Below are 72,089 nucleotides of genomic sequence, written 5' to 3'. Positions count from 1 at the left end.
TCAGACACGACCAGATGTCATAAGGTTTTGCTTACTGATCTGCATCACCAGCAGCAGCGGGACTCTTAGGAAAATTTAGTTTTTTCCTGGCAGCAAGAGAAACTGCTGTGTCACGTGCCACTTGAGCTTACAATTTTTTCAGCAACAGCTCTTTGCATCTCTTAAGATTTGTGTTCATCTGAAAAAAAAGACACGTATGACTTAAACCTAAGATCAAGTATGGTCACCAAAATATAGTGATCTGATTTCAAGAGATTGATGACCCATGGATCCTGGCAAGGCCAATGAAGGGCTTGATCTACAAGTCCAACATATTTTGTGGAATCGCTCTGTTTCAGCTCCTCCTTCAGTTTCTCCAGCTGCTTTTGCAATAGTCTGATTAGGGGAATGACCGGACTCAAGCTGGCAGGGTCTGAACTAACTTCACATGTGGCAGGTTCATAGGGTGTAGAAACTTACACAACATGAAAATTATTCTCCACTTTGCTTGACTAAGGTGCATTCCCACTCCTTTCCCTATGTTATAGGCCATTGTGTAGCCTTGAATGGCATTTTGCTGCTCCTCCATTCACTGAAGCATATAGAGGGTAGAATTCCACCCAGTTGCTACCTCTTGCTTTAGCTGTTGACAGGGCAAAATATAACAGTACTTGCTGGTGCTGCAATCTTCAACATGCATGTCTCAAAATTTTTCAGGCCACTGATAACATCTTCTGCATGCCCCTGTCACTTTAAAAAAAAAAAAATGTTGTACCACCAAATTAATTGTGTGGGCAAAACATGGGACGTGTTCGAATTTGCCCAGATGTAATGCTCTCACAATATTGGTGGCATTGTCAGAAATCACAAATTCAGAGGAGAGTCCAAGCGGGGTAAGCCATTTTGCAATGATTTCCCTGAGGAGTTTTTCTAAGAGGTTCTACACAGAGCATCCTGCCTCTGAATGAGCTGGCATTTGTTAGATGCTGCTGTTGTTGTTTGCACTGTTGGAGGCAATACACCTACCCAATGGGCTGTCAGTCATGTAATCTTTAGTTTGCCCTTTCCCGCTTGTCCACATATCTGTGCACAGTGGGTACAATGGCATTTAGGAGGACACTAATAAGGTCTTTTTTAATGTCTTTGTACGAACTGGGAATTGCTGTTCTAGTGAAGTGGAATCTACAAGGGACATGGTAACATGGACACAGGACCTCAATTAACTGTCAAAAACTGACTGCATTAATGGTGGATACTGGACACACATCTAATACCAGCATAGCTATTATGATGTCAGTAATCCACTGTGCAACTGGGTGTCTGCTGTCATCCTTGTTCCCCCTTTGCAAAGGATTATTTTACAGTCAATTGATTTGTTAAACTACTAAAAGTAGTCTTCATTCTGGTCCCCTTCTGGGATAAAGATCCACTCACAGCAGCAGCAGCAGCACTCAAGGATCCTTCTGAGGAATGACAGATAGGAGAGGAGTCAGTCTTTCTTATGCAACAACTGTTGCTTGATTTACACAAACAACATCCTCAGCATCAACATCCTCTTCATCAACATCCTCATCATGCTTACTAGCACCAACTAAAGAAATATCCTCCTCATCCTCCTGGCCCAATTCCACAGAAGCATCCTTGATTTCTACGTCAGCACGTTGACTTGTGCTGCTCATCCCCACATTTGCAGAGGGCATACAAATGGTGGAAGGAGGATCCTCTTTAAGTATATATTGGAAAGGTCAGGCTCACACATGGCAACCATGGACACTTAGTTTCTCCTTAGGGATCTGTGACTTTTCTGAGCACACAGTTGGTTCCTGTGCCTTAACGATTTTTTTTTTTACACTTCTACAGGGTGAAGGGCTTACATCATAAGATGCAGAATCACCAGTCATAAATACAGGCCACTACTCAAACTGCCTTTCCTTGGCAGTTTGAGTAGTGAATGGCTTATTGCCAATCTTTTGTTTCCCTGCAGCTAACTTAGCTTTTGATTTTTTTTTGGAATACTGTAAAACATTGCTTGTTGATTTTACGATACAAGGCTGTCGATGACATTGACAGCCTTGTATCATCATCACGACTCCTGGCAGCACTAGTATGTGGTTCCTGCTTTCATCTCATTTGATCATCCTCCATATCAATAAACTTACACTGTGTTCTGACCATCAGTATCACTGAATAATAGCGTAGCTAGCACACACAAAAAATTAAAAAAAGATTGAAATAAAAACATTTTTTGTGGAATGCTAATTTTATTTAACTTGGACGAGGCAGCAACACAGACAGCACCCATTTATGGACAACAAAGCACCCCTGCAGATTGCGGACGGACAACCTGCAGAGTCACAAATATGTGGATGATAAACTGCGGTCTGGTCAGCAGTGTCATTGAACAATAATAGCGTAGCTACTGGCTACAGTGGCACACACACAAATAAATCAAACAGATCTTTATTTTTGTGGAATTATCATTTTATTTAACTTTAAATTTTTTTAACACAGGGGAAGAGCACCCCTGGATGAGACAGCACCCCTTGATGAACAGCACAGCACCCCTTTATAGACAATAAAGCACCCCTGCAGAGCAGCAGAGTGAGGAAGGACCACCATAGAGTTGGCTCTATGGAAATAAGACCAATTACAGACAATGCATAGGATTTTATTTTCCCTCATATGTACTAATGTTATTAGTTTAAAAATGTAAAATGTTAATAAGTGAAATAAATAGATATATTCTTCTGTACACTGACATGTAAGGGGGTGAAAGAAGCATCATTAAATAGTGTGTTAGGTGCGGACACTGTACAGATTAATCTCTGCGGGACTGGTACTCTGTCTTGGTTATAGTTGCCATGGTGATATGGCTGACAATTGGCAGAGACATATTTAAGAGCTAAATAAGAGGCCGCATAAGTAAAAGAGACTGAATAAATACTGATTAAATACTGACTATATACTGAATAAATATAGGGCTAAGGCCCTCATTCAGAGCCTCTCGTTAACAGCAGTACGCACGTTGCGTTCCGATGTTGAGAAAGCGCGCTTGCGTCGGTGTTACACTGCGCATGTGCGTACGGCATATTGCGAGTTTTTTTTGTCTCGTTCGTCAAATTGCGTACAGGAAGTGACATGTCAAAAGTGATTGACAGAACAGGACGTTTTTGGGCGTTGACGGGGGTGGAGATGGAAAAACGCAGGCGTGGCGAGGCGTTTTTTGGGCGTACATACATTATCTGATGCGAACGTCAAATGTGTTCGTACCAAGTCATACGTCACTGGATGATCCTCTTTCCGTTCAAACTGCTCGCACAGCTTGGGGTCTGGATTACTCGACCACATTGGCGATGGCCTTGTCCTCCGTCCCGGCCCTCCACGATGTTTCATCGATTAATCACGGCTTGTCTGAAAAACAATCAGTTTTGTATTGAAAACCAGCTTGTAATGTGTTTGGAAAACAGTTTTTTTGGGTAGCACAAAACCGTACGCAGGTGGAAATCATAGCAGCTAATTTTTTTTTTTGTGTTGATATTTGGTTTTTGTGCTATTCTAACAATAATGTCATCATGTTTGTGTGTATTATTCCAATTTGAATTTGTCGTCCGAATTTGCATCCTTATGTAAATTTTAAAGTATTCCTTAAAGTGCCCTTTTTTTTAAATTCAACTTTAAATTTTTTGGGTGCTCGTTTTTGCCTTGTGGGCCAGGATTAAATGTAAACCATTTCTAAAATAATGTCAGAATACAATGTCGAACAATTTTTGAAAATTTATTGGAAAATAATATCAATTTCTGGCACATTTTTGTCCCAAACATTTTTGGCAGTGTTATTCGTACAAAAAATATAATTTGTGCAAACATAAAAGGTATGGAAACTTAAATCAAAAAATTAAAAACAATTCACAAGAAAGGAGAGGGAAGTTTTGGCCAGAAAGGAATATGGGGCAAGCACAGAAGGAGTGTGGGAAAAGTAGCCAGTGCTGTCAACATTTTTTCCCCCGTTTGGCTGGGGGAGGGAGGGCGCCAGACCGGGTCCGGGATGTCATCGGGCTGGCCCGTCCAGAGGCAGATGTTGTGGCCTCTGGACTAGGCACAGGGCTAGGCACATTTGGAGGATTGGCTGATGTTGTGCCAGAGGTGGAGGATCCTGATGTTCCGGCAGGAAGGGAGGTCGGCTCCACCATGTGCTGGCAAACGAGCTGCTCCAGGGCATTGGCGATGCGGATGTTGGCCCTGGTATTTTCCACCAGGGCCTGACCAATGGTCACGTTAGCCGCAGCATTTTGCTCCAGGGCCTCAGCCACCCGTACCAGACTGGCATCCATCCTCTGCAGAATCTCCGTATGGAAATCCGATTTAAAATTGAGTTCTGTGAGGAGGGACACTGCCTGCGAGGGGGATTGCCCTGGACTGGCTTCTACAGGGTCCTCAGCCGGATGTACTGGTTCCTCCCCTGCAGAGCCAGCAGAAATTCTGCGGCCAAGGCTCCCCTCTGGAGCAGACTCATCCTCCTGTGTCTCTGTTTGAAAAATGAGAAAAGACTCACATTAGAATCTACATATTGGCACAATAACATTTCAGAGTTGGTTACATCACAATATTTACCTGGGACAACATGAGGAGCCGCAAAGTCTGGCATGTCCGTATCCATGTTGGACACGCCAAACACCTCCACAGCCTGCACACACCCCTGTGCCAGCTCTTCTAAATCATTCAACTCCAATGACACAGGGGTGGGACCCCCACCTGTCCCCCTTGCATGCCTAGCCCTGTCGGCCATTTTTTGTTTCAGCCGATATTTGAAGTCTTGCCATCTGTGGGTGAAAAAGGAACCATTATTCTGGTTTTTTGGGGGGTTTTGGTTTTAGGGGGGTCAAGTTTTTACTTACCGCCGTTTGACATCCCGGGCTAGACGGACATAATCACCCACCCTATTGATAGCACTGGCTACCTCCTCCCACATTCTCCACTTCTGGCTTGCACCCATATTCCTGTCTGCCTGTGGCAGGATGTCCACACACTTCTGTACCAAAACCTCCATCTCCTTTCTTGTGAATTGTGGCTGCCTTTTTTGTTCCCCTGCTTTGGCCGGAATACTGGGCCCAGCAGCCTCTTCCATGTCATCCTCCTCACCTATTTGTTTAAATGTTGAGAAATTTAAGCTTGCCAACTTTCACTATATTATGTTACAAAATAATCCTTGTTTTGAAATGCATTAAATACTTACCGGCAGACTCTTGGCCATTGTTTCCCTGGTCTGTAGCCATTTCTTATCTTCCAACAAGAAATACACCAGAATTTTTTTTTTGGTTCGTGACGTATTTATACATGGCCCTTATTTTTCGTCCGCATCATTCATTGTGCGTTCCTATGATCCCTCCTTAATTTGTGCGGGAAAATAAACACTATTTATGGCTTGGGGCGTCTCGAGTCGAGGTGGCGGTTGTTGGTTGTTGGAGGTTACGTTGGTCGGAGTGGATTGTTGGCGGGATTTGGATTTGGCGTTGTTTGGAGTGGTTTTTGGTTTGTCTTGTTGTTTTTTTTTTTTCCGTTCGCTTTTTTTGGTGTGGTTGTTTTTTTTGGCGTGGTTTTTTTTGGTAAGTTTTTGCCCGTCTTACTTTGGTTCACTTTGTGTCTCCTTCTTTTTGTGAAGTTTGACTCGTTAATTTATTTTCAAATCTCCTTTGTTAGGATTTTTTTGGCTCTGCCCCAACGACCTTTTTATCCGGTGACTTATATATCCTCTATTGGTAAGTTTATATTTTCCCTTGTTTATTAAATTGTCATGTTTTTTCTAACGCAACTTTGTTTGACCTTACAGTTGTAAACTTTTGTTTTGTGATTCCGAAATGTATGAACTAATTTGTTCATTTTTATCTTGGTATTTGTTGCCTTGTATTTGCGAATTAATTAGCGCATTTTTATCTGCTTATTTGTTGCCTTGTATTTGCGAATTAATTAGCGCATTTTTATCTACTTATTTGCTGCCTTGTATTTGCGAATTAATTAGCGCATTTTTATCTTGGTATTTGTTGCCTTGTATTTGCGAATTAATTAGCGCATTTTTATCTTGGTATTTGTTGCCTTGTATTTGTGAATTAATTAGCGCATTTTTATCTGCTTATTTTGTACCGTGAAATTGTTTGAGATTTCCCTTTAGCAAATTTTTAAAACATTTGGGCCCAAATTGAGGTAGTCTGCGCACTGTCATTTTGCTCTTTGCCCAAATGTGTGTTTCTCCCCTTTTCTGTTTTGTCTTGCACCCAATTTAGATTACTAAATGCCCACCCTAAATTGTTGCATTGTTTATTTGTTATTATTTATAGGTTGGTAAAATCATGACAATACCCCGGCATGTAAGCATCATTGGATTGTATCATCAAGCTAAGTAATTTTTCAAATATTTTTGGGCAAAAAAAACTTTCATTCAAATCTTGCAATTTCAGTTTGATCTTGGTCGGATTGTTCTGGCCATGCTCCCAGGAATCCGACCAACCTCAATCTCATCCCAGGTGTAGGCATCGTAGGCGTGCAAGGCCCCAGATATATCGAACACGTGTCACCCTTTTTGGAATGCCCGATGATGAGGTGTTAAGACGCTACCGTCTTCGGCCCCAATTCATCATAGACACTCTCTCATTAATAGAGAGTGATCTTGAGCGGCAAATTAACAGTCCAACAGCAATACCACCACTTACGCAATTTATGGCGGTGTTACATTTCTGTGCCTCAGGATCGTTTCAAACAACGGTGGGAATAGTGGCGGGAATCTCACAATCCTCCTTTTCCCGGATCCTGAGGGCAGTGATGGAGGCCCTTTTCAAGCACCTCCATCATTTTATTAAAATGCCTTTGGATATGGGTGCCCTTAGTGTGGCCAAGGCCAATTTTTACCAAATAGCTGGCTTCCCACACATCATAGGGGTTGTGGATGGTACTCACATACCACTTCAGCCTCCAGCACGCTGGAGGCCATATTTCGCAACCGGAAACACTATCACTCCCTGAATGTAATGGTGGTATGTGATGCCTCCCTCCAGATCCTGTCCCTGAATGCAAAATTACCCGGAAGTGCACATGACTCATTCGTCATCCGGCAATCAGGGATATGGCTCAAATTAAACAACCTACAAGCTGGTGATGCGTGGCTTCTGGGTAAGTGGAGACCTTTAGTAAATAACACTGTTAAGCTTGATACACAGTGATCCTGATGTTGTCACTTCTTTTTCACAGGAGACAGTGGCTACCCTTGCACGCCCTGGCTGCTCACTCCTTATTTGGCTGCCACACCAGGGCCACAAAGTAATTTTAATGCCGCACTTACAGCCACCAGGCAAGTGGTGGAGCGCTGTATCGGCCTTTTAAAAGGTCGATTCAGATGCCTCCACCACTCTGGTGGCGAGCTCATGTATTTGCCAGATATGGTTTCGAAAATTGTGGTCCTGCATGGGATATTTCACAACATCGCCATAAGGAGTGGTGTCCCAATGCAGCCAGAGGATGCCTTGCCTGAGGATGGCCCCCCCGAGGTTGGTCGGAGGTCAGTATGTGGGGGGGCCATACGCGATGATGTGGTGGCCAGATATTTTAGGTAATTATTGGCAAATCAAAAGTATTTAGACACAATGTGGTAAGGATTTTTGGAGAACATCTAATTAATTTTGTTTTTGTTTCCCATCTTTTGTTTGATTTCATAATCTTTGGGACTCAAACGATGACTACTTCCTGCTACCCAAACAAAACCTTCATGGGGACACATTGGATATATATTCTGGAACCCATATTGCAACGCAACATTTGTGGAATCATGTTGGCATGCTCATTCGTCAACCAGTTCTTGATTTTTCCTTTTTTTTTTCATATGGTGTTTGATGGGTTGTATTTTTGGTTTTCACTGTGTGTATTGTTTGTGAGTCAACACTTTGTTTATTTAGTTATGTTGTGAATAAATGTTTTGAGAGTGTAATTTTGGAAATTTTTTTGCCCCTTACAAGCAAGTGTAACCAGGTTCACCAACGTTACAATTTATTAAGGGTTAATCCTGTAATGACGCAATTTGATCTAAATTTAAATATGCTTCCTGGGTCAAAACCAATACCAAAAAGAATTCTGTACAATCAGTAGGCTTTGTAATCTCGGCCTAAGCAGGTTGCCCCCCAAATTGGAACATGTAAAATGTAGTAATATATAAATTGTCACACACAAAAAAAGGCCAAGCAGATTGTTACTGGTAGGTGTTTCATGTGCCTGTTTCCCTAAAAAATACAACACACAATCTTAGTGACATTAATTGCAAATACTTGCTGGAAGAGTCTACTTATGTCAGTGTAAACAATCTAAGATTTGGAGACATGGAATGAGACAGAACGTTAAGTTTAAATTTTTAATGAATACAACTATTTTTTGTAAAATAAAAAAAATTAGGGACGCAGGATCACAGACATATGGTCAAGGACGACCAGCAGCCCGATGACGTAGCCCAGCATCCTTTCTACGCATCCGGCTAAGTCCGCTAAACGCCTCTGTGGGTTAGAAAAGTGTGGGGCTTAATACATAATTAATGAAACCCCATGAAAAAACAAGCCAAACAAAGCTATCCAAAAATGACAATATTGTGAGCCAAAGAACATTTAACCCAAAAAATCCAAGGACCCAAAAATGGACACCCAAAAAATTGCACCAAAAAACATCAGATTCTGACAGGTGGGATATGTGTATGGGGAAATCAGCAGTAAAAGGTAAAGACAAACAAATTCTGACAAACCCAAAAAAAAAAAAAAGGCACAGACACAGGATTACATACAAACATTTTTTACAAAAATGAAAAAAAAAATTGCAAACATACCGTTCAAAATCACGCCCGGGCCAGAAGCAACTCCCTCGTCCTCCTTGGAGGTGCCAACATTCCCCAACAAGGTGGGAGGGGTGATTTGGGATTCAGGGGAGGGGGTAGTTACGAGAGGGGTGGTTGGAGGGGAGGGGGAATTGGGATGGAGGGGAAGGAGCCCCGACACATTTTCCACAGGGTCTGTGCCGGCTGGGTCAATAAGGGAATTTTGGGGTGTGGAGGTTTGGCTGGGGGTTGGGGAGAGGGGCCGAGAGCGCCGTCTTTGACGGCGATGACGCCGTAGTCTTCGCTCTGCCCCTAAAAGATGGGAAACAAATTGGTTATTTTCGACCCTGACCTTGTTAAACGCTAATTTTTGACAACACAAATATGTAAACATGCCCATGCAGATATGAGTAGAAAGAATAAATAGGCCATACATGAAAATATGCACAAGCAGATATGAGTACAAATAATAAATAGCCCATACATGAAAACATGCACATGCAGATATGAGTACAAAGAATAAATAGCCCATACATGAAAACATGCACATGCAGATATGAGTACAAAGAATAAATAGGACATACATGAAAACATGCCCATGCAGATATGAGTACAAAGAATAAATAGGCCATACATGAAAACATGCACATGCAGATATGAGTACAAAGAATAAATAGGACATACATGAAAACATGCACATGCAGATAGGGCCACAAAGATAAACATGAAAACCACATTCACAAAAACTTACTTTCCGCGATCTGCATGCGAAAGCATGCCAGCAAGCGGGGCGTCCGCCATTGCAGGTCAGACCACCTGCGCTCCAGCTGTCCGATCTGGCGGCGTGAGCCGAAGGAACGCAGGCGGCCACGTACCTCCGCATATGCGGAACGCTTTTCCCTATTGGTGATGGGGGGAGGCTGGCTGGTGATCCGCCTGTCCATCACCTCGGTTAACACCATCAGCTCGCGCCTGGTGAATGCCGAGGCTCTCATGATGGCAATGGTGTCTTTTAAAAAAAAATCAATTTTAATAAAGACCCCAAAATAAATTTGATTGGCTAATGTATTTGGGTAATTAACAGGACAAATTCGATTGGTTAGTGTATGAGTCATGTGTTCGACAGGGCCACAAATCTTTTGCGACTTATGATAGGCTTGATGCAGTGACATGCGTAAGCTAATTTAAATAAAGAAATGAACCCAGTAAAATATGCGTGGTTAAAAACAAAGAAAACAAATGTTTAATTGGCTCAAACATGTTTTTTTTACAACTAAAAGCGAATGTTTAAGCCGTACGTATTCTGCGGGTAAACACAAACACGGACAAGATTAAAGTTTATTGCATTGTCCAAAAAAACAAAACAAAAAAAAAACGACCAATTAAGATAATTGATATATTGATTGGCATGATACGATTGAGGGAGGTAGGCAGAATAAAGGAGCAGGTAATCGGAATCTGACAGGCCCACTTCCGGTTTGTACTTGTGCGTGCATTCCCTGCAAGCCACATTGGGGATGTACGCTCGCTATTTGGCACGCTCGTTAGTTAGAGGAGGGGTTGGTAGAGTTTGGGGAGGATGTTTAGATGCGTTCGAAATTACGAGCGAGTGCTTGAATTAACATATGTCTGTATGTACGCCGAACGTACGAACGGCCACTTGCGTCCAGGTCTGAATGAGGGCCTAAATGTCGAGATGAGCAAAATTAAGGCAACAAATTAGGGCATTTTGTGTCATGATTGTGCATGTACTAAAGGATAAGTGCAAAAGATGGATCACCGTATTGGTAGACAATATAATATAATGTCATGTGTAAGAGGGGCACTGGTGGGGTGCAAGCCTGCTGCTGTGCAGGTGTAGTTTTTGGCCTACCTTGCCCTCTCATCTTCAGGCCGTATGGATAGAGGATGGTCCTGGTACACAGGCTGGACACTGATACAAAGGGGGGTCTAGGTGGAAGGACAATGGGTGAGCGCCATCCTATGCAGAGCGAACCTCAGCTCCCCGCCAATCCGATACCAAAAATAGAGAGTTTGTGTTTAGGTGAAAATGATCACTTGCACATTTGGCCTCAGACCCTGAGTTTCACCTGTGGGTACTCATGAACTAAATGAGAACTTGACCTTGCACCAGACTGCAGGGCCCACCATCTGCTCAGAAGGAAGAAAGACGGAAAGGAAGAGACAGTACAAACATAAAGGAACTCACAATAGTTATTCTCAAATTAAATTAAGGTGTGTAATAGCTGGAAGGAATGTGAATAGACTAGACGAGAGCTGCATAGGCATGAGGCTATATAAGTCCTCAGGTTTTTGTGATTGGTCAGTATTAGGGAATCTATTGCTAAGCAGTTTTCCCTTTTGTGAGGTCTTTTTTCATTCATTGACAGTTAGCCAATTAGAGTTTCATGGGGGCGTGCATAATGAGGTTTTCTATTTAAGGCTACATTTTAATTGGTTCAACCTCTTTTTCAGTTGGAAGCCCCTCCCTCCCTACCCAAAACTGTGTGCTTGTCTGTGCTTTGTTTGTCATTTACTGATCAATTTTAAAGCAGTGGGCGGGAAGGCGCTATTAACCAGCGGCCCACTGTGGCGTAAGTGGTTATTGTGGGGCACTTGCCCCTTTGAAGGATGGCGGGTGTGTCCTACATATGCGGGGTGGACAATTGGGCACTTTCTTAGCGGAAGTGTCCGGACTGTGCCATAGTAAGTGGTGGTGAGACCTTCACAGCACAGATTACCATTATATAAAAAGGAGGGCGTCTTAGTCGCCCCCATTTTTTGGTAAGAAGTATTTGGCTAGAGCTGGGATGTGGTAGCGCCTTCTTTTGCCACCCTTTATTTAAATAAATAATCAAAACATTCATGCAATTAATAAATACATTAATTTGATTTGAACCAAAGCAGTTGTTGCCAGTGTCTTTATTTTAGAGTTAAGCTTAGTATAAGATGGCTGTCATGTTTTTCACAATAAATGAATTTACGCCTTAATAAAAATAAGATTGTTTCAGCTGTGTTCCGGTATTTGTTATTTCTTTTATTTATTGTATATTGTAATATTTAGTGTTATGCTCAGGGCAGTATGTCTGCAGGAACTCATTACCTATGGCGTAATGTCCTGGGCCACAATGCTTTATCCATAAGTTTTATTTTAAAGGCTCTTTTGAGTGTCTTATTTACTCAATACTAATATATATATATATATATATATATATATATATATACACACATACATACATACATACACACAATCAAGTCAAAGACAAAGGGGCACTCACCAGAGTAAAGATAAGGTCACAGGTCATTTAGTGCTTACATCTCCAGACAGTCAATGTTTCGGTCAGAATAGACCTTTCTCAAGACATGCAACTATAACAGCAGGGCATTCACAAAAGCAAGTTTGTAAGAGGAATAGTATAGAATATATTATATATATATATATATATATACACATATATATATATATACACACACACACACACACATATATACAAGTAATTGCTTTTTCTATAGCTCTGCCTGGTAGCACCACCCACAGTTTCTGAACGTATTTTTCCAGAAAAAAATAGCCCTTGATGGAAATGCAGAGTGGCACACAGGCGGCACATAGATGGCACACAGGCGGCACACAGGTGGCTGTACAATTCTATCCATCTCAAATGCAAATGCAGCAAGAGGTGTCTTTAGGAAACAGATACCTTCTAGCTGCATCTGAGATCCCAGCCTGGGATCACAATTGGAACAATCGCGACCATCAGTCACAATAGTTGTCCCTTTGGCCAGGCTGCGGTAACTGAAGCTTACCTCAGCCTGATCAGGTCCTGGCATTTTGCGAGGCCAGGAAATCTGCATCCATGTATGCAGACCCTAGCCTCAGTATTCTCAAAACATGTGGGCAATATGCCCCTGTATCTGGAAACCCTAGTGCCTAACCCTAACCTTCCCCCTGCAGCCTAACCCTAACCCTCCCCCTAGTGCCTAACCCTAACCTTCCTCCTAGTGCCTAACCCTAACCCTCCTCCTAGTGCCTAACCCTAACCCTCCCCCTAGTGCCTAACCCTAACCCCCCTAGTGCCTAACCCTAACCCTCCCCCTTGTGCCTAACCCTAACCATCCCCCCTATTAACTAACCCTAACCCTCCCCCTAGTGGCTAACCCTAACCCTACCCCTAGTGGCTAACCCTAACTCTCTCTCTATCCCCAGAACTCACAACGGGATGCCAGCAGTTGGGATACTGGTGCCTGGAGTCTGACTAGCAAGATATGAACTACATCCCCAACAAACAACCAACCACTGTCACAGTACAAGCATAACCACAATAATTACAGATACTGTCCCTTTAAATCCTGCCTGACCAGAGCTTTTTCTACTACTGGGGTTTATATCAACTTGGGTGGGAAAGTGGCTAGTTAATTTTGGTGGGAAAATTGCTTTAAGCCCTCCACACCCTTTACGAGCTTTAATAGACATGGGCCTACTGCCTGAAAGAGGAATAAACTAGCTAGGGCCTACTGTGGTATCACCAGTGGTTCACTATGCCATTGAGTTGGCCTAATGTCCATTTCTATTCTTTGTACCTACCTATCTGGGGTCCTTTATTAAATACTTATTAACTGAGGCTAGGTCCTTGTGCCCACCTAATTAATATGAAATGACCTGGGCTTAATGCTCAGGATCACTAACAAGGCCTAAGGCCTGACTGTGTGCACAGGTCTAATGCCCGATAACCCTTGGGGTCTAGGGAGGGTTCAGTATAGATAGGGCTCGATGAGGGCCCACCTGTAATGCTGGGAGAGGTGCTTCATTTAGCGTTTTGCTTCCCACCACTAGCATCATTCTCTGGTCTTCTCTTCTTCGGCCATTGGCCCATCCTATTCTCAGCTGCATCCAGCCAGTGCACCATCTCCTGGCCTCTTCCATGCACATCAGAGCTCTAGATGCAACATCCTTCTTCCTTTTTTGCCACCACTACACTGACTCCTCCCCTCAGCGATACCTGATGTCAGACACCACGAGCGGGTGGAGCTATGATGTGGTGAGCCACAATTGGCTCGCTGTGGCTCTTTCTGATTGGCTGCTGGTCCACAACAAATTAAAATAGCTGCCTCTTCCGAATGTCCGCCGAACCGGTGCCAGTCTGCCAGGTAGGATGGGAAACACTGACATTCGTTTTCTGTCTGAAAAATGTGTGAAATTTGGTGTCCAGATGCTGAACATAGAAACTAATATTTCCTGTATCTGACAGAAAGTGTTCAGACAAATGTAAAGAGACAGATGTTTTAATTTAGAAGTGGTTCAATGGTGCTGGTTGCCGGGTGGCCTGCGGGTATCGTAGGAAGAAGGGGGAAGGACAGGTAGGCCTGTCCCAGCTTTCTCACCTAGATAGCCACACTAGCCAGTGAATAGCAGATGGGCTCTGGTGGCAGCTGAAGGGTAAAAGATGCGAGAATGGAGGCAGCATTCCAGGTGAGGATCTGCCCCCTCCACACTTACTGTATCTGTCCATCCAGCCTGAATTCAGCAATATATATCAGCCAGCATAATAATAACAGCGATCTACCTGAGAGTTGGAGTGCAGGGAGCTAGGAGATCCCAGCACTAGTGATCACAACCTCATACTTATGTGTCTCATCTGGCCTCAGAACATCATGCAGTGCGATATCCCTGGCGGAAGTGAGCCACGAGACTCTGCCAGCGTCAGGCGACTTTTATCTATCTTTTTTTGCTGAAAATGCATCTTTGTCACAATACAACTAGGATGCACCAGGAGTATGTGCTGATTTATTTGATATATTCATAAATACTCAAACAGCATCATATCCACCAGTCATTATGCTAATTAGCTGGTGAGTGGCAATTTGCTTATGCCATAATAATAAATCCAGGGCAAACAAGTGTAATACACCAGTTGAAATTGATGGGCAGTTAGGGATAGTTATTCAGTCATATGGACCCTGTTATATACAAATTCATTTATGTGCACCGTAATAAAATATATATATATATATATATATATATATATATACACACACACACACACACACACACACATATATATATATATATATATATATATATATATACAGACAAGGTATTGTATGTGTAATGGAATGGCAGTTCATATATATTGTAATGTATGTGTAATGGAATAGCAGTTGATAGATATTGTATTGTATGTGTAATTGAATGGCAGTTCATATATATAGTATTGTATGTGTAATGGAATAGCAGTTCATATATATTGTATTGTATGTGTAATGGAATAGCAGATCATATATATTGTATTGTATGTGTAATGGAATAGCAGATCATGTATATTGTATTGTATGTGTGATGGAATAGCAGTTCATATATATTGTATTGTTTAATTAATGGAATAGCAGTTCATATATATTGTATTGTATGTGTAATGGAATGGCAGTTCATATATATTGTATTGTATGATTAATGGAATAGCAGTTCATATACATTGTATTGTATGTGTAATGGAATAGCAGTTCATATATATTGTATTGTATGTGTAATGGAATGATAGTTCATATATATTGTATTGTATGTGTAATGGAATAGCAGTTCATATATATTGTATTGTACGTGTACTGGAATAGCAGTTCATATACATTGTATTGGAATATACTGTATGTACATGTTGATATGATAATGTAAGAAGGGCTGTAGCAATGTAATGGCAGCTATAGCCCGATGCCGCCATATTGTCCTGCTGGTCTCCCCCATCAGCAGGTGATGGACTTTTCTAAAACAGCCCCAGTCTATGTCCAGCTATCAAGAGTCCTTGAGGCACGGACTTCACCATTTCCTGCAGGAGAGGACTTGTGCTGGACATGGCAGGAGGGCTAGGAGAGGTTATAGAGAGACCTGACAGTTTGTGCCTGTGGATTATATTTAAGGATATTGATATACTCCCTAATTAACATTCATATGTGTGATGTGAAGTGAGGATTTGATATCAAGTTTATACTGAAATAAAGCTGATTCTATAATTCAGCTAATATTGAGTAAAATGATTTGAATCACATGAATCCATTACAGAGAAAGAATCGATAATTTACCATGCTAACATGATCAGCAGTGTGATAATGGTTATAGGAGCTGATTCATAGCCACTCGCTAGATACGATCGCTCGCACGATGTGTAGGCAAATTGCATAGGCAGAGCTATCACACAGCAATGTGATAATGGTTATAGGAGTTGATTCATAGCCGCTCGCTAGATACGATCGCTCGCATGATGTGTATGCAAATTGCATAGGCAGAGCTATCACACAGCAATGTGATAATGGTTATAGGAGCTGATTCATAGCTGCTCGCTAGATACGATCGCTCGCATGATGTGTAGGCAAATTGCATAGGCAGAGCTATCACACAGCAATGTGATAATGGTTATAGAGCTGATTCATAGCCGCTCGCTAGATACGATCGCTCGCATGATGTGTATGCAAATTGCATAGGCAGAGCTATCGCACAGCAATGTGATAATGGTTATAGGAGCTGATTCATAGCCGCTCGCTAGATACGATCGCTCGCACGATGTGTAGGCAAATTGCGTACGCAGAGCTATCACACAGCAATGTGATAATGGTTATAGGAGCTGATTCAGAGCCGCTCGCTAGATACGATCGCTCGCACAATGTGTATGCAAATTGCGTAGGCAGAGCTATCGCACAGCAATGTGATAATGGTTATAGGAGCTGATTCAGAGCCGCTCACTATATACGATCGCTCGCACGATGTGTAGGCAAATTGCGTAGGCAGAGCTATCGCACAGCAATGTCATAATGGTTATAGAAGCTGATTCATAGCCGCTCGCTAGATACGATCGCTCGCATGATGTGTATGCAAATTGCATAGGCAGAGCTATCACACAGCAATGTGATAATGGTTATAGGAGCCGATTCATAGCCGCTCGCTAGATACGATCGCTCGCACGATGTGTAGGCAAATTGCATAGGCAGAGCTATCACACAGTGATGTGATAATGGTTATAGGAGCTGATTCATAGCCGCTCGCTAGATACGATCGCTCGCATGATGTGTATGCAAATTGCATAGGCAGAGCTATCACACAGCAATGTGATAATGGTTATAGAGCTGATTCATAGCCGCTCGCTAGATACGATCGCTCGCATGATGTGTATGCAAATTGCATAGACAGAGCTATCGCACAGCAATGTGATAATGGTTATAGGAGCTGATTCATAGCTGCTCGCTAGATACGGTCGCTCGCATGATGTGTATGCAAATTGCATAGGCAGAGCTATCACACAGCAATGTGATAATGGTTATAGAGCTGATTCATAGCCGCTTGCTAGATACGATCGCTCGCATGATGTGTATGCAAATTGCATAGGCAGAGCTATCACACAGCAATGTGATAATGGTTATAGAGCTGATTCATAGCCGCTTGCTAGATACGATCGCTCGCATGATGTGTATGCAAATTGCATAGGCAGAGCTATCACACAGCAATGTGATAATGGTTATAGGAGCTGATTCATAGCTGCTCGCTAGATACAATCACTCGCATGATGTGTATGCAAATTGCATAGGCAGAGCTATCACACAGCAATGTGATAATGGTTATAGAGCTGATTCATAGCCGCTCGCTAGATACGATCGCTCGCATGATGTGTATGCAAATTGCATAGGCAGAGCTATCGCACAGCAATGTGATAATGGTTATAGGAGCTGATTCATAGCCGCTCGCTAGATACGATCGCTCGCACGATGTGTAGGCAAATTGCGTAGGCAGAGCTATCACATAGCAATGTGATAATGGTTATAGGAGCTGATTCAGAGACACTCACTATACACGATCGCTCGCACGATGTGTAGGCAAATTGCGTAGGCAGAGCTATCGCACAGCAATGTGATAATGGTTGTAGGAGGTGATTCATAGACACTCGCTAGATAACGATCGCTCGCATGATGTGTAGGCAAATTGCATTGTCAGTGATATCACACATCAATGTGATAATGGTTATAGGAGCTGATTCAGAGCCACTCGCTAGATACGATCGCTCGCACAATGTGTATGCAAATTGCATAGGCAGAGCTATCGCACAGCAATGTGATAATGGATACAGGAGCTGATTCAGAGCCGCTCGCTAGATAACAATCGCTCGCATTATGTGTAGGCAAATTGCGTAGGCAGTGATATCGCACAGCAGTGTGATAATGGATACAGGAGCTGATTCAGAGCCACTTGCTAGATAACGATCGCTCGCATGATGTGTAGGCAAATTGCGTAGGCAGAGCTATCGCACAGCAATGTGATAATGGATACAGGAGCTGATTCAGAGCCGCTCGCTAGATAACGATCGCTCGCATGATGTGTAGGCAAATTGCGTAGGCAGTGATATCGCACAGCAATGTGATAAAGGATACTGGCCCTGATTCAGAGCCGGACGCTCTGACCAGAGCGCTCGCTCTGAATCAGGGCCCACCTCCATAAATATGGAGCGCCCTCCTGGACGCTCGTATAGCTGTGGGTCACCACCCACAGCATATACGAGCGTGCAGGATGATGGTCGCGATGGTCTTGACCATCGCCACTGTGAGCAGAAGCCTGCGGTTGAGAAACTCAATCGCAAGGCCAGGAGTGATTTTGGCTCTATCAGAGCCAAAATCACTCCCACTGACATGGGCCGGCTTCTGACGGTAGACGTTCCCTTGGGAACGCCTCCGTCTGGCAGGCACACCCCCGGCACGCCCACCAAAGGGGGCGTGCTGTCAATCAACATCGACAGCACGCCTCCTTTGATCAGACACTACGAGCGACGGAAAGTCCTTCGCTCGTCGCGTCTCGCGCATGCGCACGACGTAGCTCCCTCCGTCGTGCGCATGCGCAGTGCAGACCATCGACCCACTTTCGAGCGGACAGCCGCTCGCGAGTGGGTCTGAATCAGGGCCACTGTGTGCAGATTGAACATTCCCTGAAGGGATAAGTTACATTTGTTTCAGAATCGACTTGAGGATCTGAATATAAGATACTGTATCTAAACAGGACTGCTACTATAATACACACTATTATTTGAAAAGCTTATTATAATTGGTTATATAGACGGTGATGAAAAATCCACCTGCTGCAACCAGATTGTACAAGTTTTTAATACTTCACATTAGCAACTTCAAAATATGCTAGCCCCCATTTTCATGTACCCCAAATTTACTGGGACTACTCATTTTCACCAAAAAACCTCCAAAATGCTATTCTTCACCACTTTTTAAAAGACACTAAATAGCAGCTATTGAGACCATTTAAAGTGGCCAAATACCTTCAGCAGGGCTCTTTTTGGGGGTATCCATAGTGATCCCCAATGTCAGTGCATCTTTTGGGGGGGTCAGGATGATTTCCCCAAAACTAACAGAACTTTGTGCCGATTTCAGTTTCACCGGGTCCCGATTTCAGAATGGAATACAGGGATAAGAGCGGACGAGCGCGATACTTTTTCACATCCAAAACTAGCGATGACGGCGAAAAGTCAGTTGCCGGACTTTTTGCTTCTACTGTAATTGAATACTACCCATAGTCTGCAGAGACTGTGGTTAGAGGCCACTCAGAGTTAATTATTCACAGCAATTCCCAGGGTCAGGCTGTTCATATACCGGCTATCAACCAACTCTATTCATGATCTAGTCATCTCCAATAGAAAAGGCAGCTTGTATCTAAAAGCATTATAATACAGTGTAACGTACCAGATACCACAAAGAAGCCAGGAAAGATCGCTGATGGCCTCTTCCCTCCCCCCAATGGCGGAGACACGCCTCCATATTATGAAACTGAGGCCGTCGCTGCCCCTCCTGCCCACTAACGGCAGCAGACTTTCAATCACTGACAGTGTGCTACCGGGCTGCATGCGATCACGCAGGACCCGTACTGCACATGCTCAGTATGGAGCCACGCCTGCTGAATAAGCCCAGAGCTGGAACAAAGCCCCCACCCCCTTGTTTCCCAGTCTTGTCATTTTGTCCAATATATCAGCAAATCCAAAAATATGCTGTGATTTCTATAATGCTCAGATAGTTCTAACTTTAGCTATGTACCGTCAGCTGTCAGCTGAATGTTGGCAAGAACCAGCAGACATCTCAACACATTTTATTTTGGTTAGTGCACAGTCTTAATTACATAGCAAAAACACCAGCTTGGCCCGTAAAATATAACTGTCATCTCGGCGTGATTATATACTTTTTATTCTGTATTCCAGATCCTGCCATGTCAATAAGCGTCTTGTGTATTGTTCCAATTTGTTCATCGGAAAGATAAAATAAAATGCAAAATGAATTTGCCCAACACCTGCCAGGAATTATTATAATGTAAAATTAATATAAGGGGAAACTTCTTGCATAGATTTAAGTTACAGTGAAAATAGGAATATAAGATGCAGAAAGCTGCAGATATTTTCAGGTTATCTAAGGACAGAACAAAACTTCATGTAACTCCAAAACATTTCACATAAGGAGAGCAGCTAAAAAGCCAATATGTCTAATACCCACCCCATACAATTTATCACTGCTTAATTATTACCTTGAGAGTGCAGAATACTAAAATGCAAGTACTTTGTGAATATCCTGTATTAGGATTAATATACAGTTGGAACATAAAATTTCAGAGCACCATGCCTTGAAAATAATGTGGTAGCAATGTTCTGCATTTTCATGTAAGTAATCTCTAGACAAGGCTGTCGCTTCGAGTTTGCATCAGCAATTTTGTTACAGCAACATTTTTGTTTTATTGTCTCTTATCTTCCCACAGAGGTTCAGTAAAATGGGTGGAAATACAAAACTAACTGTATTTTACTGAATTTAATAAAAAACACATCAACTCAGGGGCAAAGTGAGGGTGGCTGCTGGGATTTCTGCCCTTGCTGCAGAATGTGGGGGCTCAGGGACACCAGCATGGACTCAGAGGGAGGAACACCAAAGGCACAAGGATATATTGTCTCCTTGCAGGGCTGCCATCAGAAATGGTGGGGCCCGGTACTGACAAATTAGGCAGAGCCCCCCCACCCCGGGGTGTGGGGCAGAGGTGTTTGGAGCTGTGTATGTGGGTGGAGCTACTTTGGAGGTGAGGTAGAGGGAGGGCTGGACCTATTGGGGGCACAGATTATTTGTTCGTAAGTGCTGCTATATCACTTGCTGTGCTGACATTTCTATTTGCATGTTTTTACTTTAATATATCTAAGCACAAGATGTTTTGTGTGTGTATGTATGTATATATATATATATATATATATATATATATACACACACACACACACATATACATACAAAAAAAACCTCTGGTGCTTAGCTATATTAAATTATAATAAGCATACAGATGTAAGTATCAGCACAGCAAGTAATATAACAGCACTTACCCACATGTGTGATTATATATATTGTACATAAATTAGGCACCCCCTCCCTACAATAGATCCCAAACTCACCTGGACACTTGGGAAAACACAGGCAGCAGCCAGAGAAGAGGAGTACAATAGTCTTGTGGCATTTAATACATGGAGCGGCTGCTGTTGATTGGCTGGCTGCTGTTCCATGAGCTATGATTGGCTCATGGAACTGCAGCCAATCAGCAGCGGCCACTGCTGATTGGCTGGCTGCCTTTCCGGGAGCTGTGATTGGCTCGCAGCCGGATCCATGTTTTAAATGCCACCAAGACTCTTTTCTTCTTTGCCTGCCCCTGGTGCATTCCACCAGTGACATTCGGTACCGCACATCACTGCATTCCACACCTCCGCTACCTGGGCCACCTCTCTCTCCGGGCCCAGGACTGGAGTCCCAGCAGTCTCCCCCTGATGGCAGCCCTGCCCGCATGGGCCCCTTTGGTCCTGGTGCCTGTGTGGTCAGAGAGGAATTAGCTCTGTTTTAAAAAAAAGATATGATAATTGAGATTACCCTTTACATTATGCAACATTGTAGAGCTGCCGTGTAACATTATTTACTGTTGAATTGTAGTGTCACCACTTCACATTGTCACATTGTAGTGCCCACAAATCACACTATGCCACATTGCAGTGCAACCAGTTCACATTATGCCATTATTTTAGTATTTATATTTTTAGGTCACCATATTTTAGAATGCACTGTGGAGCATGGTAAAAACAACTGGGTGTCTGGAGCAGCAGCAGAAGAACCTTCAGTACATTACCTAAATGTGACCGATCCATCTCATCGGCTGTGGAACTCCCCAACTCCACAGCCAACTCGTCAATGATTAGCCAGTATGTGTGTAAAAAAATGCTTTAATATCAAAGTCTGGGACTGACAGTGATGCAATAGTGCAGCTTAAAATGCACAGTCAGTTTTAATACAGAGACCCCTCATTTAAACAGAGCCCACTACTAGTTTCTAAGTCATGAAATCACTAGAGTATCTAAGTCTGGGATGCACTGTGTGTGTGTAACTCCCGACTGGCTCCACTGGGCATACACAGTACTATGAGACTCCATACACCACAGCACAGCGTGACTAGCAGGGCGCTACATGGGTACTGTATGGAGCAACGCACACCACTTTCTTGAGCACACGGTACATCAGCAGTACAGTGACATAAAGTAGCATAGAAAAGCCAGGTGGTGGGAAGTTGTGGACAATGTATTGAGTTCAGTGGCATTGAATAGAAGTGAATGATGGTTGGGGAGCATTAGTAAATATTTATCCCGCCTGTGCGTGCATGTGAAATATTTTTATAAAAAAGTACAGGACTCACACACTTAATATAATGATTTAAAACTTATGACACATTATGACTTTTTTCCAGTGAAATGCTACGTTCTGTTATGAAACATTCTGTGTGGCGCAGCTCAAGGCGAACTGTGTGGCATGAGATGCATGGTGCGCTACATGGCGTATGGAGCAACAAACTAGCTGGGCCCATCTGTATGAGGTGCAGCAAGGGCATGAAAGGACAGTGAGCCCCCTGAGATGGCACTGAGACTTGTGAGGCAATTACAAAGGTGTTGGGCAGTGATAGATATAAGGGGGCTTTGAGAGCTATGAGGATGATGTATGAGCTATGAGGGGTAAAGTATGAGCTATGAGCAGGAAGTAAGGTATGAGGTAGCAGTGAGAGTTATGAAGGGTAAGTAAAGTATGAGGTAGCAGTGAGAGCTATGAAGGGTAAGTAAGGTATGAGGTAGCAGTGAGAGATATGAGGGGGACATTAGATCTGTGGTGTGGCCAGTGAGTGCTATGAGGGGGTCATCACCTCCTACCAACTGTACTTTCTGTCAATCACTCTGCGAAGGTCTGCGTAGTCACTGCGATCGCACTAGCTGGTTTGCGCACGTGTACTGCGATGTCTGATTGCGTGCATAACCGTAGTTGCGTTTCTTGCTGAATCAGGCCCAGAGATCACAACCAAATAAACAGGCAAGGAGGGGAACATACAGTAGCTGGGAACAGGAGATGCACAAACAGAACTATTAGCACTACAGTACAGTATGTGTGCAAATTCTATAAGCTTAGAAGATAAAATCCCAGAACTAATTGCAATATTGATAAGAGTTGATCCTGATTTTTTGGCTATTACAGAGTTATGGTGCAGTAACAATCACGACTGGGACATAGCTATACCGGGATATACATTATTTAAGAAGGACAGAGTGGGAAGAATGGAGGAGGGGTAGCAATGTATGAGAAAAAACGCATAAAGACTGAGACCCTTTGAGTGACCATTGTAATGGGGGAAAGGCTTTTCATCACACTTCACACTGGGGTGATCTATAGACCACCAGATCAGGAGGAGGAGGAGGAGGAACTGGACAGGAACCTATTACAGGACATCACTAAAATGGCTTTAAAAGGAGAAGTAATAATCATGGGAGACTTTAATCTACCTGATGTAAACTGGGAGGGGTCTTATCCAAGTTCCTGTAGAAGTGAGGACATTCCGAATTCCTTGCAGGGAGCATTCTTCAAGGAATTGGTGACAGAGACAAATCATAAAGATGCAATATTAGGCTTGATATTTACAAATGGTGATAGGATATCAGATGTACAAAGTACAAAGTGTTGGAGAGAACCTGGGATCCAGTGACCATGAGGCAGTATGGTTTAGTATAAACACAGGGTCCGACTCAGGCCACACAGACACAAAGGTGTTATTTTAGGACTGCTGACTATCCAGAGATGAGATGTGTAACTGACTCATTGGCAGATTGGAGGAACGTGGAGGAGTGCAGGAGAGGGCAATACTACTAGCAGCAGCAGATCTTTGCAATGAGAGTTAGGAAAAGCACAAGGAAGAGGAAACCAGTGTGGTTTGCAAAATAAGTAGCAAGTACAGTATTGTGACAGCAGAAAAGATGGAATTTAAGGAATATAAGCACACTCAGAATAATGGTATCTTGTCATACGGAAGGAGGTTAAGAAGATGATCAGATGTGCAAAGGTCCAAGTTGAGGAGATGATGGCCCAGTAAATAAGTAAAGGGGGCAACACATTTTTTAGGTATATAAATGAAAGGAGAGAAACAAAAAGAGGAATAATAAGACTAAATATGTACAGGGAGAGCCTGGTGAGCGAGACAAGGCCATAGCAGATCATTGCTATTCTTTTTTTGACTGGGTGACTAAAGTAATAGATCAAGGAAGGAGGGGGGAGATATAGCTTATAAGACTTTAGTAAGGCCTTAGACCCATCGTAGACTGTTATATAAAATCAAAAGTTTGATTCTAAGATGGCTGAATGGATAAGAACCTGGTTGCAGGATAGAAAACAGAGCATTTTAATAAGTACAGTGTCAGTGGCGTATCTATAATGGGTGCAGTGTGCGCGGGGCACACAGGCCCCCAGGTCCAGGGGCACCCCGCTCAGCACACCCTGCACCCATTTTATTTTAAACTTACCTGTCCGTGGTCCCGCGGTGGGTGTCAGCGCTGCTTAGAACACCGGAGTCTACTAATGCTCCGGCAGCTGGCCAGCCATGTCAGTCGGCTGCCGGCCACTGGGGAGAGAGAGGAGAGGGCCCGCACGGGGAGTGCACATGGGCCCCCTCCTCTCTTAAGACGCCCCTGTATAGTGTAATGCCAAAAAATACAAAATCATGCATTTGGGTATCAAAACTCCAAAGCTAAATGTAGTAATAAGGGTACTATAATGGAAACTAATGAGGAGGAAAGTGATCTAGGAGTCACTATCTCAGGTGACATAAAGCCTGGTAAGCATTGTAACAAAGCAATGAGAAAGGTCAATCAGAAGCTGGTTGCATACGGAATCAGTAGAGGGAAAGAAAGAGGTGATAATACCCCTGTATAGGTCATTGGTATGGCCTCATCTAGAATACTGTGCTCAGTTTTGGAGGCCACATCTCCAGAAGGATATAAACCCTAAGGTGCAGGAGGTAGACATTTATCATAGTAAGAGGAGTATTAGAACACGAGGACATGCACTGGTTAGAAAGGAGGGTGGTAGGTTCATGGGAAATTTGAGGAAAATTACTTCACAGGAAGGGTAGCGGATAAGTGGGATAGCCGCCCATCAGAGGTGGCTAAGACAGTGGAGAAATATAAACATGCTTGGGATAGGCATAGGAATATCCTTACACAGAACTGAGGATCGCATAGGGTTGAGGTTACCAAAAGGTTACAAAAGGGGCAGACTAGATTGGCAAAGTGGTTCTTATCTGCCATCACATTCTGTGTTTCTATGAATTGGATGCTTCATTTTTGTGGTCCATTGTGGCTTAATTATGATTTGGCCCCTTATTCTGACAGGTCTGTACAGACAGTTACTGTACATGCTGTATATATTCTTTTAATAGTTGTTCAGTAATTTGGTTAGGGGTTTCTTACCAATGACCCTACCATGCTATAACACAAGTAATACAATGACGTTGAAGTTTATGGCTTATAGAGCAGATTGTGTCCTCCTTTGTGGAGACTTAATTAGGGTAGCAGGGGACATTTGAAAAAAAATATGATTAAAGTGTGAACAGAAGCATACTGTAGGAATGGCCTGCTGAGATCACAATGCAATGCATGTTACAGGTCCTTCACTCCGAGTAATTGTTGTTTTCTGTATTCTGGACAGATACCAGTGTACAGTAAATGGATATTACACTGGAAAAGGATGACTCTCGACTGGGAGGTAGTCAGTGATTGCCAATAGCTATTGGGATTATATTTATTGTGTCAAAGGTTTGTCATATAATCACTCTTAAAACCTATCAGCCTGGTAGCTGTCTGCCAGGATCAGCTGTGTTTCAGCTTCTCTACTTATTCTACAGAATTTATCACATAAATTGCTTCTCAGAAACTGGCACAGGGGATCACACCGAGAAAGAGGTAAATCTTATTGACCTAAAATTGATTTTCAGATGCGTGTCCTTATATAACCTCTGTACACATGTATCTACTCAGAGAGAAGCAATAGAAGTTGTTATAGTTTTCACAACACAAAAATGCAAGTATATAGGAATATAACACATTTATCCATAATTCTTCCCTTTGTTAAAAGTTAACAGAAGTGGTGTATTTTGTTCTTGTGGAAGATTGCATAATTACACATTGTTCTCTCTCCCTCTCTCCCCCTCTCCTTTATTTATTAAAATCCGCATTTGTAATGCAGATTGTAGTGTGATATTACCAACTGAATTCGCATTGCGAATTCAGGCAATATCACAGGGATTTACTAAAATTTTTAGAACCAGAACAGGCTTTATAAAGCCCGGGGTTGGTTATGCTTTTGGGGAGGGGGGTGCACATTTTTTTTTTTTTTTACACACACACAGAAGCCATCACGGATCTCACTGATCTGTGATGGCTTCTCTAAAACTCGCACCTTTTAATGCTCCTCGCATTAAAAGGTGTCAGTTCACATAGTCCTAAACTCTCCTAAACTCGCAAATGCAGTAGCCTCGAGCTGCAAAGTTTGCAGGCTATTGAATTTGCGAGTTTCAGTACAAACTCGCACTTTTTAAAAGTGCGAGAAAGTGCGAGTTTGTACTGTTACTAAAACAGACAACCTATTACATTTGGCCCTCTGTATTCTATTTAGTACACGTTGTTTACATGTTTTTACACTACCGGGAGTTTTATTATATGCTTTTGGATGTATATTTATACTCAGATATATGAGATTTTAATAAAGGAATATTTAATACTCCCCGCTGTGTGTTAATATGCGCCACCTGCTTTTTCTGTGTGTACTTTTGCTATTGTTGGAAGTCTGGCAAAACTTCCTGCGGGTGTGCTGCAATTCACACAATGAGGGGAAAAAACAACACACCATCATTGGCGCTTAGGTTATATATTTTTTATCTAAAAAGTTGGAATCATAACCCAAGGTTGCTCTGGTGTCTCCTCTGTCTTTAGGCCTATTGACGGTGTTAAAATCACCTTCAAAGACAATCTGCTGGGATGTAAAATGAAACAGCTTTATCTCCCTGAAAATACATTTCCTCTTCCATTTTGACTAGGGCCCATAGATTTTGATTAGCCTCAGGTCATATCCTCTCAGGTTGACATCCAGAACCATGCACATACCTACCCAGAATTCTATAATCCAGCGCACAGTTACCATGCCAGTAAAAAGTACCGCCAGACCACTGCACGGCTCGGCAGCAAGAGACCAGAAAGATGAACCCTCTTCCACTTGGATTTGGCCTGATGGATTGTGGCCAAATCGCCCACCCTGGACTCTTGCAAAAATAACAAATCTACATCAACTGTATCAAAAAAAGAAATGCCCGAAATCGAGCACTTTCAGAAAGCCCGGAAGCCACAGTAATGGTGGCAAATCATATATATATATGGGGATCCATGGTTCTTGGATTATACATGTAGGACTCATTCACTTTCTCTTTACTTGTTTCTCACAATCCTCATCAGAGGACCCCAACCACTTACAAGAAAAACCAAAAAGGAATACCATCATCATCCTCCAAAATCACTTCTTCCACAACACCCTCATCCACCACACACCCACCTCCATCACTACCACTAACATCAGGGTTCACTGCTCCACCATGTGGACCTTTAGGCCCTACTGCTACAAAATCCTCCCTAGAGTCCATACCTACCCCACACCCAAACTTTTCTTGGGGAGGATCCAGATCAGGGTCCTCAGGGATTACATCCAAGTTTTCTCCACCATCATTCCCCTTATGGTGTTCCAGATGAGGAGGATGTTCAAGTTCTTGGCTAGGGGTCTCCTCCACTACCATCTGAGAGCCTTCCCATTCACCTCCTCACCTTGCTATTTTCTTTTCTTCTAAAAGGGATTCCAAGACTTGACTAAGCTCTATGCCTGCTGGATCCCATTCCAAGTCATCCTGGGGGGTACTTGCCTAGTCTTTTTAGCAGCCTACCCACTCCATCCTCTCTTGCCCCTGTGTTCCACATGCACCACCACTTCATGCATTAGTAGCTTAGAATCCTTTTTTGTTCTTTTGGGTCTAGGATTATTTAATACAAAAATAAGCTCCTTACCCCCTACCAACACAACCTCTCCTTCACCCTCACCCTCAAAGAAGACAAGACATCAAACTTGTTTGTGCAAATAACATTCATATTTTTCGTCTTAACCTCCTTTTCCCACCCCTCGTCACTGTCTGATAAGATCCCTCACCAGTCTCGGCCTGATTCTTGTCACTACCTCCCACCTGATTTTTATTACCCTTTCCTTTCTCTTGTTGTTGCAGTGTATCTTGGTGTATGACTATTTTGAGCATGCTATTATCATCTACCTCCTGTGCTGTAGTACTTGCCTCAACACCCACATTATGCCCTGCATTGGGGCACCTGCTATATGGGTGACCATTGGTGCCATATAGATTGCACCTAACCTTGGTGCAGTCCCTGAAATATGTGTCCTATTTGATTACACAGGGCGCATTTTATTGTCGTACAGTCTCCACTCCGGTGCCTGAAGTCCCCACTCTTATGACAGGCTCTGTTTTGGCCTTGATAGAAGCATTGGGGCCTGTCACGACCTACGTAGGCCGCAGATGGTAAGTGTGGGGTCTTAGCACGACTAGAGCGGAGTCTCACAAAAATGGACTAAGCGCCCCTCCAAACTCCTTTAGTATGGTCACACTTAATTAATGGGGACAGAACTGTACAATACCGGGACAGCCAGTAGGTGATATCAGATGGGGTAGAGACTAATTTCTCACAAAAATAGTGACTTTAACCCTATCTTGCCTTGTGATAGTATTTGTTTTATAGAAATTGTAGGGCTCACTCAATCTATTTTGCTCCCATCTTGTTTTAAATGCTTGGAGGCATTTAATGATATGAAACCAAGGTCATATTCAGAGGTCTTTATGGGGTGTATACAGACATATAGATCTCTTGCCCCAAAACCCCAACAAAACCACCATGTCCAAAAACTTAGATTTTAAGGGGTGCTCCCAGTCTCCAGCCATTCTGAACTGAATCACATTCCTCCTTTTTGTGGGTGGTCCCCCTCCTATGCTTGGATCAGCCCCTGCACTTGTTTGAGCTAAACTAGAAACTGCCTTTGCATATGACACAGAACCCGGTTTTATATTGCGAGGAATAAAAGGCGTAACCACTGGGGCTGGCACATTGGTTCCTAAATTACCAACATTATTACCAGCTTTACTAATCTCAGTTAGTCTTATATGATTGTCATTTATCAAATTAATTGCAGTAAGTGACCTTGCAGGCATATCAATGACCCCCTCAGGACAGAGTCTGCAATCTCCGCCTGGGCTGGGGTTAAACTGGCTCTCTCAGCAGCAGGGAGTCCCTGAGCCAGTCTCCCCGCAATCACAGGGACTCCTAACATCAATCCATTCTTCTCTGCATCTTAGGCCACGCCCCCTGGAGTCTCCCCTGCTGCTTGGCCATTGCCCGCCACTATATACACATGTAAGGAGCCAGCCTCAGCATTCTTTTCAGTTTTTAATAATCCTCCGTCCTGAGCCGGAGCCAAGCTTGCAGCCTTTAGGGTCAGTGCTGAAGGAACAGGACCACAGAGAGCTGTAGCAGTCATCAGGGTCCCGGTGTCACCCATTGCCTCGGCAGCCATCATGCCCTCTGCTCCGCCACCACAAGCTTCTGCCATCATACTGCCTTTTTTTACTGGGACCACGGCACTGCAGACTTCTGCTGACCTCCTCCATCTTCTCATTTTCACCAGCCACCAGGTTACCCGGTAAGTTTACTGGAGCTCCTGCGGTCACCAATGTACTGACTGCAGCTGCCGCTCACCCTTCAGTCTCTGCCAGACCTACAGCAGCTATCACCAGATCACTAGTAACAACCACCTTGCCCACATCAGCAACCTTAAGATCTCCCTCTGATACTGGGGCTAGGACACCATCCTTCAAAGGGTTATTGGTAAATATTTCCTTACTTTCTCTCAGCAGGGCATGTGCTTTCAGCATGGTGTTGCAACGTTTGCAGGCACCATGTTTCTCTGCCAACTTCAGGAGCTCATCATGGATAATCGGCCTCTCCCAGGTCCGACAGGAGTTCCGCTTTTTGCACTTAGCACTGATCTGGCCTTGGATTCTCTGAAGCTTTTTTTTTTTTTCATTCCTCCAGCCCAATCTGGGCAAATTCATATTTTCTAAAGGACTGTTCCTCCAGACACTCCAGCAAAAAATGTGGCACCTCTTCACTGCTGGTAAGCATGGAGACTTCACCCTCAAGGATTAATTCACCCAAGGGGCCAGCTTCCATCAGTTTAGATGGCTCCACCGATGGTGACACCAGTTGGGGGACCTTTGCAGGACCAGCAGCCACTGGGCCAGCCATAATCACTTGCTCAGTCTCTGACTTCAGCAAAGCCTCCATTGTTATTCTCCCAGGTATTCCAGGGCCTTGGCAAGGATCAGATGAAAAAGGTACATACCAGTGCCAGAAGCCTGGGGATCGCCATCTTCCTTCTGAACATGGGGATCCATCATCCCCTGGGAGGCCTCTCAGAAAATACTGCAGCCTCCAAAAACTTCCAGAGGCTTAGTGGAATCCAGCTGCATATACTTCTGTTCTCTCTTGTTGTTACCCAGGCACATATACTACTGTTCTCTCCTGGTGTAACCATGCACATATACTACTGTTCTCTCCTGATGTAACCCAGGCACATATACTACTGTTCTCTCCTGGTGGAACCCAGGCACATATACTACTGTTCTCTCCTTGTGTAACCCAGGCACATATACTACTGTTCTCTCCTGGTGTAACCCAGGCACATATACTACTGTTCTCTCCTGGTGTAACCCAGGCACATATACTACTGTTCTCTCCTGGTATAACCAAGGCACATATACTACTGTTCTCTCCTGGTGGAACCCAGGCACATATACTACTGTTCTCTCCTTGTGTAACCCAGGCACATATACTACTGTTCTCTCCTGGTGTAACCCAGGCACATATACTACTGTTCTCTCCTGGTGTAACCCAGGCGCATATACTACTGTTCTCTCCTGGTATAACCCAGGCACATATACTACTGTTCTCTCCTGGTGGAACCCAGGCATATATACTACTGCTGCCTCCCGGTGTAACCCAGGCACATATACTACTGTTCTCTCTCCTGGTGTAACCCAGGCACATATATTACTTTTCTCTCCTGTTGTAACCCAGGAACATATATTACTTTTCTCTCCTGGTGTAACCCAGGTACATATACTACTGTTCTCTCCTGGTGTAACCGAGTGACACATATACTACTGTTTCCTCCTGGTGTAACCCAGGCACATATACTACTACTGCTCTCTCCTGGTGTAACCCAGGCACATATACTACTGTTCTCTCCTGGTGGAACCCAGGCACATATACTACTGTTCTCTCCTGGTGTAACCCAGGCACATATACTACTGCTGCCTCCCGGTGTAACCCAGGCACATATACTACTGTTCTCTCCTCGTGTAACCCAGGCACATATACTACTGTTCTCTCCTGGTGTAACCCAGGCACATATACTACTGTTCTCTCCTGGTGTAACCCAGGCACATACACTACTGTTCTCTCCTGATGTAACACAGGCACATATACTACTGTACTCTCCTGGTGTAACACAGGCACATATATACTACTGTTCTCTCCTGGTGTATCCCAGGTACATACACTACTGTTCTCTCCTCATGTAATACAGGCACATATACTACTGTTCTCTCCTGGTGTAAGCCAGGAACAATCTACTGGAAGATTTTTCTGGCAGTATCCTCTTAATACTGCTTGATTCGATCCCTATAGACCTCTGTTGCAAATAGTTTCCTGGGTCTACTTAACAAGCCTTTTTGAGTTATCAATCACCATCTCTGGCTATATGTCTAGATGCAATGCCATGAGTTATTCCCAGCTATGTGGACCAGCAAAGCTGAAGAGACTTTGCACGATTCTCCCTATTATTATTCTCATGGTTTTTGGTGCAAGTTAAGAGCCTCCATGAGATTAAAGATCACGATCTTTGTTGTAAATAAACAATAAATTATATGAATGTATTGAATGAATTAAAGACACCACTGTGGTTTCATTTTGATAGACTGTAGCAGGATCGTCGCAATGACTTTGAATCTTATCTCTTATAAGAAAACTGATAGAGTAAGATTAGGAATGCGGTATATTATTATGTATCAATTATCTGCCTGTAAGACATTTATTCAATAAACATACTAAGAAAAGGCATTTGTAGTACTGCAGTTCTATACTTGACCTTTCATTTATCATTGTATATATAGATTGGGGAACATTAGAAGGGATTCCGTTACACAGCTGGATTGCCATGTGCTTTTAATGCTCTCAATTTCCTGAGAAAGTGCAGAATAAGCGACATTCTACATTCTTTCCAGGAATCTCAGAAAACAGCATTAATGTGGGTTATGTTAAGGATTTAATGTAAAGCTGACCCTTTTATTGGCCTTCTATGCAGATATTTTACAGCTACGTGTCTCTGCTCCTTGGCGTGTGCATGTTTTCTGGAACCTTGTATGACTGTGGAAACTGCTCATAGACAAAACGATTTTTTTCTCACTCAAGACCCATCTGCCCAGCATAAGACTCACTTCTGAATACACACAAGCAGGTGAGCAGCCTTCCGATGGTTAATATCACTGTATATCATGATCTCATACCACAGTCATATGACATCACCCGCACATGTGATGTCATAATGCCATAAGGACACGCTAGGTATCTCTCCAGGCATCACAGAATCCGGAGAAAAGAGCCACTGAAGCAGCACTAGAGCTTCTAGCTCAGCTTTGTACCTTGGGTGAGAGCAGCAGTCACAGCTCCTGCCTCATGCACTAATACAACGCGGGTTATATGGCAGGAAACCCTAGCGGATGTTACTCTCGCACATCATAGAGGTTTTCCTACTATGGTAACCTGCTAAGACTTCTGAAGGTGAATAGAAATGGTATATTCATTACTAAGGAAAACATGATTAATGATAAAGCTCACGTAGAGTTGGACGCATTTGTGCAGGAAAAGACACAGTGATGACTAAGCAGATTATGATGTACACAGCTGCACAGGACTAGCATTAGTATAGTATTAGGTGTGATCAGTAATAACATACAGTAGGCAGTGTAGAGAGAGTTTTGGTAACAAATGTGAAAATGAAAAAGTCATGTTACCCTTTACAGGGGGCGTGGCCAAAGCTATTTATTGGCCCTAGCCCCATGCACTTTATATGTTATCAGAGCCCCACTTGCCTATTTAATAGAGATGTGCGGTGACCTCCGTGTTTTGGTTTTGGATCTGGATCTCCCCTGGTTTTGGATCTGAATCTGGTTTGGGATTTTTTTCCTTGGTGTTTTGTTTTTTGGTTTTGGATCTGGATTTTTTCCAAAAAATTATATAAACAGCTAAAAACCACATCATTTGGGCCTGTTTTTGTTCCTACAGTATTATTACCCTTAATAACAATCATTTTGAGGCATTTCCAGGCATTATTAACCTCCTCAATATTGATTTCACTATTTTTCACCAATACAGGGCAAAGGCTGCAGCGAGCTGGCTGGCTAAAGTAAGCGACAGAGCAGCGACACAAACACTCGGCAGTGTAAAAAAATATCAGACATCTATGAGACATTGCCACACAGCAGTGGCAGACAGGATGGCAGTTTAATCAACTATAATGTCAGTTGGCAATGCCCCAAATTGTGCCAAATGTAAAGGAAAGAGGTGCAAGGTAGAATTGTCCCTCCCACCCACTCTTATGTGGGATAGAAAAAAGGACAGATTAACAAACTAAGCACTTTAGCCACTAGGACTGACACTTTCGTGGCTGAACTCCTTGGTTTTTTTGGGCCCCCACAAAACATATTTTGGAAGGACTACCTTCAATTATTAAGGAGGAGGTTGATGATGAGGGTGTTGGTGGTGGAGATTGCATGTTATGATCCAAACTGCCGGTAACTCATACTGGACTGCTTGTTATTAATTTACAAATTATTATAATTTTGTTAAACAAATTGCTTGAACTCGCTGCAAATGACGTAACAGGGAGGAGGTGCCTAGATAGTTAATGTCCCTTCCTCTGATAACTTTGGCTTTACAAATGGAACAGATGCCTTTACAACTGTTGTCAGAATTTAGATTCAAATAATTCCACACCCAAGATGTGGCTTTTCTGGCTTTCTTTTTATAATGAGCAAGAACTGCTGCCACTGGTTGATGATTTACACAGACCACATCCTTATCATCAACATCCTTATTACCATCAGATAGGACATAAATTTCCCCCTCATCCTCATTTTGAACTTCCTCCACACTATCATCCTATTTTGTTATAATTTCACCATCTAATACTAGCACAACCGTCATGGCGTCAGTTATCCGCTGTGAAACTGGGTGACAGCTGTTATACTTACTTCCTCTATCAAAGGACTGTTTAATAGTAAATTGTTTTTTTTAAATTACTACTATTAGTAGTCATCTTGGTCCCTTTCAGGGATGAAGATCCACTCCCAGCAGCAGCAACAGGCATAGCACTGAAGGATACTTCTGAGGAATCACAGGTAGGAGAGGAGTCAGTCCTTATGAAATTGGATGCAGGACTACTTCCGATCATGAATGAGGATGTTGATGATGATGCAGGTGTTGGTGGTGGAGATTGCAGATGCTTGGATCCAGATAGAAGGGAGCAGCTAGGTGACACTGGACTGATTGTTTTTCGTTTTACATCCCCACAGTTTTAGAATTTGAAATACCCTTTCCAATTTGATGAATGCGCTGCAAGTGAGGTAACAGGGAGGAGGTTCCAAGATGGTTAAGGTCCTTACCTCTACTCACTGTTATTTGGAAACGTTCACAACTGGTTTGGCAAAAGTTGTTCGGATTTGGGTGGAAATGATTCCACACATGAGAAGTGGATATTTTGTCCCTTTGCCCAGGCATGCCAACAATGGGATTTTTCCCACCATGGGCAACAACAACTGTTGCCTGATTTACAGATTTTACACAAACATCCTCGCCATCAACATCCTCATCATCCTTATTGTTATTGCCAACTATATAAATATCCTCCTCATGCAGGTAAAGGATTGTCCCTCCCTCCCACTCTTATGTGGGATATTAAAAAGGACATGCACAGTTTAACAAACCAAAAACTTTAGCCACTAGGACTGACACTTTCGTGGCTGAACTCATTAGTTTTTTTGGGCCCCCACAAAACCATTTTTGAAAGGACATCCTCATCGTGCAATTACACAGAAGCATCCTTGATTTCTACGTCAGAAGAAGACACACAAATGGTGGAAGGAGGATCCTCTTCAAGTGCAGTATTAATAGAAAGGTCTGGCTCACACATGGCAACAGTGTGATTGCAGAGCACACAGTTTGTTCTGGTGTATTACTCATCTTAACAATTTTTTATTTTTTTGTACCTCTCCTACAAGCAGAGGGGCTTTTAAATTATCATCGCTAGAACCACCAGTCATAAATAATAAAGGCCAAGGCCTTATCCTTTCCTTGACACTTTGTGTAGTGAATGCCATATTGCCAATTTTTTGTTTCTCTGAGACTGACTTTAAATATTTTTTGCTTTAACAGGGTAAAAGTACATTTTTGGGCCTGACTTAAGCACTGGTACATCGGCCTATATAGATAAGTCTTGCATCGTCATCATGACTGCTGCCAGAAGCTACAAGACTGGTATGTGGATCCTGCTCTCTGGTCATGCTACTGTCCTCCATACTCACTACGCACACAACCACACACAAACAAAAAAAAATATTTTCTATGGAACACTGGGGGTGAACCCCTGAAAGAGGCAGCAGCCCTTTGACAGACAGCAGCACAGCACCCCTGCACAGCTACACAAATGACAGGTGTGGCTAACACACACACACAAATATATATATTTTTGGGCAGCAGCCCTTTGACAGACAGGAGCACAACACCCCTGAGAACTTATGCTAATGACAGGTGAGGCTAACATGCACACAACAAAAAATTGTTTATTATTTTTGGGCAGCATCCCTTTGACAGACAGGAGCACAGCACCCCTGCGCACCTACACCAATGACAGGTGTGGCTAACACGCACACAAAATTTTAATTTAATTTTTAATTTTTGGGCAGCATCCCTTTGACAGACAACAGCACAACACCCCTGCGCACCAACGCCGATGACAGGTGAGGCTAACATGCACACACAAAAAAATTGTTTTTCTTATTTTTTGGACAGCAGCCCTTTAACAGATAGTAGCACAGCACCCCAGCACACCTACGCCAATGACAGGTGTGGCTAACACAGATACAAATATTTTATTTTCATTTTTTGGGGGCCAGCAGCCCCTTGCCAGACAGCAGCACAGCACCCCTGTGCACCTACGCCGATGACAGGTGTGGCTAACATGCCACACAGAAAAAAAATGTTTATTTTAATTTTTTTTAACACTGGGGTGAACCCCTGAAAAGAAGCAGCAGCCCCTTAGCAGACCCCTGCACTGATGACAAGTGTGGCTAACACTAATTTTTTTTATTTTTTTCACACTGGGGGTGGGTGAAGAGCACCCCTGAAGGACAGAGCATCCCCTGGACAACACACCGCTATAGCCAGCCAGCCCCTATGGACTGAAAAACAGCCAGCCCCTATGGACGGGACAACAACAGCCAGTCAGCCCCTATGAACAGGACAATGACAGCCAGCCCCTATGGACAGGACAACGACAGCCAGCCCCTCTATAGACAACAACCTGCCCTTATGGACAACAGTAGCCAGTCCCTATGCATCAGCGTGCAATTAACAACAGCACAGCACAGGTCAAAGCTCCCTCCGTCTTCACTCTCCACAGCCAGAATGAAAAATGGCGGTGATCGCGGGACTTTTATAGAATCCAAAACCCACAAGAATCCAACAGTGGAATGATGACATTTTGCTTTGTTTTCAGATCCAAGTCAAGCGGGAAAACCCGGGTCGACTCGGATCTGACTCGGATTCCTGTAGTTTGGGTGGGTTCGGTTCTCAGGTAATCGAACCTGTTCATCTCTACTATTTAAATGCCCTCTGCTCCAAATGCACCTCTGTATGCTATGTGGTCCTTTGCATCTATTTATTCCATCTCCTCTCCTCCACATGCCACCATCAAAATTAGGCCAGGCCACTTCTTTTGTCATCAGACAGTTTAGGACTTATTCTAGCGATTTAAATCCTCAATCTGATGATCTGATTCTGACATGAGCACTGAGCAATGGTTGGAATGGGAGCACGTTGTGAGCACTGAGCAGTGGTGGAATGTGAGCATTGAGCAATGGTGGAATGTGAACACTGAGCAGTGGTGGAATGTGAGTGTCAGGATGTGGCCTGGGGTCAGCCACTACTCACCTCTGCGCCGGCATCCTTGGGTTTAGGTGTTCAGTCGCTAGGAGTGGAGGTGAGTGGTGTCTGAGTACTCTACTCGGGGTCTGCTAGGGTTTCCGTGCATGCATCCTGGTTTCCGGGGTGCAGGGCATGGGTGCAGCCATGTTAGGGCATGGGTGCAGCCATGTTGGTCCATATCACCTGACTTTTCCCAATGATAGTCCAGTGGTCACTCAATTGATCCTCTGATCCAATGACCAGCTACCCAGGGGTATTTAAGTCTGACTCCAGGAACAGGAAACTGCTGTTCAACTTCACTGTTACAGTGATTATTATGCTCTACTGTGTGTTCCACAAAGTATCTAGAGTGTGTTATTTTAGCCCTCACACTGACCACCAGTGTTACTTATATTAGCTCCCATGCTAATTCCCAGCATGTTACTTCAGCTCTCACAGAACTCCAGTGTTCCTTGAAAATCCCTGTGTTGTCTTTTTAGTCTGCTGCTCAGCTCTCTAACTGCCTCCCTGTGTTCCTGTGGTGTCAGCTTTCATGATAATTACCAGTTAGGCCTTAGCAGGATCTCTAGTAATTCCCAGTACATTCCTGTATCCACATTTTTCTGTGTTTCTCTGTGCAAGTCAGCACTTGGATCTCCTGTGTTCAAGTATTCAGTTTATTGCTGATCTCCTGTTTTCAAGTATTCAGTTCATACCCTGATCTCCTGTGCTGAAGTATTCAGTTAATTTGCAGATCTCCTGTGTTCAAATATTCTTTTTATTTGCTGATCTACTGTATTGAAGTATTCAGTTAATTTGCCAACCCCCTGTGTTCAAGTATTCAGGTCATATGCCAATCTCCTGTGTTCATGTATTCAGTTCATTTGCTGATCTCCTGTAATCAAGTATCCAGTTCATACCCTGATCTCCTGTGCTCAAGTATTCAGTTCATTTGCCAATCTCCTGTGTTCAAGTATTCAGTTAATTTACTGATCTCCTGTATTCAAGTATTCAGTTCATACCCTGATCTACTGTACTGAAATATTCAGTTCATACCCTGATCTCCTGTGCTCAAGTATTCAGTTCAAGCTGATCTCCTGTTTTCAAATACTCATTCTAATATAGTTCTGGTATTCCTACCAATCCCAGGTACCTGTCCAGAAGGCGGTTGGTGAGGGTGGAGGCAAGTGGGTAGGAAGGCAGAAAGGAGGAGCTGAGCTCATGTTTGTGAAGTGGAAAAAAAAAAGAAATGTCAAATATCTGGATGCTGCCCATCTGGGATTACTAAAATTCCAGACTCCTTACAAATGCCATTATTTCTGGACTGTCCAGAGTAATCCTGGGCAGATGGCCACACTATCTCAATATACTGTAATATTATACAGAAGTGTCTTACACAAAAAAAGAGAGTCTATCGATAGTGTTAATAATAAAACTAATTACATACAATTACATACAGTCAAACAAAAAGGACAAATTGAGTTCAATAAGTTACAAACACCTCTTATTTTCCCATTTCTGAAGCAGTCTGGATGGAAACACTCATTAAGTGATGTAACTTTATGTAATATAGCAGCATACTAATGACTTAGCATTATCAGCCAATCAGAAGCGGCTAGGCAGCACTGCTGATCATCCTCATTGTGTATCCTTGCACCAATATACCACCACTGTGTTTGTAAGAATGGTGGGTGAGGCTGGGAGTAGGTAGACAAGCATTGGACCACTGGTGTAATTTGGGGACTGAAGGAAGACATTTTTTGTTACGTATATATCATTTGTATATACAGTATATCTTACTGTCATTTGTTCATTATAACATTTTTGTATGTTCTATTACAGTAACTGCAGTTATATCTACAATTAAGCCCAAACTTTTGTTTTATAGTTATTAATTAGTGGCCAGATTTCCTCCTAGTGTTTTTTTGAATGTTATACAAATGTAGCATAGCAATGTCACATGAAAGCCTTGTACAATAAATTACATAGACAGTAGGTTGAGGGAACTTTGTTCATCATTCCCTTTATTACAAGAATTGTGGTAACATTAGTCATCAGTGACATCAGCCATCAGTGACATCAGCCATCAGTGACATCAGTGTCGAAGCCGGATAATTGGCTGAGACAGAGGACCTCATTCAGAGTCGGTCGTTGCGGCCGCATGGTCGTACGCCACTGAGGTTCACTAAACTGCCCATGCATAAAATTCGCAATGCACATGCGCAAACTAGCTATTATGATCAGAAATTGCTCTCTCCTTCAACTTGGCCAGGTCGTTAGTTTGAGTGACAGGAAGAGGCGTTTGTGGGTGGTAACAGGGGAAAGTGCTTGTGAACGGGGGAGTGGAGATCTGAACGCAGGCGTGCCTGACTATGCAAATGGCGTTTTATGGGAGTGCATAATTAAGTAAGTAATGTCATGGCACATGTGACATGGGAGATTTTTACACTGACTTGATCGTAGTGCTTAAGAGAGGGTATGGTCAACCTTAAGCTCTACGACAAGCTCCGATGGTCTCGATTAATCCTTATATGCCCGGAGATGACATGTAATGGGAACGAGAAGGGGGCGTATTTTTAGTCTTACGGCCGCATCCTCCCCTCGCTCGTCCAGCTAACGATCCCATCTTAACGACGCAACTTGCGAGCGCTTCATTTGCATATCCGGCCCCTTTTGCCATACGACCGTGCGGCCACAACGACCGACTCTGAATGAGGTCCAGAATCTGTTAAAATTAAAATCAACAAGATGCCATTTTGCGAATGGCCGACCAATGCCATTTTAGCGAATCTCACACAATGGCCCTGATTCAGACCCACTCGCAAGCTGCTGTCCACTCGCAAGTGGGTCGATGGTCTGCACTGAGCATGCGCACGACGGAGGGAGCTCCGTCGTGCGCATGCGCCAGATGCGACGAGCGAAGGAAAGTCCTTCACTCGTTGTGTCTGATCAAAGGGGGCGTGCTGTTGATGTTGATTGACAGCACGCCCCCTTTGGTGGGCGTGCCGGGGGCGTGCCTCCCGTCAGAAGCCGGCCCACTGACATCACTAGTGATGTCAGTGGGAGTGATTTTGGCTCTGATAGAGCCAAAATCACTCCGGGCCTTGCGGTTGAAAACCTCAACCGCAGGCTCCGGCTCGCAGTTTCGATGGTCGCGATGGTCAAGACCATCGCGGCCATCAAACTGCACGCTCGTATAGGCTGTGGGTGGTGACCCACAGCTATACGAGCGTCCAGGAGGACGCTCCATTTTTATGGAGGGCGGCCCTCATTCAGAGCGTGCGCTCTGCTCAGAGCGTACGGCTCTGAATGAGGGCCAATATCAGTACATACGGTGATGCTATTATTTAGCGTTGTGCGATTCCCACGCAATAGAACAATGTTAAAAGTCCTCATTATATAAATACATACATTTACTAAAACATAATATGAACAAGACTGCAAAACACGTACCATGGTGTACTTCACAAAAACGTAGATGCACAACGCTAACTAGCATCCTTTCTTAACATCCTTACACTTACACATTGCACACTTACATAAAAAGGTTCCCTAGCATTAAGGTTAATATTCAAGGTTTTATTCATTATTAAGTATGTAATAAAGCGACTTAATTTAAGATCTCAGGTTTAGTACATGATAAGCAGACCGTATTTGGTGCTATTCTAAACCACTGTTAATTTGCAGATCTCCGATTCCATCGGCAAGGAGATCGCAACATGTGTCTACAAGTTATGGATCATAGAGAGTTAAACATCATATTACAGGGTACATTTCAATGCCTATTAGCCAGTTTAAACTTGTTCCCTGTCGGGAAAATGGACACTCAGAGCAGCTGGAGGCTGGACTATTACAATACAAACTGACCTATGAACTGCATTGTAACAGAAGTAGCACGAGGAAGAACCAATGGGATTATGCCAACTTGTTCTATTGTATTGCTTATCTCTGCAAAGGTTTATATGCAAGCACCCTGTATCTGGTAGTTAGTCATCTTTTTTCTTTCTTTGACGGAGGCTTCATGTTTGATGCTGGGAATCTGGATCCAGAGCGCATGCATATGTATTCGACTGTACCTTGTGATTGTATAATTTGTTTGCACTAATTGTATTTAGATCACAGCGTGTAACTATCTGCTTTTTGGTGAATAATATCTTTTTGTGCTTTGGAACCACAATCCAAGTCTGGAAAGCAATTATTTCTTGTGCGACCTATAATGCTAAAAAGTGACATTTAGGATGTATAGATAGGTAGGAATTCATAGTTAGGGGCTCATAGAGTGATATCATGCTGCCAATTTACATGGTAACACACGGTTATCGATCTCTCAGCAAAGGGGGGAGGCGCCATATGCAGGAAAGAACGCATTGTGCCTTCGAATACCTGCTACCACTTGATGCTGAGAGACCGATATCCGTTACTGTTTGAGTTCAAGGTGCGCTGATTAGAATCCAGGGACAAGGAAGGAAAGAGTTTGTTTTCCTTCATTGATAAAAGGTTTGTTTTAAAAGGGGAAGTCGCACAATAGTGTACGCATATTTCCTGTATTGCTGCCATGTGTTCAACGGTCATTGTATGTATAGTGTGATTGTTTGCTAAGACCTCTGAATTATATGGCTATATTAAGGGAAAAAGGTTTCATTTTCTGTACAGAAAAGGAGTGTATAATTGAAATGTGTGATTGCAGAATAGACGCTACAGGGCCTGATTCAGAGCCGGACGCTCTGACAGAGTGCTCGCTCTGAATCAGGGCCGGCCCTCCGGTTTTTCAGAATGGCCTCTTGGCCACTCGAATAGCTGTGGGTGACCACCCACAGCTATAGCGCGTGGCCATGATGATGGTCACGATGGTCTTGACCATCGCGACCATCGGGCTTGTGACGAGACCCTTGTGGTAGGGTCTCGTTGCCGCAAGCCCAAGAGTGCTTTCAGCTCTAACAGAGCCGAAAGCACTCCCATTGACATCACTTGATATCAGTGGGGTCGGCCCCAGACGGTAGGCATTCCCATGGGAACGCCTCCGTCTGGTCAGCCATGCCCCCAGCCCACCCACAAAAGGGGATGTGCTGTCACTCAACATCGACAGCATGCCCCCTTTGGTATGAGACCCGGAGCGACGGTTTGCCCATCGCTATCCGGGTCTCGAGCATGCGCATGATGGAGCCGGCTCCTTCTTGCGCATGCACCCTGGGCCACCATCATCCTGCTTGCGAGCTCATAGCTCTCGCGAGTGGGTCTGGATCAGGCCCACTGTCTGTTAAGCTGAAGTGTGAGTGGAGGTTACTGTCTATTAAACCTCAGTGTAAAATCGTTAGGTGCCTGACGGGGCAGCACAAACTACTGGGCCAGTGTACAAAGCAGGTACATTGTGGTTTAGGTTATCGAGAAACAAGGGTTTTTCTCGGTCCGAACACCCATTAATCGCAAAGTCCATTGATTAGTTATGTTCCTTGGGCAGCGCGGTTGGACCGCATGATTATTTAAATTGTGACTGTGAAGTGGGTGTCATGGGAGTGAAACTGCTGGCAAGGTTAGTTGTAGTAACTTCTAAATGCTACCAGTTGGGAGTAAACTCGAAGTAGGAAGCTAGAGCTTGGGGTTAAATTCATCGCAAGTAAAATAATTCGCTAGGCGGTTACTGGTTACTTTACTCCTCGTGTATACACACAGAGCATAACGTAAAGGTGAAGTGGGGTATAGCAGGAAGGAGCAAGCAGCTGAAGCTTGGTTTAATACAGCCGCATGTAGAATAATTTACAAAAGGTGGTTAGTCTGCTCCTTGTTGTGCAAGCCGATTGTAACGCCAGGTGGGTTAGCTCGGTATAACGTAAGGGAGTGAGTGAACATGGCTTGCTGAAAATCGTTCACTAGTCTAAATTTTCTAGAGATTGCTAAGCGTTTTCCCAGATGGGTGCGAAGCCATCTCTAGTAATGGTCGATGATGCGCTGCAGATGGAAGGGCCGTTAAGATCGGCCAGGTATGTTATGTTCCAAAAGTATGGTGCATACGCTACAGCGTATTGCAACATATGAGTCAAAATGACCAAGAAATGTAGAACACCTTTTCCTAAGATTGGTAGCTTTGATTCAGAGGTTCTGAACAATCTCAGAGACAGTATATGTTTAGTGAAGTCTCTGAAGAAAAGAGTAAAGTTTAATGATTGCTTGAAGTTGTGGCAGCACGAGGGGGATATGTCGCTTAGCGGTGTGCACGCGATGCAAACTAGCGTCTCGTGCACGATGCAAGGGAGAATGCATGCAAATAGCATTGCATGCGTGCCACAAAGTAGCGCACATGCACAACAAGGTAGCATTGCAGAAAGTAATGTCAGTAGTTCACGCGCACCACCACCTCCCTATGTGGATGGGGGTGAAGGTACAGTCGATGTAAAACTCATAAAAATGTAACAAGTAATTTGTACCCTCTTCTAAGTCACCATAAGGAACATGTTTATGATGTAGATGATGAACCTGTTGTGATGTCCGCTTTTCCCATGTTGCACAAATGTTAAATGTACCACCACAGCAAGCACAGGTAGCTGCCCTACTAGTACCAGAAATGGAGGTAGTCCCACCCGTACAGGAAGTATTAACCCCCGCTTTAACAGTAGCGGAGATTACTAATACCATACGTAGTAGCTGTAGACTGAACCCTCAACTAGGTAATCAGGCCAAAGGTAGCATTATGGCAGTGATCCATCCCATCTGGACAATAACTGTTCCCAATGGGAATCCAGATGCGCATGGTGTAGTAGCCACAAGGGATGCAGCGATGCATTGTCCATGGACATGAGCAGAACTACATTCCATAATGACAGATTTCCCTGACCCTAGGAAAGAACTAGCAAAGTGCCAGAGATTTGTAAAGGATTTAAGTAATGCTCATGAGCCAACCTATAAAGATTGGCAAGTGGTATTACGGGAATGTCTTTCACACAATACCGATGTGAGCAAGTTTATCACGGCCTGTGTATTGGATGGAGATAGTCCCATAACTGATGCAGGTAATCAGGACAATATAACCCACATTGTTACCCAATTGGCTGTATTTTTCCCATTCATTGTTAACTGGAGTAAAATGTTCACAATTAAACAGAAGGAGAGTGAGTCTGCAGCAGATTATTTTAACAGAGCGCTGCAGACTATTACCCAATACACAGGTATAGAGGACATAAAAGACAACACTCATCACAGGGAAATGACAATCACAGTGCTTATGGATGGTCTTAAGGACACTCTAAAAGCCAGGGTTCAGACCTCACTTCCTGGGTGGAGAGGAGTTACAGTGGACACACTCAGGGAATCTACAATTGTACAAGATAAAAATATCTTTAGGAAGAGAGAAATGCAGAGCGAGAAACTAATGGCTGTTAGTATCCAAGCTCTGGAAGAAATGCAAATAACACCGCAGCATTCTTACCACACTCAGCCACAATAGACTCATCCCATACAACCTCCAAACTCTTATCCCTATACACAACCACAATCTTTCCTCATTCTCCAACCCACACAACAACAACCTTTCACAACACGTCAATGACGAAGGTGTTATAGGTGTAACGAGGAGGACCATAAAAGTACTGTAAGGTTAAGAAATGGGAAACACCAAACCAGGTAACATCAACATACCTACAGAAGGGGCACCCACAACAGAAAAGACAATTCCAGCCATCACCTGCTCATGTCACAGCAGTGAATGCTTTGCTGGAAGAAGATAGTCAGCTCTAGGGCTCAGGTCACACGTGTAGTCTACAGTCAGTCAGGTTAACTGGGGATGTTAGAGAAGAACCTGTAATGTTAATTGATGTAGCTGGTACTAAACATTCTTTTCTTGTAGACACAGAGGCAACCAGATTAGTGATAAAATCTTCAGCTAATTTACAGGTGACCAGCAAAACAGTACCAGCAATGGGTGTAATGGGTAAAGTGCAACATTATCCTTTAACCAAATCTGCAGAGGTTACTATCAGTCCATTGCATACCAGGCACGCCTTCCTCCTGGCAGCAGTGTAGCCAACAGTCCCATCTGTCCTGTGAAAAAGAGTGGTGGGAGGGGTTACAGGCTGGTACAGGACCTTAGAGGGGTTAATAAGGTAGTAGAGAGCATATTCCCCGTAGTGCTGAATCCAGCTGTCATTCTCATGCAGATCCCACCAAATGCAACCCATTTTACTGTCATTGACCTCTGTTCTGCTTTCTTCTCTGTACCTCTTCATCCTGACTGTAGGTACCTATTCTCCTTTACATAAAGGGGGGTACAATACACATGGACACGATTGCCCCAGGGCTTCATAGACAGCCCCAGTATCTTCTCCCAGGCCTTACACGACTGTTGACAATCTTTTCAACCTGCCAATGGATCTGTTCTAATACAATATGTGGATGAATTATTGTTGTGTTCTGATTTGTTTATGTCATGTTTAAATGATACTAAACATTTATTGCTTCATCTCTCGCAAACAGGACACAAAGTTGCTAAGGATAAACTACAGCCATGCCAGTCCAGGGTTAAATACTTGGGACGTGGCCTAACCCAGGGGTTATGACATCTGACCACTGACAGAATCCAAGCCATACAGACCATGACACTGCCGCAGAACCAGCAGTAAATCCGTACCTTCTTGGGAATGTGTGGATACTGCAGAATGTGGATCCCAGGTTTTTCTATTTTGGCTTCACCATTACAGCAATTAGTCTCTTCCTCAAAGCTAGATCATGTCATACACACAGAGGAACAGAGCAGGCTTTCCTTAACCTTAAGGATAGTCTGACAAGAGCACCTGCATTGGGAATACCTGTTTATGAAAAAACTTTTGATTTGTACTGTACAGAAGCTAATGGTTGTGCAGCAGGTGTCCTCACACAAAAACATGGTGATGCCAGTAGGCCCGTAGCATACTACAGTGCACAATTGGACACTGTGGCAAGATCACTCCCAATGTGTTTAAGAAGTGTAGCAGCAACTGCTCAATTGGTCAGTAAGAGTGAGGATGTAGTATTAGGCCATGGTATGATTGTCTATACTCCCCATGCTGTATCTGCTTTGCTAAATTCTACTCAAACCAGACATGTTTCCTCAGCTAGATTCACAAAATGGGAACTAGCCCTAATAGCACCTGCAAACATCACCATTAAGCGGTGCATTACATTAAACCCAGCAACGTATTTACCATATGTGCCACAAGATGCACAAAGGGTGGAGAGAGGTGAGTCGCTGGTGGAAGGTGAGTTCTGCAGATATATTGATGCACATAATTGTATGGAATATCTGAATCAGACCTTTACTGCAAGACCTGACATACAGGATACACCTTTAGAAAATGTAGATGTGACATTTTACGCGGATGGGAGTTTTCATAGACAGACTGACACTGAAGAGTTATGTACAGGTTATGCTGTGGTAAATGATAAAGACATCATAGAAGCCAAACCTCTTGGTCCACCTCACTCGGCCCAAGTGGCGGAGCTGGTGGCACTAAGGAGAGCATGTGAATTAGCAAAAGGCAAATCTGCTAAAATCTACACTGACTCTAAGTACGCCTTCATGGTAGTACATGATTTTGGTGCTCTATTGCATCTGAGAAATTTTATGTCAGTGGCAGGCACACCAGTCGCACATTCCAGACATACAAAAGGGCTACTGACAGCAATCCAATTGCCTAAGGAAGTGGCTGTAATTAATTGTAAAGCCCATACATGTGAGGTCAATCCGATGTCACCGGGCAACAACAGGCAGATGTAGCTGCCAAATGGGCAGCAGGGTTATAAGTGAACATGCCAATTAACCAAATGATGTTTCAAACGATTGACATGCAGAAATGAATTAAGATGCAAAATTTGTGTTCCATTCAGGAAAAGGCAGTCTGGAGGTCCAAGGGATGTGAGCAAGAGTCTTCTGGACTCTTGAGAGATGGACAAGGTAAGCCAGTGGCTCCCAAGGTGTACTACCCAAGCCTGGCTGAGGCAGTGCACGGTCTGACTCACTTGGGAAAGCAATGTATGTGCAAATTGGTGAGAGCATACTGGTGTGCACCGGGTTTTTCTTCCCAAGCAGAAAAGAGAGCATGACCTGCTAGAGGAAAAACATTGGGAAAACAATCCCTACCGAGCCATCCCACATTCCTCCGACCGACGGACCTTTTCTGGTACTACAAATTGATTTCATCCAATTACCACCCTGCAGGAATCTCAAGTATGTATTAGTGTGCACTGATGTGTTTTCTAATTGGGTTGAGGCATACCCAGCTGCCACTAATACTGCTGCGTTTACTGCTAAGAAAATAGTTCAGGAGTTTGTATGCAGATACGGTATCCCTAGAATTATTGAAAGTGATAGGGGTACTCATTTCACAGGTGATGTCTTCCAAAACATGTGTAAGTTGATTGGTATTAATAGTAATCCCTTACCGACCGCAAGCCAATGCCAAGGTGGAGAGGATGAACGGTACTATTAAAAGTAAATTAAGTAAGATCATGGCAGAAACTGGACTGGGTTGGCCAGAAGCACTACCACTTGTCCTTCATAGTATCAGGACAACTCCTAGACCCCCTCTCAATCTGTCTCCCTTTGAAATACTGTTTGGTAGACAACCTCATTTGATTGTAAATCTGCAGGGAGATTTGAAAAGTAACAAGGAGGTTAATGTAAGGTATCTTAAAACAATGAGTAAACAGTTAAAGCAACAGCAGAAACTGAAATTGTTGTCATATGATATGCCTGATACAAACGGTCATGATGTTGTCCTGGAGAATTTGATATGATCAGAAATTTCTTGCATTCAGGTTGTTTGGCAGATCGGTGGGAAGGTCCATATCAGGTGTTGCTGATGAGTACAACTTCATTGAAAGTGGCAGAGAGAGATACCTGGGTCCATTCCACTCACTGTAAGAAGGTCAACCAACTGGTGGAGAGACAAGGTGGAATCAAGGCAGATAACGTAGACCTGTCAATTGAGAGTCTGTTCCGGAAGGTTTAAAGGTTACAGTGAGATACCTGAGCTAAAGAAATTTGTAGATCATTGTTTTCAGCAATGGAGTGGTCTGCTGTGGTCATCTTTGTGTTTTCTCCAGAGTTCTCATAATCCTGGGTTGTTTCGGGATCTCTGGTTTCTGTGATGGACAGAGGACAGAGAGGGGAGCTGATGGTGATATTAATGGAGTGGAGATGGGAGAAGGAGCAATACATTCACAAGGGCAGTATCTGACCAAACCCAGTACAGTAATTGTTAAGAGATCTGCGATGTTGCAAACTCGGAGACAGTGTGAAGGTCTATCGTCTGAGGATATTTTTATTTGTGAGTTTTGTGGGTCCTTTGTGGATGAGAAGTGCATCCAGCAGTGCCAACCTAAGTATAACCAGTATTGGGGTGGGTATCCTATGGAGGATTATCATACTATGGTGGGCAATGTTTTAAACCAGACTGACTGTTGGGTGTGTTCTCATGTGCCCCAGTGACAGCATAAAGTAGGGTTAGTGCCATTTCCATTAAATGTTTCGGAGGTTTTAGAACTGCAACAAGGGAAGACGCTGGATGGAAAATTTCTTAACACCAAACCACCTCATTTTAAACTCCACCAGAACCAAGTAGATAAATCACTTTTATGTTTGAACATCACCAACTTCAATAAACCAGGAATTTGGGAGGTGACTGGGAATAACCAGACAATGACCTTCTCACTAAGAGCTGATTATGAGCCTATAAATTTGGAACTGTTACGCACAATTAGGCTAAGTGGGAGATACTTCCGGTATCGGTACACACTAAGTAACATTAACAAAGGTTGGCAGAGTACCAGAAAGGTAGTGTGCCAGAGTTATACAACCAAAAACATGTGTTAGCCAGATGGGAGAACTTGAGATAGGATCATTTGTTAGGGAAATGTGTTGGATGATCATGATGCATTCTGGCCCTGACTCAGAGCTGGATGCTCTGACAGAGCGCTCACTCTGAATCAGGGCTGGGCTATTTTTTTTTTTTAGAATGGCCTCCTGGCCACTCGCATAGCTGTGGGTGACCACCCACAGCTATAGCAAGTGGCCAGGAAGATGGTCGCGATGGTCAAGGCCATTGGGCTTGCGATGATACCCTTGTGGTAGGGTGTCGTCACCGCAAGCCCCAGAGAGATTTCGGCTCTAACAGAGCCGAAATCTCTACCACTGACATCACTCATGATGTCAGTGGGGCCGTCCACAAACAGAGGCGTTCACATGGGAATGCCTCCATTTGGGCAGCCACTCCCCTGGCCTGCCCACCAAAGGGGGCGTGCTGTCACTCAACATCGACAGCACGCCCCCTTTGGTACAAGACCTGGAGCGACGGATTGCCCATCACTAACCGGGTCTCGTGCATGCGCACGACAGAGCCTGCTCCATCGTGTGCATGCACTCTGGGCCACCATCAACCTGGTTGCGAGCACTCAGGGCTTGCGACCGGGTCTTAATCAGGCCCTCTATTCCTTATGCTCTGCCCAATTATGTATATTTTATATGTGGAAGGAAAGCATATAAGTGGCTCTCTCCAAGTTCCGAAGGTTTGTGTTATCTGGGAAGAGTACTCCCAGAGGTTATGACCCTTACACATGGTGAAATGCTTGGTATTCATAAAAACACACCATCACCATATCTTCACACACAGTATGAACATAGAAACAAAAGAAATATGATACCTGGTGACGTGCATAAAGCCACTCAGTTAATTAGTGAAACAACTGGCTTTCAAGTTTTGGTAGCATTGGATCCCACCAGGATCGCTCGGGGTACACTAAATTTCAGATATATCCAAGATCTTGCTAAATTGATAGATAATATCACTGAGATGTACGATGACACCTTCAGGTATACAGGTAGGGAATTGCAAGCGTACAAGAAAGAATTGGTGCAACATAGACTAGTGTTAAATTATTTAACAGCTGTCACTGGAGGGTATTGCGTAACTTTGGCCACCCAATTTGGTGTAAAGTGTTGCACATACATCACAAATGATACTAGTAACCCCAAGGAGGTGATAGACCGGAAGATGGATGAAATTCTGCAGTTAAAATGGGAATTTCGGAAGAACCATAGTGCTTCAGTGGGTGAAGTAGAGGAGAAGATAGAGGAATGGGTTTCATGGTTGAACCCAGTGAAGTGGTTCTCCGGTCTAGGAGAGTGGGCCCAGGTAATGGTTGCTAGCATAGGTAAACTCCTGATCCTCATACTGGTTGTCATCATAGTAATTGGCATATGTGTCAAGTGTGTTCCTACTGTGTTGAAATGTGGAAAGTGTAAAGATAAGGTGATTCAACAGAATGAAATTATGATGGTGGTCAATAGTAACAATATGAATACTGAGGTAAATGTAGGACTGCATTACAACCCTGAACTAGAATGTACCATCAGATGATGTATAGATTTAGACATGCATGAAATGTATTATGGAATGTTATTTTTAAACATCTTAAATGATGTAAGTCCCTATTCCCCTCCAAGACTTCCTTTATAGGTTGTTCAAAATGATCTTGCGCGCTTAATCAATAAATTAGCAGCTGTCCTATTGGGTGTAATCAGACACCTGATTGACACTCTAATTATGGGAATATAGGGGGGTTTGGATGCACTATTTGGATTTGAAGTGGGGTGAAAAAAGGGTTACAAAATGGACAAAACAGTTGTGTACAGATGTATCAAAGGTTATATATCTATGAGATCATCAATTGCTAAGTAAGCAGAGGGCTAAAAAGACACATAGAAACAAAAGGATGTTCATAGCTCTTTCATTCACAAATATGTGTGTTGGAAGAGTAGTAAGTATGTTGCGGCAGTCCCGTGTCTTGCACGCTGAGAGTGGAGCAGCGGTATAGTACTCACCCTATCTTACCCTATTGACGGCGCAGACTGGAGTCCGCTGACGACTGTTGGGAACGGGTGGTATCGGCTGTGTGCTCTGCATTGTGGCCGTCCTGCTGCAGTTTCTCCGGGCTGTGTTTTTTCTGGCTCTGTGGTGCGAGCCGAAGTCCGGGGTTCCCGCTGCCACTTGCGCTCTTGCTTCCTTTATAGGTTAGATGCATCCCCACATCTTTCCCATGATCTTCCAAGATCCGCCGTGTGCGTTTAAGGGTAATTTTATGTCCCTCCTAGAGACACATTATTGATGGTTTAAGAACCACCTTGTGCCATCCCATAATATAACATTAAATAATATGTCATAGTGTAAGCCTAAATACATTTTTTAATTAAAGTGTGATAGCATGTTGTTTGCTATCAAATGGTGGACTGTCGAAGCCGGATAACTGGCTGAGACAGAATTTGTTAAAATTAAAATCAACAAGATGCTATTTTGCGAATGGCCGTGCAATGCCATTTTAGCAAATCTCACACAATCCCAGTACATACGGTGATGCTATTATTTAGCGTCGTGCGATTCCCAAGCAATAGAACAATGTTAAAAGTCCTCATTATATAAATACTTACTTTTACTAAAACATATAATATGAACAAACCTGCAAAACACATACCACGGTGTACTTCAAACATGTAGACGCACAATGCTAACTAGCATCTTTTCTTAAAATTCTTACACACTTACATAAAAAGGTTCCCTAGCATTAAGGTTAATATTCAAGGTTTTATTCATTATTAAGTATGTAATAAAGCGACTGTATTTAAGATCTCAGGTTTAGTACATGATAAGCAGACCGTGTTTGGTGCTATTCTAAACAACGGTTAATTTGCTGATCTCTGGTTCCATCGGCAGGGAGATCACAACATGTGTCTACAAGTTATGGATCATAGAGAGTTAGGCATTGAAATATACCCTGTAATTTGATGTTTATTAGCCAGTTTAGACTTGTTCTCCGGTGGGAAAATAGACACAAAGAGCTGTTGGAGGCTGGACTATTACAATACAAACTGACCTATGAACTGCATTGTAACAGAAGAAGCAGGAGGAAGAACCAATGGGATTATGCCAACTTGTTCTATTGTATTAGCCATCAGTGACATATGACATCAGCCAGTGACATCAGCCATCAGTGACATCAGCCAGTCGTCAGTGACATCAGCCATGGCGTGGTATCTGACATTCTGAATGTGCTTCCTCCATGGAAGAAACATGTTTTTAGGGCCTGATTCAGAGTTGTATGCAATGTTGAGCAATTTTTCGCTATTGCACATATGTTAAAGTCGCACTGCGCATGCACAGCGAATGTCTTGCGATTCCACATGTATATAGAATACATACGCAAAGTGCGTGACAAGTAGTCAGCAATCGGGGGAGGTGATAGGGGGGTGGTTACCATTTAAACACTGTTACATGGGCATGCATAAATTAGCCTTGCGATCACATAGTGGACGCAGCATGAGAGCTCTGTGTCTGTCAGGAGAGCCGCTGTATATGAGAGAGGCCAGACCTGCCGTAAGGGCTGCATGGATGGTCGATGTGCGTCAATGTTATCAATGTTTATGCTGCTGTATGTTCGCAGATGGATATGAGCGTCTGGCAGTGGTGGGCATACCTATGCTTCGGTAAGCTTTGGAACTATTAGCATATTTTTGCAGCTTTGGCCATCAATGAATCAGTCCTCAGTACAATATGTATACTGTACATTTACACAAGTTTGTAGTTTTAGATATTTTGAAAATAAAAAATTAATGTTGTTGATTCCAACTTAGTAAATTTATTGGGAACAATTCAGTTTGGAGCAACAAGCGCTCACCCACTTCACAATAATGCACCTTCTTGTCCCCAAAGTTCCACTTACAATATCTTATTTTACCCCAGTTCAGGGGAACTGACCGATCATCGAGATCATGTGGAGTGCAGGCAGGAAAGTTGGATATTTTGCATCCATGGCTGACAACATAACTGTGTGTGCTTCATCTATTGCACCACTGCTGATAGCTATTGTACAGCTGCATGGTATGGCAATTGACAACCACTGATGGGTATGGTGGTTTTCTTTTGTACCACAACTACCAGCATGCCCTTTTGGCCAATGGCTGCCAGTGTATGCTCAAATATCTGAAACACTGCCCAAACTTTTTTTTAAATTGCGTTTATTTATAAAGTTTGTCATTTTATAACAAAAACATCAAATTACAACCCAGAAAGAGAAAACCCTCCCTCCTATAAGCCCAATCCCCACAGAAATAAAATAGCTAGCCATTAAAATAATACAATTACATATTAAAAAACAGTATATAAATAAAACAGAGCACATTATCAGCACAGAAAAATATCTCAACCTTGCGGTATAAGAGAAAATTTACTACAAACATCTCAGAATAATAAAACATTATTGCACAGTCTCGCCGGTCTCCAGCCCCCCACCATCCGAAGTCTCCTCACCTCCATTAACATAATAAGTTGAAGAAATCCACGGACCCCAAATACGTTCATACTTCAGGATAGAGTTACGTTTGGTGTATATAAAACGTTCATGCCCCACTACTTCATTCATTAACCCAGACCATTCAGCAAAAGTAGGGCCCCTAGCTGCCATCCAAGTACGGGCAATACAAACCTTAGCCAAAGTCATCGCATTAATCACATATTTGGCCGTCAATCGATTAACCCTGTTCGAAAGACCCAGTCCAAAGATGCAGATTTTAGGTGACAAAATGGGAATACTACTCTCTGTGTTGGTAACACAGGTGGTGACCCGGGACCAAAACACTCGAACAGCAGGGCACTCCCAGAGGAGATGCCAAAATGAGCACTGGGAAACAGAACACTTAGGACACCTATCCGACACTCCAGATCCAAATCGATTCATCAACAAAGGAGTAAGATACACCCTGTGTAGTAAAAAGAACTGTATCTGTTGGAATCTCACTGCAGAAGTGGCGATCACATGACTATTCAACATTAAAGACCATTCATCATCGTCTAATGGACCCAAATCATCCACCCATTTAAGCCTAAGTGATACTAGGGTATCATCGGAATTAGCAGTAAGGAGGTAGGAGTAAAGTCTGGAAATTAATCGCCTACCACTAGTTGCTTGCAGCATAACCCTAACTGGATCAGGAGTAAATTGCGGAGGGCCTGCAGAAAACTGGACAGCTAGAGCGTGTCGGAGCTGTAGGTAACGGAAAAACATAGTATTCGGTACCCCAAATTCAGTTCTAATAGTGTCAAAACTTTTTAATACCCCGTCACTATACAACTGTCCAATGGAGAGAACCCCCCTCCCAGTCCACAAGGAGCTACTATCTAATAGGGCCAGTTCTCTTAGAGCAGAAGAATGCCACAAAGACAAATCAGGATCAATACCCTCCGCCCCCACTAAAGCACGGGCCTGTTTCCACAGCTTATGAGCCTGCGTGACCAATGGAGCTCCCCCTGTAGGGCATTTGTCATCTAATAATAACTGCAAAGGGGAACATCCTCTAGTAACAGTGTGTACCAATAAGGTAGGTAGATCCTGGCTCTCCCCACCCAAAACCCACCCCTGTAAATGAACCAATTGTGAAGCCAAATAATAGAGGCGGAAATTTGGCAATGCCAGACCACCCAGTGCTCTAGGCCTACATAAAGTTTTAAGTTTGATTCGAGGACGTTTTTCAGCCCAAACTAAAGAGGAGATATAACTATCTATCAATTTAAATATACGTGGAGAAATATAGATAGGGCCTGCTGAAAAACATATAAAAATTTGGGGAGAACAATCATTTTTACCAAATTAACCCTACCCGTGGCGGTCAAGGGAAGTTTATTCCAAACATGCAGCTTGGATTTCAGGAAATCAATTTGTGGTTGGACATTAAGTGGGACAAAGTCCAACATAGATGACGTTACCCAAATTCCCAGATATTTAAACTTAGTGGTCCACACCAAGGGAGTATTTACTGTACTAACAGGAGTAGAAGGACCATGTAGAGGAAGAATGCAAGATTTGTCCCAATTAATGCGCAGTCCAGAAAATCGTCCAAAAGAGTCTACCACCGAGAGAAGTGCAGTTAAAGACTCTGATGCATCAGACAAGAATAACAACATGTCATCCGCATAGAGAGCCACATTGTCGACCCTTTGTCGTATCTGAATTCCCCGTATTCTGGGATCAGTTCTTATGACACGCCAAAGGCTCGATGGCTAGGGCAAAGAGAGCTGGGGAAAGAGGGCAGCCCTGTCTAGTACCCCTAGAGAGGTGAAAAGAAGGGGAAACATATCCATTAATACAAACCCGCCCTAAAGGGGAGGAGTATAACAATTTAACACAAGCTATAAATCTAGGTCCCATCCCAATATGAAACAGGATCTCCCAAAGATAGTGCCACTCTACAGAGTCAAAGGCCCTGGCGGCATCCAAAGACACCACCACTGCCCCATCCTCCACCGAATCCGCCAGCTGTAAAATTGAATATAATCTCCTAAGATTTTGTGAGGTAGACTTTCCTGGCATAAAACCAGTCTGGTCAGGATGTACTACCTCACTAATTATCCTATTGAGCCTGAGTGCAAGCATTTTGGCCAATATTTTAATATCCGTAGAGAGGAGGGAAATCGGACGGTAAGAGCCAGGATCAAGGGGATCTTTTCCAATTTTAGGGATCATGACAATAATGGCCTCAAACATAGAACAGGGGAGAGTACCCAGGTCACACAGTTCATTAAAAAGATTAAGTAATCTGGGAAAAAAGAAAAGGGCATGCTTCTTATAAACCTCAATGGGAATCCCATCTACTCCTGGGGCCTTACCTCCCGGAAACGAAGAAACAGCCACCCGACTTCCTCTACAATAAATGGGGAGTCTAGAAATGCTCTGCTATCCTGAGAAATGGAGGGGAGGGATATATGTCCCAAATATTCAAGCATCTCATCTAGGGAATAATGGGCTTGAGAGCTGTAAAGGTTAGCAAAGTATTCATAAAACACCTTCATGATAGCTGGTGTAGAAGAGTGCAAGTTACCACAGGAGTCACGAATTTGAGCTACAACTGTAACAGGTCGGACCTCTCTAGAAAGATATGCCAGAAAAGCCCCAGATTTATCCGAGTCTGAATATTGACTATGCCTAACAAATAGTAGACGTCTTCTAGATTTATCTAAAAGGAAATCAGATAAAACTTTAGTGGCCTCCATATATGCGGATCTAGCAACAATAGAACCCGAAGATAGATATCTCTGTTCCAGCAAAGTACGATTTTCCAGCTCAGTCTCCCTTTTCTTATGAAAAGTTTTAATATTTATCACCCTACCAATTAAGGAACCTCTCAGAACAGCCTTGAAGGCATCCCATAATATGTTATAGGAAACAGAGCCAGTATTCTCAGTAAAAAAATTAGCCCATTGGGATTCCAATTCCGAGCCCGCACCCATTAAAGTAAACCAGAAGGGATTAAATTTCCAAAAGGAATGGCCTCGCGGAGCAGCAACATCAATAGTCAGTGCTATGGGGGTATGATCCGATACACCCCGGGATCGGTACTCCACCTCCACAACCTGCGGGACCAGCCTCCCGGATATCAGCGCGATATCAATCCTAGAAAAGGAATGATGAGAGGCAGAGAAGCAAGAGTACCGAGCCAAGGAAGGATGCCGAGCCCGCCATACATCCACCAGCCCAAGCTCATCCACTAAATTAGCAAAAGAATGAGGGGAGGGGCCAGACACATTCAAACTTTCACGCCACCTATCTAGGGCAGGGTTTAGCACGTTATTAAAATCCCCGACACAAATAACCGGGGTATCAGGTGATAAAGAAATAAATTCGGCAGATTTCCTTAAAACCTCACTGGTATAAGGTGGGGGAATATAAATTGCAAGAATGTAAAATGGAGAGGAGTGAATAGAAGCCCGTATGAAGACATATCTACCCATGGGGTCCACTCTAACATCATCCAGCACAAAATTCAGGGATTTTCGAACCAAGACTGACACACCTCTGGAATATGAGGAGTGTGTAGAATGGTAAGCCCAGCCTATCCAAGGTTTGCGCAAGGCCAAAACTTTCCCGCCCACCAAGTGCGTCTCCATCAAACAGATAATATCGGCCTGGGCCTTTTTTACCTGATTCAATACTAAATAACGCTTGACCTTATCATTGAGGCCCCGGACATTCCAGGAGAGAACCCGGAGAGTGGAACCTAAACTAGTAGCCATCATGGGGTAAGCCATACATCAGGAGAATGAGGAGACATTAATAATGGAGACAAGACAACAGGGAGAGGAGACCAGCGAGACACGGCAGCTCTGTACAACAAAGAAAACAGCAAAGGCCGAGAATAGCTTAAATACCAGCATTTAGTTTGGTAGATGACATAGCAATGGCATGAAATAAAAACATAAAAAAGTAAATTCCCACACAATATCCCTTAAGAAAAACCCACATCCCACCCTGTATATCCACCCCAACCAGATATACCCAAATCCCTAACCAAACAACTATAAACCCCAAGCCAAAATATCCGAAAATCCCCTTATTCTTATTGAATTATACTAAAGAGTAAAATAGAAAAAAGAAGAGGGGGGGGGAGCAACTCTTACCTCAGCCGTAAGGTGGAGTATCGGCTAGGCCCAGAAAAGAATTACCCTCCCCGGCACCCAGCACCCAAAATAACCATATAAATGAATACCACAATAATAATGCCAGTTGAGAAGCATCAAAAAAAAAAAAATTTATAATAATCAGCAGACTATGTAAAGAACAAACACATCTGGAATATTAAGTTCAAGTCAGTCCGGAGGAGCATCGTCCCCACGACCTCTAAGATCCAGCCACGATGAAGCCTCCCGTGGGGAATCGAAGAAGTGAGATCGACCATCAGCCACCACACGGAGTCGAGCAGGAAACAACATGGCGTATGAGAGGCCCAGATCACGTAAACGACGTTTAATTTGTTGAAATTGGGACCTAGACTTCTGAACATCCATAGAAAAGTCCGGGAACACAGCCACCCGACTTCCATTGTATTCCAAAGGGCCCCGTCGACGAGCCAAGCGTAGTATCGAGTCTCTGTCCTTGAAATGCAGGAATTTAGCAATAAATGTGCGGGGGGGGGCACAAGGAGGCAGAGCCCTGCCAGGGATACGGTGCGCTCTCTCCACTGCAAAGTGAGCAGTGAAATCATCTCGGCCAAATGTGTCCACTAACCATTTTTCTAGGAACTCCTCTGGTTGAGACCCTTCCGACTTCTCTGGAAGGCCCACAAAACGGATGTTATTCCTACGAAGACGGCCTTCTATATCAGAGATTTTTGTACGACAGGCCACCATCTGGGACTCCAAGGTTGTAAGCCGTCCCGCAACCGGTGCAGTGATATCCTCTAATGTGGAAATACGAGTCTCAGTCTCCCCGACACGTTCTCGCATCGTCTGCATATCATGACGGATAAGAGAAAGTTCCCCATAAACTTCAGAAATCTTGCCAGACAACGTTTTCTCTGAAGAAGTAATTGCTTGCATTAAATTTTGCATAGTGATCTCAGGCCCCGGGGGAAACTCCCCAAGAGCAGGCGGGGAGGAGGGCTGAGAAATAGATGGTGTTTCTGAAGAGCCGGATCCCGTAGCCCCACCCGCTCCAGAACGGGAGAACCTTTCCAGCCGCGCAGCAGCCGACTGTTGGGAATTTTTCCCCATCTTCACTGGGTCTCAGGGACCGAAGCAGGAGGGCGAAACCAATACTGGGTATTGATTAGCAGCTGGACACAATGCAGGGCAATGATCAGCAGCCAGGCACAGCACGGGGTGGTGATCGACAACCGGATACAGAGCAGGGTGGTAATCTGCTGCCGGGCACTGTACAGGATGGGGACCAGCAGCTGGGCACAGTGTAGGGTGATAATTAGCAGCTGGGTACAATACAGGGTGGCACTCAGCAGATGGGGAGAGTGTAGAATGATAAGCAGCTGCTAAGCTCAGTGCAGGATGGTGATGTGCAGCTGGACACAGGGGGAGCAGAGTATGCAGTGTCTCAAATGACCCAGGGAGCCAAAGAAAGGGCCAGCCACCTTTCCAACCCGTCAGAACACTAACCAGAGGTGTGCTGCACCCAGCACTGCAGACAGGAGGTCCAAATCAGCCTGTTTCCGGATCCAAGATGGCGGCCGCGATCGGGAATCGCGGGTCCACAGCCGCAATTAATGTGCAATCTGCACACTATATAAGGATTCCTCTCCTCCCCAGCACCTCAGGGACCCCTCCGACTGTCAGAAAACACCAGCGCCGGAGCCAGGAGCAGCCACAGAGACCAGGATCCGGATCCAAGATGGCGCCCGCGACGAGGAAATGCTGCAGGGAGAGACTTTCAACTCCCACAGCACAGCAGCCAGCGTGTCCAGACCAGCCTGACAACTCTTGGAGCAAGCAGTGGTAAGTATCCTGCAGCAAGGTAGGTGCCAGGGACCAGGCAGGGGACTCAGAATGGGTTAAATAGGATATTAGGGCCCAGGAGCTCCGGAGTCAGCAGCCTATCTCCAGCCCATCCAGGCCACGCCCCCCCGCCCAAACTTTATTCACCAGTCTATTATAATATAAACTTCAGGGAAATGTCTTTTACATGAGATGACAGAGACTTCCTGGCCACTAACCAATCACACGCAGCCAGAGTAGAAAATGATTGGATGAGTTATCTCTCTAGACTGTTGCTGGTTTCTTATTATTCAATTCAATAGAAATAATTTGAGTGAATTGTATATGAAACGTATCGGATGCAATCGCCCTGCTGCTCACGCTTACATTGTTTTACACATTTGCAATTACAAAATAAAATGATTTCTTTAATCAATACGTCTTTGGTTTACTAATACCACCCTGAGAAGATGACAACAGGACGTGTATTGTCTGTCTGTGTTGACAGACAATCATACAGTAGTCATACAGTGATCATACAGTAGTCATACAGTAGTCATACAGTAGCCATGTAATAGCCATACAGTAGTCATACAGTAGCCATAAAGTAGTCTAGTCATAGTAGCCATACAGTAGTCTAGTCATATAGTAGCCATACAGTAGCCTAGTCATACAGTAGCCATACAGTATTCATACAGTAGTCTAGTCATATAGTAGCCATACAGTAGTCTAGTCATATAGTAGCCATAAAGTTGTCTAGTCATACAGTAGTCATACAGTAGCCATACAGTAGCCTAGTCATATAGTAGCCATACAGTAGTCATACAGTAGCCATACAGCAGTCTAGTCATATAGTAGCCATACAGTAGTCTAGTAATATAGTAGCTATACAGTACCCATAAAGTAGTCTAGTCATACAGTATTCATACCGTAGTCTAGTCATATAGTAGCCATAAAGTAGCCATACAGTAGCCTAGTCAAATAGTAGCCATACAGTAGTCAAACAGTAGCCATAGTCTAGTCATATAGTAGCCATACAGTAGCCATACAGTAGTCATACAGTAGTCTAGTCATATAGTAGCCATACAGTAGTCATACAGTAGCTATAAAGTAGTCTAGCCATACAGTAGCCATAAAGTAGCCATAAAATAGTCTAGTCATATAGTAGCCATACAGTAGTCATACAGTAGCCATACAGTAGTCTAGTCATATAGTAGCCATACAGTAGTCACACAGTAGCCATAAAGTAGTCTAGCCATACAGTAGCCATACAGTAGCCATAAAGTAGCCTAGTCATACAGTAGTCATACAGTAGCCATACAGTAGTCATACAGTAGTCTAGTCATATAGTAGCCATACAGTAGTCTAGTCATAGTGTGATAGGAGCACTGGAGAAGTTAGGGATGGCGTGAATACATGTCCCAGATTCCTGTAATATGTGTGTTAACCCCCAGGAAGAGTCTGTTTTACAAACAGATCTGAGTGTCGGCTTTTGGTAAAAGCAGGAGAATGGGTCCTGGGGGTGTGGATGTGAGAAAGTAGGGAGGGCTCCATCCACAGGGCCATTTCAGGTGTTAGGCCTTACAGCCTGTGAGCAGGCTAATTAGGGATTACACCTGGAAGTGGCTCAGTATAGCTGTGTAAGAGTTTAGATGCAGTGTCTCACACACCCTGGGGAGAACAGACACAGAGGTTTGTTCAGAGACACTGTGACCTTCTGAAAGTGCTGTGTTTGTGGTGAGGCAGTAGGCCTTGCCACTTATAGAGAGGAAATTACCTGTCTAGTCAGTGCCCAGCCGGGCTAGGAGTTATTTTATGTTTGGTTTATTTGTCTGTTGGTGTTGCACAATAAAAACTGGTGCCGACCAGCTTGCAAATAGTCATCAGTAGCCATACAGTTGCCATAGAGGATCCATGAAGTAGTCATATAGCAGCCATTTAGTAGTTATACAGTAGCCATAAAATAGTCATCAGTAGCCATACAGTAATTGCAGGCTTTTTCAAGTTTTTAGTGTTTTTATTTTTGGGGTAAGTAAAGTAATTGTGAATAAAAATTTGTATGTGGATAATTTTATGTCCTGAAATGAGGCAAGCAGATTCAATAATATTGACAAAATTAATTACATTGCGCAGAAGTGAATAAGAGTTTTCACACTCTACTCTCAATGGGAAAATAACATAAGCTTGAAAAGTCCTTTTTAGGTTCATAATTAGAGACATTATATCACATTGTGACATGCAGTGTACCATTACACATCTTTCCTCATTGTTTGCACAGCACGGCAAGGATTAAGCTGAAGACATGAGGTCTACGAGTTACTGCAGGCACAGAAATGACTATCGCAGGTTCACACAGAATAATTATCTCATAAAAACAGTCTGACAACTTTTATGGTTCTTGGACCAAGGATGTGCTAAGCATGTTTAAGTAAAGAAAAAGTTTAAAGCCTCCCAGGAAGAGTGTTCCTGGAAATGGTCTAACTTCTAGAAATTCACCACATGAATTTTCTCAGAATGATTGGTAAAGAATTTGTAATTTGTGACACTAAAATAGTGATTTTCTGACTACCAGGTTCTTGTGGTTAGTGACTTGGGACTTTATTCATAATCACTTAATTTCTACAAAAGCAGGAGAAAATGAATATATTCACGGGCAATTGGGCTACTCATCAAAAATGTATCTCCTGCAAATATCTCCTGCTTACCTTTGTCTCCTGGAATGGTCTGCTGTCCCCATACACTAGTATCACAGATATCTCCTGCTTACCTTTCTCTCCAGGAATGGCCCGCTGTCCCCATACATTAGTATTAAAGATATCTTCAGCTTACCCTTCTCTCCAGGACTGGCCTGCTGTCCCAATGCATTAGTATCCCAGATATCTTCTGCTTACCTTCTTCTCCTGGAATGTCCTGCTGTCCCATACACTAGTATCACAGATATCCCCTGCTTACCTTCTCTCCCAGAATGGCCTGCTGTCCTCATATACTAGTATCACAGATACCCCCTACTTACCTTCCTCTCCCGGAATGGTCTGCTGTCCTCATACACTAGTATCACAGATATCTCCTACTTACCTTCTCTCCCGGAATGGCCCGCTGTCCCCCTAAATTAGTGTTACAGATATCTCCAGCTTACCCATCTCTCTAGGAATGGCCCGCTGTCCCCATACACTAGTATCACAGATATCTCCTGCTTACCTTCCTCTCCCGGAATGGCCGCTGTCCTCATACACTAGTATCACAGATATCTCCTACTTACCTTCCTCTCCTGGAATGGCCCGCTGTCCCCATACACTAGTATCACAGATATCTCCTGCTTACCTTCCTCTCCTGGAATGGCCCGCTGTCCCCATACACTACTATGAGAGAGGAGAGAAAGAAGACTCTTTTTTTGTGGGGGTACTCTATAATGTTAAAACTTAACTTTTATTAGGATCTCATCATAGATCTAACACAACTAATACAAAGAAAAATAACGCAAACAAAAACAAACGAAAAATCGGTCACTTATGGGAGAAAACGATATATCTCAATAGAGGCACTTTTCCTAATGCCAGAAGTGACATAAAATTGTATTAAATCAGAATTTTTAAATTACACAAGTAGACACTACAAATATTGATCAAATAAAGTTATATATACACACTGAGCTATTATCAATCTCTCCCTTCGTTGACAATAACCTGTAAACAGTTGAATGTGTATAACAATGAGCAAATGCACAGCTGCAAAGGTTTGTCAATGTTTCCCCTTGAGTGATAGATCAAGCTGCACAGGTATACCCCGCTATAGTATCAGTGTCGTTTTTGAATAGCATCTGTATTTCACTGAAGTAATGATCTGCTTTTGACCACGTCTGTCGGCAGAGGTGATCAATGAGAGTCACCCACTCCAATACAGATGATAAAAGATTTCCCTGCATCTGCTGTCAGCTCCCCGAGATGGAGCTGATGAGAGCACAGAAAGGAATGTTCAAGTAGAGAGAAAAATAAATTGTCAGCTTGAATTGCTAAGTACCATTTATATACACAAAAAATAATAAAGGCTACCAAACGCTCTGGTCTGTGTCAAAATTATGTCAACTAAATTTATAAATGCACGTACAATGCATAATGATATGCAGGGAAATCTTTTATTATCTGTATTGGAGTGGGTGACTCTCATTGATCACCTCTGCTGACAGACATGTGGTCAAAAGCAGATCATTACTTAAGTGAAATGCAGATGCTATTCAAAAACTACACTGATACTATAGTGGGATATACCTGTGCAATGTTCCCCCTTGATCTATCACTCAAGGGGGAACATTGACAAACCCTTGCAGCTGTGCATTTGCTCCTTGTTATACACATTCAACTGTTTACAGGTTATTGTCAGTGAAGGGAGAGATTAATAATAGCTCAGTATATATCTATCTTTATTTGATCAATATTTGTGTCACGACCCTGTCTAGTTGTCACCTTTTTTGCCTTGAGACTTACCCCTGTCAGCTCCCCCATGGATCTGTGTGTGTAATTTGCCTGGAGGATTTGCTCTGATTATTGCACCTGGCCTCTCCTCTGTCTGTGTGCACTGCTAGCCCTGATTGGAATCGCAGGTGTGGTTCTGATTGTCAGAGCTGCAGAGATGAATACTCCCTCTGCATGTTGTGCCTTCTACCACTCAGAATGCTACTACCAGACCACCTGTCTGTATCCACCAATTGCTGCCAGACCCATGGTATATATATCCTCTCCTGATAGCATTATGGGCCTGAACATCTCGTCTTCCCGTGGTGTATGGTTCATGCACTCAAGTCTGTCCCTGAAACCTGCTACAGCAATCCCTGGCGCTATCCAGAAAACCTTTTTCAGCAGTACCTGGCAATCCAGTAAATCTGCTGGCAGCAACCCCCGGTGCTTCCAGAAAACCTGTTACAGCCAAACCTGGCAATCCAGTAAGCTTGCTGACAGCAACCTCTGGTGCATCCCGAAAACCTGCTACAGTAATACCTGGCATCCAGACGTCCTGTTACAGCAATACCCGGCCTGTGCTCTGCTGCTAGTCCTACTCCTGGTTGGTCCCTGGCACTCTGTAAACCTGCATCGTGTTACCCTGCCTTGCTTCCTGCTGTGGATCAACTCCTGCCCCTGTTACCTACCTATTCCCTCCCTGAACCTAAAATTCCCAAACCTACCCATTCCTTCCTGAAACCTGTTATTTCCAATTATCCTGTCCAGTCTGCAAATTCCCAAACCTACCCAATCCTTCCTGAAACCTGTTATTTCCAATTATCCTGTCCAGCCTGCACCTGAGTTCTAGCCTTTGTCATAGTAATTCCAGATTACCCTGTTTAGCCCTCGTCTCAGCATTACCTGACTTCTCTTTAGTCCACGTTGTTCCAGTCCAGAGTCAAGTTCCAAGCTCATCAGTTCAGTCCACGTTGCTCCAGTCCAGAGTCAAGTTCCTAGTTCATCAGTTCAATTCAACAAGTCTTCCTGCCGGTCCCAGTCCGGTCCCTCCAGTTCCTGTCATTTATCATCAAAGGCAGTTTTCACTGCTACCCAAGTCTTGTAAATAGAGCTATTTACATTATCTGTGATTCCAGTCATGCCGGCCTCCGTTGAAACCCGATCACCACCTGAGACAGGTAACTCGCAGACACCAATTGTGACAGAATGTTCAGGCCCAACGATGGTGACGGATCAAGCACCTATTAAGGGACTAGATGCTTTCCGTAACCTGGTCACCCGTTTGGATTCACAGGAGGCCGTACAGCATCAAGTGCTACAGCTTTTGCAAATCCTGAATAACCGGCTAGAAGTTACCCAAACCTTACCTGAACCCCTAACTACCTTCCATCGACTGCTGGAACAGCTTCAGGCTCTACTCAGCAAAATTTTTCAGATAATTCCTGAATTTCTTAGAGCTGCCTCTGTCTTGATTAAAACCTCTGCCTTGGAATCCCTAAGAAACAAGGATTCTTCTGAACCAAGTAATGTCAGACATCGTAGTTACCCACGCCCCAAGCTCTCTGTGGCCGAACGCCAGCGGCGCAAAGATTTACAGCTCTGCCTCTATTGTGGGAGTTCTGACCACTTCATTAAAGACTGTTTCCTTTGCAACTCCAGCAGTGGTTCCAAGTGTCAACGTCTCAGTGCCCGTTCCGGCTCCAGCCCGGATTCTGCCCGTTCCGGTTCCAGCCCGGATTCTGCCCGTTCCGGCTCCAGCCCGGATTCTGCCCGTTCCGGCTCCAGCCCGGATTCTGCCTGTTCCGGCTCCAGCCCGGATTCTGCCTGTTCCGGCTCCAGCCCGGATTCTGCCCGTTCCGGCTCCAGCCCGGATTCTGCCCGTTCCGGTCCCTGCCCGGATTCTGCCCGTTCCGGTCCCTGCCCAGATTCTGCCCGTTCCGGTCCCTGCCCGGATTCTGCCTGTTCCGGTCCCAGCCCGGATTCTGCCCGTCCCAGCAGGGGACTCCAGTCAGCAGCCCCAGGATGGGTTTCAAGTCTCATACCCCAGGAGGGGGTCTCAAGTCGTACCCCAGGAGGGGGTCTCAAGTCTCGTACCCCAGGAAGGGGTTTCAAATCTTGCATCCCATTCCGGTCCCAGCCCGGATTCTGCCGTTCCGGTCCCAGCCCGGATTCTGCCCGTTCTGGTCCCAGCCCGGATTCTGCCCGTTCCAGTCCCAGCCCGGATTCTGCTTGTCCCAGCAGGGGACTCCAGTCAGCAGCCCCAGGAGGGGTCTCCAGTCTCGTACCCCAGGAGGGGGTCTCCAGTCTCATACCCAAGGAGGGGGTTTCCAGTCTCATACCCCAGGAGGGGGTCTCCAGTCTCATACCCCAGGAGGGGGTCTCCAGTCTCGTGCCCCAGGAGGGGGTCTCCAGTCTCGTGCCCCAGGAGGGGGTCTCCAGTCTCGTGCCCCAGGAGGGGGTCTCCAGTCTTGTGCCCCAGGAGGGGGTCTCCAGTCTCACGCCCCAGGAGGGGGTCTCAAGTCTCGCGCCCCAGGAGGGGGTCTCAAGTCTCGCGCCCCAGGAGGGGGTCTCAAGTCTCGCACCCCAGGAGGGGGTCTCAAGTCTCACGCCCCAGGAGGGGGTCTCAAGTCTCACGCCCCAGGAGGGGGTCTCAAGTCTCGCGCCCCAGGAGGGGGTCTCAAGTTCCTGTTATAAGGGAGAAGTGTCCTGTGCTACAAAATCTGATTATGGTTCCTGTTCACTGTCTCCTGCATATATTGTTCCAGAAGATGACAATCTCAATAGTCTGTTCTCAGCTTTGATTGTTGATGCTACTGTCTCTAGCTCCCCAGGACTCCTTCCAGTTCCATCAATTGGTCCGAATTCCGAACATCGGTCTGCTTCAGTTATTTCGACTCCTCATCAATCGGAGCATCCTCAAATTTCCTCCTGCCAGGCACCTGAAAGTGCTCCACAATCCTTGAACACACAGGATTCGTCAGATACTTCACCATGCATTTATTTTGATGGGGACTTAACTCAATACTATGCTTTATTGAAACAATTCTTCGGTATGATGAATTCTTCCCTGCCATGTGGAGTCAAGTCTACTAATATTGTAGAGTTTGTTATCTCATCTTTTCAAGGTAAAGCTTGGGACTGGGTTGCCCCTATTTACAACCCCAAAGATCCAATGCTTCAAAATATAAAGACTTTCAGTGAAGCTGTTGTCAAAGAATTTGGTCCTTACCCTGTAAACCAAAATTCTAGCGACGTTCTCAGTTCCAAAATATTGTCCAAGCACTCTGTTTGTGCTAGCAAGAATTCGTCCTCCACTCCTCTGAAATCTGAACAAGGTCAAGTTTTCAAGGGCCAGCGTGCCAAATTCCAGGCATCCCAAGAGAGCAGTACTTTTGAATCTGTAACCCAGAACATGACTTGTGCACACACCTCCTTGTCCCCTTTCTGCTACTGTTCCTCCCAAAATTCTGATCCTGTCCTTCCCAGCCACATATTTCCACAGGAGTTACCAAAGATTCCTGGTCCGTTGGTTGGCACAAAACGTTCTCGCAGCTAGAAGAAGAATCGGCGAAGGTCTTGAACTATCTCCTTTGTAGACTTTCCACTCCAAGTATCCCAAGAAATTGAGAATTGGGAAGATGTCTGAAGGAAGTTTTTGTTTGTGTCCAGAGTGCACCCATAAAGAGGGGGGTACTGTCACGACCCTGTCTAGTTGTCACCTTTTTTGCCTTGAGACTTACCCCTGTCAGCTCCCCCATGGATCTGTGTGTGTAATTTGCCTGGAGGATTTGCTCTGATTATTGCACCTGGCCTCTCCTCTGTCTGTGTGCACTGCTAGCCCTGATTGGAATCGCAGGTGTGGTTCTGATTGTCAGAGCTGCAGAGATGAATACTCCCTCTGCATGTTGTGCCTTCTACCACTCAGAATGCTACTACCAGACCACCTGTCTGTATCCACCAATTGCTGCCAGACCCATGGTATATATATCCTCTCCTGATAGCATTCTGGGCCTGAACATCTCGTCTTCCCGTGGTGTATGGTTCATGCATTCAAGTCTGTCCCTGAAACCTGCTACAGCAATCCCTGGCGCTATCCAGAAAACCTGTTTCAGCTGTACCTGGCAATCCAGTAAATCTGCTGGCAGCAACCCCCGGTGCTTCCAGAAAACCTGTTACAGCCAAACCTGGCAATCCAGTAAGCCTGCTGACAGCAACCTCTGGTGCATCCCGAAAACCTGCTACAGTAATACCTGCCATCCAGACATCCTGTTACAGCAATACCCGGCCTGTGCTCTGCTGCTAGTCCTACTCCTGGTTGGTCCCTGGCACTCTGTAAACCTGCATCATGTTACCCTGCCTTGCTTCCTGCTGTGGATCAACTCCTGCCCCTGTTACCTACCTATTCCCTCCCTGAACCTAAAATTCCCAAACCTACCCATTCCTTCCTGAAACCTGTTATTTCCAATTATCCTGTCCAGTCTGCAAATTCCCAAACCTACCCAATCCTTCCTGAAACCTGTTATTTCCAATTATCCTGTCCAGCCTGCACCTGAGTTCTAGCCTTTGTCATAGTAATTCCAGATTACCCTGTTTAGCCCTCGTCTCAGCATTACCTGACTTCTCTTTAGTCCACGTTGTTCCAGTCCAGAGTCAAGTTCCAAGCTCATCAGTTCAGTCCACTTTGCTCCAGTCCAGAGTCAAGTTCCTAGTTCATCAGTTCAATTCAACAAGTCTTCCTGCCGGTCCCAGTCTGGTCCCTCCAGTTCCTGTCATTTATCATCAAAGGCAGTTTTCACTGCTACCCAAGTCTTGTAAATAGAGCTATTTACATTATCTGTGATTCCAGTCATGCCGGCCTCCGTTGAAACCCGATCACCACCTGAGACAGGTAACTCGCAGACACCAATTGTGACAATTTGTAGGGTCTTGTGTCATTTAAAAATTCTGATTTAATATGACTTTATGTTACTTCTGGCATTAGGAAAAGTGCATCTATTGAGAGATATATTGTTTTCTCCCATAAGTGACCAATTTTGTGTTTGTTTTCATTTATTTTTCTTTGTATTAGTTGTGTTAAATCTATGATGCGATCTTAATAAAAGTTAAGTTTTAACATATTAGAGTGTCCCCCCAAAAAAAGAGTCATCTTTCTCTCCTCTCTCTTGCTAGATTTACTGACTCTAGGGGAGCACCACCGGCTGAGTAGATAATTGCCAAACATTTTTTGTGAAATTATTATCATTTTAAATGTATAAATTACCGGTAACACTATTATCACGTGGATACAGTGCATCAATACCTGTGCCCAGACCACCCCAATAATTTGCTCCCATACATTAGTATCACAGATAGCTCTTGCTTGCCTTTCCTCCTGGAAGGTCCCATTGTCCTCATATACTAGTATAGATACAGTATCCCTTGTTTACTTTTCTCTCCTGGAATGGCCTGCTGTCCCCAATCTTCATATTTACAGGTTTAGTAAAATTTAAGGTGATAATCTTCCCATCATAAATCTCGAGGGTCAAGTCAAGGAAATTGACCAGGTTCCTATCATAGGTGAAAGTAAAATGAAGTTAATAAGAATTAGTTTTGAGATAAGTGACAATAGAAGTGGCAGAAGAAAGATCCCCATCCCAAACAAAGAATAAGTTGGCAATATAATGGCCATAGAAAACCAGTTGCCTCCACACACATGGGTTTCTTTAAAGTCCCCCATTAATAGGTTAACATAATTGGGCGTGAACCTGATTCCCATGGCAGTCCCCATCACCTGTAAATAATGTACATCTAAAAAAAGATAATAATTATGATTGAGAAAGAAGCATACTGCAATAAGTAATTCTGGTGTTCCTCTCTGAAGTTCTGCATCCAAACTAAGCCTTTTGTAAAGAACCTCCACACCCTTAAGTTGTGGAATATGGGTGTATAATATGGTAACATCAAGAGTTAAGAAAGCATAAGAAGATTTCCATTCTATCTGACTGATTTTATTGAGAAAATGAGTGGTGTCACTGAGATGTGACCTTAGAGAGCTAACATGAGGCTGGAGAAAAGAATCCAAATAGAAAGAAAGATTAGAAGTAAGAGAGTTAATACCAGAGTTAATAGAATGACCCGGGGGTGAAGGAGTGACATGTGAATTTTTTTTAATAAGTAAAAAGTGACAATAGTAGAAAAATGAGGTAATAGGAACTGGTGCTCATCTCTGGACAAGATCCCCAAAGTCACTGCAGTGTCTAGCATCTGTTTTAATTCTAAAAGGAAAGGGTTGGTGGGATCCTTTGATAAAATCGAGTAAAAGGTAGAATTGCCTAGTTGTCTTAGAGCTTCATTGACATAATAAGTTTGATCCATAACCACCAGTTCTCCCCCCTTATCTGCCTCCTTAAAAATCAAGGAGGAATCTCTGGTAAGATCCCCAAGTGCTTTTTTTCCCAGTCTTAACAAATTGGAAACCGTCTTTTTGCTACCTTGTTTTTGTATACAGAGTGTTTTAAAGTCTTCTAGAGTAATTTTGTAAAATTATTCAATGCCACTGCTCTTGTCTCTAATGGGAAAGAATTCCGACTTAACTTTAAATTGGTTAATACTTGAATTTAGGGCAAAAACTTCACAGTAGTAATACCTATATTATTCCACTCCCAAAACTCCTCTAAAGTCGATAATATAATGTCATCTGTCCTATCTAGTAGTATAGGGAAAGAGTTGTCATTCTGTTTAGCTAGATGTTTCTTTGCAAAGAACCTTGTGTGTCATAAAGTATGGATAAAATTATTTAAATCCACGTAAAAATTGTAAATATTGGGTTCATTAGTAGGGAAAATTTGAGGCTTTTGCTCAGCAAAGACAATTGGTCATTATCTAATATTTTTGACGAGATATTAAGGACATTTTTAGTTTCTTTTTGTTTGATTTCTGCTGTAGATCTCACATACTCCTTACATTTTTTATTTTTGTTGTTAATTTTTCCCCCTCTGTCTCTTTTGGTGTTCCCCTGGGCTCCCAAGGCTAACAACTCAGTGTTTCACTGTTGGTTTTCAGACGAGCCCCTAAAAAATCCCTCTCTATATTTTTCCCACCTTGCTCTGTTATTTTGGAATTTCTATTTCTTAATGAAAGGGTCCTATCCTGACAATGGGATATTTTATATTTATAAGAGTGAGTGGACCGTGCTTCTTGTTCGTCAATGGAAGGTGTCAGAATTGCATATCTGTTCAGTTGTACATACTGTATCTGTTTGAACGTGATCCAATATTTCCTATGTTCCTCCCTGAATCTGTTGGATTTATACATTTCCTACACATGTCAGGGTTTGGGTTTATTAAAATGAAAAGATCTCACTCTAAGAAGAGGGTAATCAGCTGAATCCCTCCTTATTTTTTTCTGTTTAGTTTCCAGCAAATTTCTTTCAAATTTAATTATTCTCTCACTGAACGTTTTATCCATATTTGCATAGTTATCCCATGTGTTATACATATCCATTTTTTTATCAATATACTTTTGTAGGTTGGCACTATCCAGCCAATTCCTTGATTCTGCTTTAAGTAAATCTTCCAATTTATGGAAGTGTTTCACCAGGTCATTTTCATCAGATATATGAACCACTTTAATAGAATCTTCCCAGTGGGATAAGTAAGATTGCCTCCTAATAACTCTATCACCATAATTAGTGAAACAACTCATGACTGCTGCATCAGTATGACCAAAAGAAACACTAATAATAACTAAATATTTTCTAACGCGCTGTCATGAAGATGCTGGTTAAAAAGAGGTGTCAGTCCCCCAATAAAGATCAAAAAGATAAAAAACA

Source organism: Taudactylus pleione, unplaced genomic scaffold (genome assembly GCF_031769625.1).
Source record: "Taudactylus pleione unplaced genomic scaffold, aTauple2 ptg001874l, whole genome shotgun sequence".
NCBI lineage: Eukaryota > Metazoa > Chordata > Amphibia > Anura > Myobatrachidae > Taudactylus > Taudactylus pleione.
Note: the sequence above shows the minus strand (reverse complement) of the source record.